Raw genomic sequence first — 72,089 nt, 5'->3', positions numbered from 1 at the left:
GCCAGCCCATTGAAAACTTTATGATTGTATATAGGGCCAGTGAGATTTGGTTTAGACATCTAGCATATCCATTGTGTGTGTCCCACTTGGATGAGAGGTCACACTAAATTTCAGGACATTTCAAAATTCAGGTGGGTCCCACCAAGTGTTTTTAGATGTTTTAGACCTGATTTCTCATGGTTTCAGATGGTGTTGCCCACCTGAGTTCTGGGTACGGTGGATTTTTTGCACCTACTATAATCTAAGGGGTACCTACCAAATGCATGGCGTGGATGTCCATCACACATCAAGGTGGGGCCCACAGAGCTCAACCTCACAGTACTTTTTCCAATACAGGTGGGGAAATTGGGTTGGGCCGAAGTCAATCTAAGCCCAACCCGTTTACTTAAACGGGCTCATTTTCTTTCAATCGGGTCGTTGGTTGGCCCGCAAGCGAGCCGGCCCAATCCATTTCTCTCAAACATCCAAGATTTTAAGATCCTACTCACCATTGTTTTTCCCTTTTTAGATGAATGTGGACCACGAAGAGAAACTTTATCACATAAATGGTGCGTGGCCCACTTTTTCAACGGATATGATAACTAGGGTTGGAAATGGGTCAGGCCCACATAGTCCGAGCCGGATGGGCCCATCCCACACTGGCTCAACATTTTGATAAAATACCTGATTCCCACTTGCATGGTCCTAATCCATCCGTTGAATAAGTGGGCCAGGGCCGATTCAGGCCTTTGGGCCAATCTGATTAGTCTATTTTTACCACTTGGCCCACGATTAATCGATCCATACCGATGGTAAGATTGGTTTGAACATGGATAGACCCGTGATAAGATCCTGTCCATCAAATATTTGCACTTTTTTTACCCGTTGAATGTGGAGCGTTGGACCGTTCTTGAAGGATTAGAAACTTGGTGTTCTTCTAATGAAGAGACTGGGCAGGGTTCATCCTCGGAGGGAACATTTTACCGACGGTCTGGATCACTGAGATATGGTCCTACTTGTAGATATTGAAATCCAAGTATACTTCTCATTTAATAGCAGTTGTATGATCATATGTGCTATACACTTGAGATTTTTTACAAGTGGGGCCAGGGCTGGGTGATCCAAACCTTTGATTTGATGACCCCACCATGACTAGGGAAATCCCAAAAACTCCCAGAAGAAACAACCATAATGGTTAAGAAGAAAATGAGCAACGGTTCTCATTCACCTGGAAAAAAGTTCCAAGTACTGGAAGGCTATGATCTTCCAATTAAGCAGATATTAGAAATGGCCTTATGAAGTTTTTAATGGTCAATAACCACTGTTTCCTGTGATGTAGTCCACCTGAGATGTGGATCTACTTCATTTTTGGAAATATTACCTAAAATGATCTGTCAAAACGGATGGACGGCGAGGATTTAACAAACAAACATCAAGGTGGGCCCCACAGTCAGGTATCCACCAAACTCCGTTTATCCTGGGATCCACCGAATCCACACCCCAGAAATGTCGTTTTCAAGTTGGGCCCACGAGATGGACGTCTTGAAGACTTCAATTGTGGATAAGGGACCTGGGTGGGCCCAAAATTGCTTACGTCACTCAATCTTATCTAATCAGCCTCAAAACAACAGAAAGAGACAACCATGCATCTGCTGGCTGAAGTGTTGTTTTATGATACATATGCTTTCCACAGATGAGATTTGCTCAGGTGGGCCCCACTTTGAGGCCCACCCCTTTCTCCCCCCGCCACATAATAATCCAGACCTTTCATCTGGGAGATCCAACGGTGGATGGCCTGCATGATCAAAACCTCGCTGATTATAGATCCTCGTTGTCCGTGCTTTTTTGTTGAGATCTGGACCATTGTTTCTAACTCAACTTTGCATGGACGGTAAGGATCTCTGCTCAAAGATGTTTGCATGGCCTTCTGTGGTGGGATCTACCACATGACTTGCTTATGAGTGTTAGAAGCAGGGGCTTGGCAGCATGCAAATGTGGCACACGTGTGCCAGATCTCAGACCGACCATCTCTATCTTGTATGTTGAATAAGGTCGATTTTGGTTGTATTTTTAATAACCGTCCACTTTTAAATATTCAAATGTGGCCCATCTACTCAGCTGGGTGATGTGGGGCCCACCGTGATGTATGTGTTTTATCCATGCCGTCTTTCCATTTTGCCAGCTCATTTTAGAGCATCAGCTAAAAAATAAAGCAGATCGAAAGTACAAGTGGACCACACCATACGAAATAGTGGTGATTAAATGCCTACCGTAAAAAAACTTACTAAGGGCCAAAAAAGTTTTGGATGAAGCTGATATTTGTGTTTTACCTTCATCCTGATCTGTGTGAGCTTGGTGGGCCACGTGAAAGATTACATGGTGGGTGTCACTATCCTTTTTTAACCTTATTATTATTATTATTATTATTATTATTATTTTATTTAAATGAATTGAAAAACAGAGGACCAGCTTGGATAGAAAACACATACATCGCTGTTGTCCCACAGTACCCAAACACCACCTAATCACGTGTACCACGTTGACGGAAACGGATTGGCTACTCCCCCTGCCACCAGCTCCGTGGCTGATGTTCGGTGATCTGTGGGCCCCACCATGATGTATATATTTCATCCAAGACGTTCATCCATTTTTAAAGATCATTTTAAGACTTCATTCAAAAAACTAGAAGGATAAAAATCTCAGGTGGACCACACCACAGGAAAACAATAGTGATTGGATATCCTCCATTTAAATCCTCCTAAGGCTCACTATACTGTTTATTCAACATCCAATCTGTTGATTAGGTCATACAGACCCAGATGAAGGGAAAAAATAAAGATCATATTGATCCAAAACTTTTATGACCCCCAAAACGTTTTTAATAGTCAGTGTTCATTCAACACTGTTTCTATAATGTGGTTCACTTGAGAGTAGGATATATCTCATTTTTGGTCTCATATAATAAAATGATCTATAAAAATAGATGGACGGCATGGATGAAACACATACATCATGTTGGAGCCCACAGAGCACAGGCGGAGGAGCCGATCCGATTCCCACGTTGACGGCCAGGCCGGCGAAGGACGCAGATTCGGTTGTGTTACCCACACCACCCTCACCACCCCGCCGTGGGCGGATGTGTTGAGTATGTGGGGCCCACCATGATGTATCGTGATTTATATCCATGCCGTCCATCCATTTTTCCAGCTCATTTTAAATCATAATATAAAAATTGAAACAAATCATAGGCTCAGGTGGACCACAACGAACGAAACCGTGGTGGATAATGACACCCACCATTGAAACCTTACTAGGTCCCACCGTAAAGATTATTTTCCATAAAATCAATCTGTGGATAAGGTCACGCAGACGTGGATAAAGCGAATACACAAATATCGGATTGACACAAAACTTTCGTAGTCCTCAGGAAGTTTCTAACGTTGGATGTTCAATCACCACTGTTTCCCGTGATGTGGTCCATTTGATCTTAAGATCTTCTTTAATTTTTTATTAATAATATAAAATGAGTTTTTAACACGGATGGATGGCTTGGATATAAAAAACAATACACCACAATGGCCCCACAGCGGCCAGCATATCATCACATGACCGCGTATGGGAAACACCATCTAATCCGCGTCCGCTACACGGGAATTCTTTGATACGCCCGGGGGAAGTATGATACATGTACAAATGGACACTGCCGTTGTACCTGCAGCACAGATGTTTCCAATCCAAACCATCCAAATGGGTGACCCCACTATAGATTTTCAGTATGAACAGTTTAGATTATATTGACGATTGTAATAATTCGTGGATTTTTTTGGACGGTCCATATGTTTGTTCAATTTTGACCATGAAATGTTTTCGATCTGAACTCTTAATTTTATGACGAGCGATATCTACTATTTAACGGTTGGACTGGGGCGCATGCATGCGATGTGTACGGTGCAGTGTGGTGGCGTATGGATGGTCATGCTCTGCCAGAGTATTAAAGTTTTCGTCCGTACTACTTGCCTGTCAAATCAACCTTTCTCCTTTCCGAAAACTACATTTATTAGCGATGGGCCAGGGTCGTTATCAGGCGTCCAATAAAGGTTAATTCTGAAATCGTCGGCAGCTGTCTCATCAATAGATAGCGCCTGAGGAGGCACGCGAGGTACTCTGCCGCAGTATCATTGTTTCACACGTGTGGCACATGGGCCAGATTGAGTCCATTCATTTCTTAGGCCCACCATAAAATGGGCCGTAGTTCAAATAAAGATAAACCTCTTAGGGCACACTATAATAATTATTCGCCATCTAACTCAGCTATTAAAGCTAAGCCGACATGGATGAAGGAAAAAGACATGAATATTAGCTTTAATAAAATGGGCCGTAGTTCAAATAAAAATAAACTTCTCAGGGCACACTATAATAATTATTGGCCATCTAACTCAGCTATTAAAGCTAAGCAGACATGGATGAAGGAAAAAGACATGAATATTAGCTTCATCCAAAATATCTATAGTTCTCAAGAAGTTTTTAATAGCCAATAGTGTCACTATTGTTTCCTTTAGTGTGGTCCACCTGAGAGTTAAATCTAATTTAATTTTGGGCCCACATCTTAAAATAAGCTAAAAATCAAACGGGCGGCATAGATATATAACACATACATCACCCCAATCTGCTGAACTTGATCAAATCCGCTCCCCTTGACTTGTATGGAAATAAAAATGTAAAATAATTAATAGGATTAAAAAAACTCCAAACTAAGAAATTTGTGGTGCTATCCTTTTCATACACTCAAGTTTCATTATATAGATGATTTTGGTCATTGAAAAATCAACTCATGTCCAAAATTACTTTGAAGTTATATGTGTTGGTTGAATGTGAATTGCTCGGCTCCTTTAATTGCCCAGTCTTTAGCCTGCTTGATGACTGGAATAGGACAACTAGCTAGCCAGCTCATTTATCATTAGCTAATCCTAGCTTTGCCCCAACACCGGGCCTGGAATTTAAGCTTACACAGGTTCTCGGACCAAATTTAGGAGCCCAAACAGTTGCCCTGCATGGTCGCCGAGCTCATTTGAACATATGTCAACAGCTTAAGTCAAAATATATTTTGAATGGAGGGGATCTAGTAAGGTTAGGCGTCGTTTAGCACCTTGGATTGGAGGGGATTTGAGGGGTTCCAAATCTCGTAGTTGTTTGGTGGCATAACTGAGGGGTATAGGGTTTGAATCCACGGTGAGAGCTTGGATTATACCTAAAATCATTTCAATAATTGCAAGTATAACATGTGTTTTACTATACTATTATTCTATTGGGCACATCGCACCGTCTAAACATTGTCCATGTTAATTAACGATTAAAAATCGTTGGTTAGTCACTCAATCATGATCTTGTGCTTGTGGCCCATCCGAGACTTGGAATTTCATCATTTTCAAATAGAGCATATATTTCAACGGGCTTATCACAACCATTGTGTCAAAAATTACATATCTCACTAATTAAAGATATCAAAATTGAATTATTAATTAAATTCAAACCCTTGTAAATATACTATGCCAGCTACTTTTGGATTAAAATTGATTCACAATCAAGGGTGCCAAACACACTAAGTAGGATTTCAAATCCTGAGAGTTTTGACTCCACTAGGTCCAAATCCACGCTCCCAAGCAGGCCCATGTGATAATACTGAGTTTTGTCGGCAATGACATGGAGTCATTTTAATCAGCTGAACGTGGACCAGTACGTGCTCATCCTGCCTATCACGGACAAGTGTCCTTGACCCAACAACTCTTTAAAAGTCGATGGTCCCTCATTGACTAATGAAACGACACAAGTCCCATTTTAAAGGAACTTGTATGGAGAGCGGATTAGGTGCAACTCTTACCTGGAGACCTACTTGATGCATGTATTATACATCTATGCAGTCCATCAATTTTTCCAATTATTTTAGGCACGAGTCAAAAAATGAAGTAGATCAAAATCACAAGTAAACCACACTACAAGAAACAATAGTAATTGAACGCTCCACCATTAAAACCTTCCTAGGACCCACCATAATGTCTTCATAATATTTATTTGTGGTCTACATAGCATCAATGAAAGAGAAAAAACATATATATACCAATTTGATCCAAAACTTTTGTGGTCCATTAATAGTTAATTACTGTTTCCTATGGTATGGTCCACATGAGAATTGGCTCAACTTTATTTTTAGGCTCATGCCCTTAAATGATCTAAAAGAACGTGGACAACATAAATATAGAATACATATATACATCAAGGTGGGCCCCACTGTGAGGGCTGCACTAACTTAGGTGAGGCCAGCGCCAATCCGTCCCGGCCTGACTGAATCCGCTCCCATTAGGAATGATGGATGCTGGCCAATCCGTCCCGGCCTGACTGAATCCGCTCCCATTAGGAATGATGGATCATCCACCTTCCTGACCTTAGAAGATACAAATGAACAAATATATACGGTTTTCTGCATTAGATTGAAGGAGCATCGCAGCAGGCATTATAATGCCACATGCATGCATTAGATGTAGACCATTCATCAGGTGGGGAGTAGTGGATTATGCTCTCGTTAAGAAATCAGTTTGGTCCACTCATAAGGTGTACTAAAGAAATAAACGGTTAGAAAAGATGAGCAACGGTCATATTCAACATCAGGGGGTCTTCCACATGGAGCTATCATAGTTTTTCTTTAAAAAGATGAGCAACTACCATATTCGTGCTTGCCTAGATTTTAGTACATGAGATGAATGGTTATCGTGTACGTCTACCATTTTAAAAAGTGTGGCCAAAGTCATCTCTAGTGATAGAGTATACTTTCCATATAGATTCAAAACCGAGAAGGACACTCGCTGCACATGTGAACTACAAACACACACGTGTTACATATTTGCCGATTCATACCAAGATTTACAAGCTAGGGTTACACCCAACTGGCAGATTGAGTGGAGGTACCTCGTTTCAACATTTGAGGTCTTAGTATCGATCCTTAGCTAACAAAAAAAAAAAAAGAATAATAAAATAAAATAAAAAGACAAGCTAGGGTTGCCGTAGCATGGAACTAATCTCTTAAGCCTAAGTTAGCCTTGGCAAGATTTGTATATATGGTTTTATATGAAAAAGGTTAAAATAATGGAAGGTTTAAAATAATTCAAATGCATTTTTTTAAAGAACATCCTTTCTATTAATGACAAGTCCCATCAAACAAATGGGTAATATTATATTTAAAAGTATTTTAAAACTGCACATGTATATTGAATGAGACAACTCACGGGTATTGTTAAATGGTTTATTCTTTTCGTAAAAATAGTTACCTACTTGATAATTGAACCAAGCTAATAGGCGGAGTGATTTATCATTTCCCCTGGCCCTCAAACCATGGTGACATTTTGAGTCAAGTGGCTATATTTTAAATTGAGCTTGACTAATGTAAAATGTGTCTCATATGTATTCTTTGCATGGCTAGAAGCTCAAGCAAAAGTGAAAGTAGTTTGTCAAATTTAAACCTAGTCTTATATGAGACATAATGTAATTGGGCTTCAAGAGCGTCCAGTTCAAAGAAGTTTATTTTATATAAAGATAAATTGTCATTTGAAGTGTGGATTGTAAATTAGCTGTAACTAGAGTTGGGCACATTTGACCTGATCTGGTGGATCCGACCCGATCAGACCTGATTCGATCTGTTCCGATTCGAACCGACGGCCTGTATCGGGTAGGTTCGAGTAGTATCAAACAGATCTGACCGTTAATCGGGTTGGGTTTGGGTCAATAGCAAATCAAACCACACCGATCCGAAAATCCGAACCATTTGGGACCGATCCGATTAGATTCGAACAGAACCGTAGCACTTCCGCCCTTTCCCTCTATCTATGGTACACGCTGTGCTGTCCTACACATTGTAGCCCTTCCGCCCTTCCCCTCTATTCCGTCCGTCCTACGTGCAGTAGCCGCACTTCCCCTCTATTCCGTCCTACGTGCAATAGCCTTTTACTGTAAGTGCAAGAGAGAGAGAGAGAGGGGCCGTACAAAAGAGTGGCTGTATCTTTTCGTGCCAGGAAAGAAAAGAAGAGGTTTTACAAAATTGACAGATGATGCATATGGGAAGCTTCTCGTCCACATGGCTACCTTTCAACTTGTTGGCAATCACATAACATATTTGGACCGTCCATTATGTCTAGTCTACTCATCATGTCAGTCTTTAAACATTTCTTGACCATTCGATAAATTAAACCATTTATTCATGGAATTTAAGAATAATGGACAAGATCATTAGGAAAATATAATTCTTGCCACAAATATTTAGAACCATCTACTTGTAGTGAAATTTACGTACGAGTAAAACAACAATGACCTGGACTTAATGAACGGTCCAGATACGTTATGTGATCTCTAACTGAGTCCAAATATATCTATGTACATCTAAGGGCTCTTGTACACATACACCACTAGTTGTTGAGGTTAGTAATAATTTGATTGAAATTTTGAGAATATCGATGCAAAGGAATAGCCGTTGAGAATGAGAATGGTAGAGAGCAGTCTAATCTACTTGTTTGTGAAGGAGCAATGTGCATTACTTCCTAAGGTGGCGAAGGAGACTCGTGACTTGTGAGCGTTGAAAGAGAGATATGGAGATAGTGCCTTTTGATCCTAAAAACCCAATTTGAATCGGTGCGAACCCGATCCGACTTGGTATTTGTGATCGGGTCGGACTTGGTTCGAATCAGCCCAACTTACACCGGACTCCGATCGAGTCAGGCATGCTGAACTCAGTACCGAGTCGGATCGAGTTCGGGTTAGACCTTTTCAAAACCGAATCGACTCGGGTTAGGCCTAACTCGGTCCGACTCGAGTCGATGCCCACCTATAGCTGTAACTTTTGATACATGCATCGTCACGAAATGCATAACTTATCGTCAAATTATTATTATTATTTTTAGTAATTTTTATTTTTTATCATATTTCCTTAATTTTAAAGTTTTAGGTTTATCCATCTTTTTACAAATTACTTTTAATCATACTAAAAATATTCCGATAAAATTTATCTGGACTTTTTATTTTTGACATATTAAAATTTATAAAAGTTATACTACTTTGGGTAACTTTCGAATTAAGATTAGAGTTTTGTTGTTTTGGATAACTTTTGAATTAGGGTTTTAAGTCACATATACATAGGTAATTTAATAAAAAAGTATTAGATTATTATTCAATAAAATACTTGAATTTTCTCACTTATTTTATTATGAACTGAATAACCTCCCTTATGGATTTAAGGTTTTAATCACTTGAGTGATGATCTTTCTCTTATCAATACACACTCTTCCCAACATCACCAACACAACTCACCTCAAACATTGGACCTGGATATCAAGCTCAAGCTCATCCCTTAGGCCAAGCTCACGGGCTCAAGCTCATCTAAACCTTATTCCACCTAATTCGCGTCACTATATAACCAGGTTTCCTCCATTCTACCATAATCATGTTATAATTAAACTACAGGTCATTAAGTCTTTTCTTATTACATATTAAGTTTCCTCCATTCTACCATTCAAGTTCTTTTGGCTTTTCCTTTGCCTTCGCACCTTTAATAAACCAATTCACTCCTTTTAACTAATGCAATTTCTTCAAGCACATGGCCACTAATGCAATTTCTCCGAAGCACATAGCCGACCCGAATCATCTAATGGTTCTTGGCTAATAAAACAAATAACTCACCATCTGGGCCACATGTTTGAGGAAAATAGATCAAGAAGACAATTATCGATGGTTTATATTAAACATGCATGGCCCCACCATCATGGTAGAATTTCTGGCCCACCTTGGTCAGGTCCCACATATTGCACATGGAAGTCACCTTTGGCACGTGTGGGCTTTTCAATCTCTTAGCATCTGAGAATTGGATCAGCTTCATTTTTTGGCTCGTGACCTTAAATGATCTAGAAAAACGGATGGACGGTGTGGGTATATAATACATATGTCAAGGTGATTCCGGTCCACTAAATCCGCTCTCATCCACCCTCCTGACTATAGGTGATACAAATGAACAAATATATACTATTTTCTACGTAGGCAGAATCGTGAGATTGAAGGAACATTGCAGCATGAGTTATAATATTGCCACATTGATGTATTAGATCTGGACCATTCATCAGGTGAGGAGTGGATCGTGCTCTTGTTAAGAAATCAGATTGGTCCACTCATCAGGTGTACTAGAAAAATGAACGGCCAGGAAGGATGAGCAATAGTCATATTCAATATCACGTGGCCCACTGATAGGGGAGTTGGTGTAGCTTTATCTTAAAAAATGAGCAACAGCCATATTCAACATCCACATCTGACCTTCATGAGGTGGTGGCTTAGATTTTCGTCCAGGGGGCTCCACGTATGCCTTATTTAATAAGGGAGGGATTATGTGAGACCCTGGACGTACCCAGTACGGTGCGTCTATTCTGTGGGCCCACCTTGATTTATGTATTCTGTATCCATGTCGTCCATTTGTTTTTTTCGATCATTTTAGGACATTATTCCAAAAATGAAGCAGATCCAATTATCAGGTGCGCCATACCATGGGAAATAGTGGTGATTGATCATTAATGTGCCACATAAGTTTTAGATCAAGCTCATATTTGTTTTTTTTTTTTTTTTCTCCTTCATCCAGGTAGCGTATATGACCTTATCAACAGATTGGATGACAAGTAAACCTTATGTAAACATCAAGGTGCTTCATAAGAAGTTTTTAATGGTACCGCATTCAATTGTTATTGTTTCCTATGGCATCGTTCACCTAATTATTTATTCTGCTTAATTTTTGAAATAATGCCATAAAATAATCTGAAAAGAAGAAGAAGAAGAATAAGAAGAAGAAGATGAACGACATGGATATAAGATACATACATCAAAGTAGGCCCACGGTGAGAGCTGCACTATCTTGGGTGAGGTTAGGTCTCACCTAATCCACTCTCAATTAATGAATGGTCATCATGCATGTGCCCCGTGTTCAAAAGTGTGCCCCAAATCCCATCCATTCATACTGAGCAAGTATACTTCTCGAACATGGATTGAAAACATATAAAGGAATCATGTGCCACCGTACTTATATCATATATTTGCCTATCCATGCCAAAAAGGAACCATAAACCAAATTGGAGTTGCCCTTAGCAAGAGTTAGACTTGTCTAGTCAAGCTAAGCCAGTGATGCGTGTGTTACAAGGTGTGATGGATAGGAAAAAAGAGTGAAATAATTAAAGGTTTAAAATAATTAAAATCTAATAAATTTTTGGAGTATCCATATCATTAATGACAAGTCCCAACTAATAAATGACTAATATAATATTTCAAAGTGTTTGTAAACTGCACATGTATGTTGCATGAGACAACTCACGGGTATCATTAAACCGTCCATTTCTTTTGTAAAAATAATTACCGACTTTGATAATTGTATTATCCTAATATAGTGGATGGTTCATCATTTGGCCTGACTCGCATGCCAGGCGGTCATCTCAAACCAAGTAGCTAGATTTTAAGTCAGGTCTGATTGAGCTCACCCCCGACAGTGGACCTAGATTTCAAGCCTAAGCTCAAACCTTAGGCCAAGTTTGAGCCCCTTGCATTTCAGGCCGGGTCACCCAACCCATTGCCACCCTATCAATTAGCGGGTATACTAAACAATCATTATCATCATCTAAGTCTTATTCCAGCTAAATAGTGTCGGCTACATAATCATGTTTACCCAAATCTATTAAGAATCATGTTTTAATTAAACTAGGGGATATAAAATCTTTTCTTTCTACCTTTATTCATTTTCTTTTGGGTTTTTTCTCTTCCTTTAATTGGCCTGTTTGGTATGCAATAAATGGTATGAAATTATGTCAGATAGAATTACCATTATTATTGCACAATGATTGCATGTCTAGAAATACCATTGTATTTTAATGGTCCCATCTATGGTTTGTAATCAACAGGCCAGATTTTACAATCGATGCCAGCTATCTTTACACATGCAACTGGAATGTCACATGTAAAAGGTGCATATGGAAATATGACATGGATAAAACACATGCACCATTGTAGGACCACATATGTAGTGGATTTAAAATTTCACAAAAAATCATAAGGGGCATTTGGCTCATGGTATTAGATGGGATTAGGTGGGACCAAATTTCATTTGGTCACGTGCAAATTTCATCTGGCAACTGGGGAGGAGAGAAGGATTGGTATGAGGTGAAACGGTACTGCATTTGGTCCCATTCGAAATTTTTATGATTTTGAAAGCCACTAGACATTTAGGCCCTACATTAATGCATGTGTTTTATCCATGTCATCTATCTATATACACCATTTACCCCTGTGTTCTAATTATATATGTATACAACCGACTGACATCCATTGTAAATTTGGTTAGTTGATCACAATTCCATGGACCACCAAATAGAATTTTGCTTAATCCAATGTTTTTCCATGGCAAGAATTTTTTCCCAAACATAGGGATTGGATGGCGCAAATGGCATAGTATTTCCAGACATGCAATCATTGTGCAACAATGGTTTTAATCACATCTAATACAATTCCATACCATTCATTCCCACTGATCAAATCAGGCTGGATTGCATATCCCATCTAAAACCATGCAGCAAACGAGTCCACTAATTCATTCCGTTTTTAATGTTTTTAACGGGTGCAACACATGACCAACCCCTGAAACCCGTAGAATCTGGCCCACATTCTCATTGAGCATAACTTACGAAATAAATCAAATTAATTATCATTTGAACAAAAATGGTGTATATAGATAGTATTTTTGAACAAAAATACTATGTGAAATCTTCGATTTTTATATTTTCATTTGTGCCACGTGTTCAAGGAAAACAGATCGAGAAAATAATCATCAATGGTTTATATTTGAACATGCATGGCCCACCTTATGAGTTCACCGTCATGGATTGCCAGGCGGGCCATGTTAAAGTTTCTGGCCCAAGATGGACAGGTACCACATATTACACACGAAGTCACCTTTTACCCGTGTGGGCTCTTCAGTCTCTCCTGGCGTGAATATTGGCAAGAGCAGTTCTCCCCTATAAAATAAGACTTTCACTTCTTACACCTGCACACGGATTACGTGCCGACACTGCCAACAGGGACGTCACCATTGGACGGTGTTATGTGGGCCCTACCATGATCTAGGTCTCTTACCCACACCGTCCATCTAGTTTTTCAGCTCATTCTATATTAAGTCATATTCAATTCTCAATTAGACCCCACCATGGGAAAACAGCGTCGATTGAATGCCTCCCATTAAAAACTCTCTAGGATCCTTACTCTTGCTTGGGTGGTAGACTCCAGGAGTTTCAACACCAAGTCAAGGGTTTGAGTATCCATAGGTGGTGAAATTCCACTACCGCGTAAGTGTGTAAGGGTGCGTAATCCAAAACTTTTGTGGGCCCCGGAAGTTTTTAATGGCGGGGTTCAATCACCACCTTTTCCTTTGGTGTGGTCCACTTAAGATTTAGATTAACTTTGTTTCTTGGGATCATGTCCTAAAATAAGGTAAAAATTTGATGGACAGCATGGATAAAACATACATATCATGGTAGGACCCACCCATATAGCACTGTCCAGTGGCCAGTCTCTATAGGCAGTGCACCGATATATCTTAGACAGAATCCACAACTACCATACGCCGTAAACAGAAAATTCTTATATGTTGCAATCTGGGCAGTGCACCGGTATATCTTAGACCGAATCCACAACTACGATATGCTATAAAAAGAAAACTCTTATTTGTTGCAATTTGATTGAGCCACGTCATTTCATGCTATATTTAATGCAATAGAAATGTCTGATTGATGCCATGGATTAATCACAATACAATAAATAAAAAATAAAAAATTTCTATTTAGGAAAAGCAGAAGATCCAAATTGAAGCAATTCTCTAATCACTCTTTAGGTAGGCCCACTGCAATGTTTGAGGGAAATTTACCACGTCCATCAGTTTTGCAAAATCATGCCTGGAAATGGGGTAGAAAATGATCCAAATCCAAAACTAAGTGGGCCATACTCCAGGAAAAGTATGTAGGTAAATTTCCATCGTTGAAACCTCCTCGGGTCCACCGTGATGTTTATATGATATCATTATCATGGGGATGAATTGAAAACATAAAAATTAACCTAACTCAATAACTTCTTTAGCCCTAGTCATGTTTCAACGGTGGACGTTTAATCCTCTGTTGTACGGTTTTTTACTTGTGTCAGTTTTGGGCTTATGTCGTAACATGTTCCGAAAAAACTGATGAAAGGAGTGGATTTCTCAAAAATATCAGGTAGGCTCCACCTTATTTTCCATAGCGGCAAATCCGAGTTCCATTTGGCCCCTTTCTCGCCTTCACGGGTAAAGGAGACGTGCTACGCCTGAACATTTGTAGTACGGTGGGTGGAGTCGCTCGCTTGAGATGAAGAGTTTTCACGCGGACGAAGCGTAAACGTCCATACTTTTGTGGCTGGGACATTCATCGGTGGGACTCATTAGAACAGCCGCATGCGTGTGGCGCACGTGTTATAGTATGACACACGTCCGAGATTTGACCGCACTTTTTAGATCTGATGATGAAATTCATTCGATTTCAGTCTCCCACAGGTCCAAAAAAATTAAAAGAAAATTCTTAAGCTGCACGATGTGGCCAACTGTCAGATTGAAATATTCTAATTTTTTAGGAAGAAGATCTGAGCACTGTTTCCCAACTCATGAGAGTTCAGATCTCGCACGCTTTTGCCGTTTTAGCCTCTGTCTGTTCTTGTGTACGGCTCTACACGCGTGTAGAATTAAAAAAAACACTCTCTTAAAGGCTTGAACGTTCCTCGTCCAAAGGAGTAAGGCTCGTCAAGTCATCAGATGGGTCTTGCTTCTACGTTGAATATATTTAATTGGTCTAATATTTCAAAACATTTAATTTTCTCATCTGTCACACCTAATGAGTGAGGAGACAGCCTGATTTACTGTTAGGACCACCTAATGAATGTCCTGTGTCAAACACATGCACAACAAAACTTGACACAGGGACGAAGGAGGGATGAATGTGATGAGGTTGGTCATCCTCTTCGTCGAGGATAACTACTCCGAAACTACGGAAGAATAATTACTTTGGTACACAGTTTTTATGAACTCCTCATAGAAACTTTTCAAATCTATGAGGAAAAGAAATAAAATAGAAATAAATTTTAAAAATTCATAATTTGATTGATGAATGAAATAAGCAACTACACAACCATTTAAATAGGGATACAAGTAATGGGAGAGATCATAATCAAACTACAACTAAAACTCCTCAAATTTCCACAGGGGCTGGTTCGTCCTATTCAGATATTCACGACCAAGAGGTACTAGATTCTCTTTCTGATAGGCCCTGAAAGGAGAAGGCTGAAATGCCAACAAACGTCTATTATCTAATTCGCCCGACCCGATAGTATCCCTTTTGGGAACGTCGAGTGCCAAAGTCACTAAATGGGGAAGTCGCCAATCCTTAAAACGGTCACAACTTATTAGCCCAATGATGAAGAGTTATAATCAAACTAAAACTTTCTATTTATCATAAAAACATAATTATTGCACAACCCGGCATAGCAGGTTGGGTGGCTAAAGTAGCCCGTTATATCCATAATCATATATTTTACGTTCAATAACTCATTTTGGATTCTGAGATATGTCGATTTAAAGTCTGACGGTCCGAATCATTTTTGTCATCAACCGGGCCTTTTCTGATCCATCTTGGCCATGAAACTGTCCGCAAACCACTCTACATCAAAACCGAAAAGTTAGGTAATAGCACCCAAAACTCATCCTAATGCCGTGAGACCAAAAACACCCAGTTTAGTGAGGCCAGACATGGTGAGATTTGATTGGTTGATGGGCCGCCGACAAAGGTAAGGCGGCTCAGTCGAGAAAATGCCAACATCACAAGTAAGCTGAAATTAAACTAGATGCTTCACCATGCGTTGGGACCCACTTCTATATCCGTGAAAAATGCATACTTCTTAATTTTGTTTGTTTAATAGCCATTGACTCACCTTGCTTCTCCAAACTGGGAAAGACCCTGACGTGGCAATATTTGATTATCAAATCATAGAACCTAAGTGAGTATCGAATCACTTTCAAACAGCTTTACATGGCTCGTATTTGATGATAACACGTGGACCAATCAAATTCTCATGTGTTAACTTAGCATTTCTGCAGCCTCACCTGATCTAATTCCCTTAAATAGACGTAACATATTTCGTCCAAGTAAACCCTACTTAGATTAGAGATAAATATTGTGGTCGTTAATGTATAATTATTTATCCATTTGTTGTAGTAGTTTTGTAACTACACATCTATTTATCTTATTTAAATAACTTCTTTATATAAGGAAGAAAATCAATTGATCAAAAGATCATAAATTAAAAAACAAGTAGAAAAAAGAAAGGTTTGGATTCTATGTTTTCAATGCAGATGTTGATAGTTTATCTTTTGAGCACTAAAATTGAGGACGGCTGCAAAATGAACGTCAGCCCTCTATGATGTATGTGGCTTATCTACACCATTTATCAGTTGTGTCGGTTAAACTTAAGGCATAAACCAAATGATGAGGCAGATCCAAATCTCAAGTGTCATAGGAAGTTATGTTGAACAGAACGCCTGCTATTAAATACTTCTTCGGGCCTCTAGAGGTTTAGATGACAAATAAACATTAATGTGGGCTTGATATAAGAAATAGCTTTCAATGGTGGATGTTTTACAGATACTATTTCCTTTGGTGTGAGCCACTTAAGCATTAGATCGCCTCTTTTTTCAGATCATGCCCTAAAGTGTTATGCAAAAACAAATGAATGGCATAGATTTGTCACATACATTATGGTGCAGCCAAAAATTTAATTTAAATTTTTTTGAATTGATTTTCAAAGTAAAAATACGGCTGGATTATAAAACAGGCTAAAAAAGTAATAATTATCTATTTACAAAGTAATTACAATTGAGATGAAAAATCAAGCATGCCCTCATACATCTTCCTTCAATTGGACAGGTGCTTCCAACCAAAATGAATATCTCACACATCACCGCGATTTGGGTGATGTTTCTCCAAAATGTGGGTCCCACCGTGCTTAGTGGTCCAATCCAGGCTGTCAATATACGTCAAATCACAAGGTCATCCATTCAATGATGATCCTTCATTAACAGTCGGATCATCTTATCCATTCTTTCAAGAAACCCACTATTGGAGCATAAAATTAAAAAAGAAAATTGATAGAACTGAGAATCAATAGTCGTCGGTTGCCCAGGGCGCAACAGAGTAGCATGGAAGTCTCATTGCGCAATGCGCAATAGAAGTGCGCAATGGAGCAATATGAGATTTGTATCTCCCACACTATGAAAATGTATAGCGTGGATATGAAGGTTTGCACATGTGGAAGGATATAAATACCTCCCGCCTTCTTCATTTGGATCACTCGAAGACTTCGAAAGCAGGAGGATAGCAAAGAATTCTGAAGATTTCATCCAGGTGCATATCGTACCTGTTGTGCGGCACGCAAAGGGGTGAGCGTGCAATCAAAGATAGGCATGATTCTTTGAGTCTACAAATGATGAAATATTGTTTCAAGACATCACGAAGAACTTAATTCATACCAAACAAGCCAGATTCTTCAAGTCTACAAGATTGATTAATATAATATCATTTTCGCACAATGACTTCTTCGATCAGAAAATTACATTGCAATTCAAAATGTTATCGAAATTGATATTCAAACTTACTTGATTCTTGTACCTTTGTTACATATACTTTATTTTAGGATCATGGGACAAATGAGAATGTAAATAAATTCATAATTAATAAAATATATATTGTGATAATTGTTTCTCTCTATTTTATTTTATTTTATTTTTTTATTATTAAATAAGACAATTCTCCAAAACAAATACATTCGTTGCTTGTCGAAACACCCACCAACTAGAGATGGAGCCCATTTTACTGATTTGAGTTGTTCAAATAATGTCCTAGGCTACCAGAGAGCGGTTCATAAATTTGATTATAATCATGCAAATAAATGAACCGTAATCAGAAGGTTTTAACGATAAAAAATCTTAGCTAGCAGTGAGGATTACCGCCCGCCTGTATTAGAAAGAACTGTAGATATATATCTCCAACATTTTTTTACTGTTGATGGATTGAGGGACTGAGAATAGACCACAATCTAACAAGAAAGTAAGGCAATCTACTCAAGAGGTGGGCATGGGATAATCTGAACCGCTCCCTGAATTTATTTTCAATCATTAATAAGGGTCCAGATCATCTGAATGGTGTGCTTTTTTTTCCCATGGCCTGCTAATGTTGGACGTGCCTTTTCACAAGCGAGGCCCGCCATCTGTAATGTAGGCCTATTTATCTCATGATCAACGTCCAATCATGACTGCGTGTATAATTTTGGTTACTCCTTAGGTGCATATAGTTGATACTCCTACACGAACATACGTGCAAGATCTAGACCGTTCATCCATTTGATCCCACGGTGAATGGGTCATAATTCTAAAATCACATGTATATTCTCATTCTGATGGCATATTTGCTACTTCCCCTCTGAAACTATATTAAACAATCACTTTCTCTAAAAGCTTCAGCTGTCAGATGATGGTGTTTCAGTGTATATAAAGGGACTTTAACACCAACAATCCCCACCTTTCAATTCGTGGGCCACAGATAGACCGTTGAGAAGAGAAATACGGCCAAGATTGTTGGTTAGAATCTTCCTCTCATGAGGATTTTGGCCATAGTCCATCCACGGGGATTCCAATAGATCAGCGGTCTGGATTATCGATCCATGGGCCCGACTTGTAAAGACTGAAATCCCGAGCATTTTGTGCAATGTCCACTTCCTTGGGTCAAGCTGATATTTGGTTTTACACTTCATCCACGTCTGTATTTTTTTTATTTTATTTTTATTTACACACGCACGCGCGCTACCACACACTCACGCTGTAGTGGGATTTCACCACGTCTACATGACCTTATGAATAGGTTGGATGGTAAAAAAACAAAACATCACGGTGGCGCATGGAAAGGTTTCAACGGTGGCTTGTATTATCACTGCATATTCCTTTGGTGTGGTCCACTGGAGCTGTGGACCTGCTTCATCTTTTGTACCATACTTTAAAATGATCTGAGAAAAGCGATGAACGGATTGGATAAAACACTTACATTACGGTGGGCCCCACAGAGCCCTGCCCAGACGGATTACTGTCCGGGCGGGGGTAGGACGCAATCCGCGTCCATTGCGTATGAATGGATCATTAGCTAGTTTTAAATTTACACCATTGATTTGCAGGCAAACATGCTGACGGCTAGGATTGTCCTGCGGCGGCGGTTTCTGCAGGATTGTCCACCACGGTGCAGTACACCGAATGAACGGTTTGGATTCAAGAAAGGCGGATCACACCTTTGTGGAATGCACGTCGTTTTAGGCCTGACTGGTGCACAAGGGCCCCTCCCTTTCTCATCGAAACAAGTCATCTGGTGTATGGCATTGTAAACCATCCGTCAATCTAGTTTTAGCCATTTGTTTGTGGCCAAAAGTGGGGCCCACTGGTCATCCAATCGGTGGGATTTTGTACCGATGATGATATCCATTGGGCGTCTACAAGATGAATGGTGCCGATCATGGAACTTGGGGCAATGTACGGTGGATGGCAAGTACATCGGTATCTTTCCAATGTCCATCATTTCTCTTCTTCTGGAAATCCATAGATTTGGTAAATTCATGTTTTCATGTTTGCCAAATCCATGAAAGCAAATCCTCTATCCCAAAGCGGAAAAACCATGCAATATGGCAGGCTCAAACAGCAATCTAGTGCTATATTAGTTGCCACAGGTCACATGTGACGCACGTGAAGAGAGGAGACAAAATGAAAAAGGGTGAATTATTTGATACTCCGGTGGCTTATGACACTTGATACACGGGCATTAGAAATTGTACATATGACATATATTAACTCAAATTAAAATGAATAAATTATGGAGCTTCTTGTCTCTAAGACATGGTCCTCAAATCAGGATGTTTGAACGTACGATCCTAGCTAACTTCTAATTCTTGGTCATTTATCTTTTGGAAATGGATGTTTGGATATTTCTTTTTCAGTTTTGTGGCCTGCTCTAGTTTTAGATCTGACCGGTAAGGAATCTACTTCCGCTCTAGTTTTGTAGATGGTCCATCTCATTTTTTATTTTTTTTCAGTTTTGTGACTTGCTCTAGTTTTAGATCTGGTTCATTTTTGTGCTGATGTCCGAAATGACCCATCTCGAAGGCTGCCGGAGTAGATGTGACAAAGTCGTCCCAATGGGCTCATAAAAGCCTTTGTTGCACCCACAAGGATGCCAACGGAGACACTCCGGTAGCTATGGATAGTGCTGTGTGGGCCACATCATGATCTATGCGTTTTATCCATGCTGTCCATCCATTTTGCCAGCTCATTTTAGGGCATGAGCCAAAAAAGAGGGAGATCAAAATTTCAGATGGACCACACTACACAAACAGTGATGATTGAATGCCCACCATTAAAAACTTCTTTGGGCCACAAAAAGTTACTGATCAAATTGACATTTGTGTCTTTCCTTCATCCACATTTTATGACCTAATCAATAAGTTAGATGGCAAATAAATATTATAGTGGACCTTTGGAAGTTTTTAACCTTGGGCATTCAATCCCCACTGTTTTCTTGTGGTGTGGTTCACCCGCGATTGGGATCTAGCTAATTTTTTATTTTATTTTTTCACATGCCCTAAAATAAAGATCCAAAATGGATGGATAGCATGAATAATAAAACACATAATTGTGAAGTCATGCTAGCTAGTTTTGTAATTTGGGAAATTGATTAATAAAATAAGTCTGTATTCAAATAAGAAATTCTGCACCAATGTATAATCACAAAGAGTGTACTTTTAAACCTAAATGATTCAAGGGGTAGATTAAGTCGATTTCTTTTAGATCATTCACACCCTTGTGAGATAGTCAGGTAAAACAAGCTCTTGATACATTAATCTTCTATTACAATTGCATAGTGTACCCACGACCTACAACATATGTAAATTGAGGGTTCTCAACCCCAATTCTCCACCGTCACATTTTTTTCATACACCGAACACCAAAATAAAAGGTAGGAGATGGTGTGTTTTCACATTGAGAGCTTTGATTCCAACCCATCGCTTAGAGGTAAACAGAGTATGTTTTAACGTTGTGATCATAGTTTCAAGTGGCCATGTGGTGTGTGTAAAGAAAAGGTAGGACAAGAAGATAGAGTTCGATGCACACACGATGGTGGACCCAAACCTAACTAGTTACACCATTTCTCAATAACTAGTTGCATAAGATGTTCTCACATATAGGTATGGCTCACCCATGGCTAGCAAAACACCACATGCCTTTTAAAGTGGGCACGTGGCACACACACACGTGCACGTGCACACACATAGACACACACACACAAATATATATATATATATATAAACACCATATAAAAATATAAGTAAAAATGTGCCTAGTTTTACTATTGTATTGGAAATTGCAATAGGTCTATTCGTGATTGTGAAGTTAGAAAGAAAAATATCCACATCTATACAACACATTATTGGGCTGGAATATGCTGGTCCTTAAGTAATTCCTTAAAAAGATTATGCAAAACCAGACATCAAAAAAAAATATAGTGAGAGATTTTGAAATCTTTTTTATAAGGCCATGTTTGGTTTGATGTAATTACATGTATTTTCATGTAGATTACTGTTGATGCACTTTTGAGGCAAACCCTCCATGGTTGACGCTCTTGTACCTGCATGGATGCAAAAAAGAAACAAAGGAGACCCTGGCGCAGGGGACTCTCCAATGCCTAAGTCAGGAACGAAATCTTTTCATAAGGTAGGATCTCTAGAAAAGAAACATCAGTCGAATGCTAGGGTAAGAATTAACGTACCTTTTAAGGTTGGGGATACCTCTATTTATATGGGAGAGAGAGAGAGAGAGAGAGAGAGAGAGAGAGAGAGAGAGAGAGAGAGAGACTGATTGAGCGTGGATTCTTTTCGATATCCTGGAGATTTGCCCAGATTTGGGATCCTTATAAATTACCGGCCTCCGAGATTACCGGGATCTGATCTTATGCCCTAAATATTTGGAGAGAGATGTTTGGGATGTTAAGGATTTTATCGAATTTGTAGCTCGGCTTTAGGTCGGCTCCCATAGGCGAGTGGTAGCTCGAGGATAAACAATACTGAGTCTCTCAACATATCAACATTCACCATCTTCGACCAATATTTAAGTCGGAGGGTTCGTGTTCCCTTTAGCTGGGCGCTAACGGTCCTTGACCTCATCCTGTGGTGTCGCCTGGTTCTTCGACCGGTTAGCGATTGATCGCCCTGGAAATTGAAGGTCGTGTATATACTCGACTTTCAAGTTCTCGGGTATCACTTATAACCAATTTTTTATTATTTTGCATTTAATCAGGTTTAGATGCACAGTATGAAATTACTTGAAACATGAAGCACAACCACAACTAGTCTTCGGAAATAAAAAGAGGCTAAATATATACAAGTCCAAAATAATATAAATGGGTTGCACAAGGCGTTGCCCAACAAAATCACAAAATATATGTGTTCAAAAAGAATGATGAGCTGAGTCCAACACTCAACGATCTAAAATCCGTCTACTAGGTCGATGGAGAACCGCCCATCAGCTGGAAGTAGGATAGTTTGTCCTCCTCATCAAGACTCGCGCCGCCATGCTCCTCATACTTTGCGTCATCTGTAACTATGAGAGAGTGTAGTTGGTATTTTAAAACACCGTCCCAAAGTGGAAGCGAGTGATCAACTCAGTGGGTGTTATTAGTCTTAAGTTGTAACATGAATCAGTTATATTATGAATTTAATGAAAAGTAATTATTTATAAACACTTAACTAATCTTATTAATGCGTATGCATGATAGATGATGATGCATGCCCTCGCCACAATACTCCCTTAAGCGACTCCGTCTAACGATCGTATATGAACAACACTCCCTCATTGTGACCTTGACTGCTGAGTCGTCACCCTAGTTAGTACGATGCGATGATAGTGTTAGGTGAGTTCTTAGTTAATTTCATTCATCCAGCAGGTTGGGAAAACTGATACACCCCACGTATCAATGTCTTAATTAGTTGCGAGGCCAAGGCCCCCTAACGCCTGAGGCCGAGACCCCGCGATCCTTGATCCCGTCGGGTTTCTCCATCCCCGACCTCAAACACATGGGGGTGCTGAAATGTGGGATCGCTCGCGGTCACTACAAGGAGGCTCGTCACCCCAGCGTAGACCGACAGCTCGAACACAGTGTCTCATTCCACCATACTCGGCTCTTGAGGCATTGGATCAATTTCAAATGGTTGTCAATGTGCTCCAATGGTTGAAGGGTGTTCCAGATTCCATACAAACGTGGGCAAACATGGTTAGCAAGCATGATTGGTCAGTACTTGGACTAAACCGTGCGAGTCTAGGAGAATACGTGACGGATGACATCGAGTACAAGCAACCCATGTAGTCCAACTACTGTCGCCCATTCTCACCCGTCCAAATCCATGGGTTTAGTCTCAGGATAGTCCTACCAACGGGACCATCCTCACTCTCCTCAATTTCTGACCAACCTAGGGATTTAGCGACATTCAGTAATACTTCCATAATCCATGGTTTACTATCTAAACTCAAATATAGTCATGCATTCATACATCAACATAGAAATCCAGATTTTCTATAGTTGCAGGTATTAAAAATATTATGAAATAAAGGTACATGCGTGTTGTGTGGGTTAATGAGGAAGCCAACATCTATAAATCCTTCATAGCATGAACATACAATAAGGACTAATACTAGCATAACATACATTGGGGACTTAAGCAAGCACATACATACAACAAGGTTTAAAGTAACATACAAGCTATAAGGGACCACCAACAAGAATCAAGCAACAATGAACATGCATTCATCAAACACATACATAATCATGTGAGAAACAATTTGTAAGGATCGACTTCTCTTGTGCCCCACCTTCAACTACGACCCACTTTCTCTCCCTTCTTCACTCTCCCTTCCCCTCTTCTTCCTTTCTTCTTTCTCCCATTTCTCTCTTCTTTATTTCCTTTTTCTAGGGCAAAATCGTATGGGAGAGGCGGTGCCCAAATGGGGCTCTTTTATAATGCCAGATTTGGTGTAAAGGGCCCCAAGGGCTAGGTTTTTACTATACTAGACCTATGGGATGGTCTTTCTAAGCTCTAGGGCCCACTATGAGGTGTACATATTATATACACCGTAGGATAGTTAGCTCTAATGATGATCTACGTATGTATATGATCGGCTCACCATTTGGATGCGTCGATCGACAGATATGATTGGAAGTCTATTCAACGGTCACCGATAGTCGATCGTGGCCGTGGCTATACGGATATAAGCATGGAAATATCCTTACTCCACGGGTAAAGTTTGGTCGTAAATCGACGGTCCGAAATCCTCAACTTTACATCAGAGTGGACGACCGAATTCACTTAAGTTTCAGTTCATTCTTTTAGGGTATTTGCACTTCTCATACACTCGTCCTTTAGCTCAAGTTGAGCGGTTTTGGACTGTACCCAGGTCTGACTCCCGCAATGGACGTCAAGCCCAGTAAGACGGATATTACTCTATAGTTTTGGAACTAGTGGCCCACTAACGAATGGTCTATAGCTTGTTCGAAAAATTGAGGCATTTCTAGAATGAATTTGGTAGTGAGATTTCTCGTGGGCAATGATTAAGTTTTAGATTAGTTATATTGATAATGTGGCCTATTTATAACTAGTAAAAGTGGAGATTTGGTCATGATTACTTTAAACTGTCGGTTTTAGGCTAAAAGAGTAACGGGGTTGATGTAGTCTATTATTCAATATCCAGGCCTTATCTGACTAGGCCCCAATTAGATCTCTAATTTAGTCATGATTGTCTTGATTAGTTAGCGATGGGTCGGTTAAATTTAGGTCCTATGTGAGTAAATCATGGGGCTATACCCGATGTTCAACTAATCGGGCGGATTCGTTGCCTTCCTACGGTTGATTAATTGAACTTGTGTAGTTCTTTACTGGTTCTACCCGTGTATAAACTATTATTAAGTACCAATGGTCAGTAAGTGGTAATATAAGTTAATTATATAAAAAAATTAAAGAATTTTTGAAAATCCAAAATAATAAAAATCCGGGATGTTACATCGTCCGATGACCGAGCTATAACTGAGCTATAGCTAGAGGTTAACCGATCTGGGGTCGATCTATAGTTGACCTATATCTGACCTACGACCAACTTATAGCCGATCTATGACCGATTTGTGGTTGACCTAATAGGTCAGAACACGATTTGTTCAAATGGGCTCATACTCGTGTTTTTTGAATGTCCTTATAGTTGTATCGACATGTCATATCCTAGAAGGTCGGCCTATTTCTAGACGTAGAGGCCTTATAAGGCTCTGATAAACTATTTCACTGGGCCCGTGTTGGTTTAATAGAGTTAGTCCATTCCATAAGCCAACTTATCGACTTGTTTATTTACCCCACTGTAATTACTAAAATCAACATTAAATGCACACATCAAACAACATCACATGTTTTTTAAAGTGAAGATGAGTTGCCCTTTTCATTTCATGATAATTCGAAGCCAAAGCTTAGTGGGCCCTACCATGATGTGTTATATCCATGTCATCCACTCATTAGTACTGATTATCTTAGGGCATAGGCCTAAAAATGAGATAGATTCATAAATCAAGTGAACCACACTACATAAAATACTGGAGATTGAAGGCTAACCATTTAAATATTCTTCTCATAGTGTTGTCCACTTGAATCTTAGATGTCTCATATTTTGAGGCCTACCCTGGAATAATCTGGCCAAATGAATGGACGGTGTGGATAAAACATATACACCATGGTCAGACTCATAAAGTCTATCTCATTTTCCGTAACTAAAAGTTGGTGGTGCAAATGTCATACAACATCCATTCCACCACAAAATCCATTAGTACGTGATTAATGCTTAAAAAGTGTAAAATACATTGCAATTCTTCTTTTTTTAAAAACCGTACAACTAAACAGTTGTACTATAATTTATTATCCTACACGCGGAGATAATAAATTTAGTCCTGGTGGTCCCATTTGTTCAACTTTCATCTCCCAATATCAATGTCGGCACATAAGAGTGTTTTTATCATTAGTGTTCTTCTTTTTAAATAGAAATTAAATCTACGTGTATGATGCATGATACCCAACTAATAAGTGGAACAATATATATGTAGAATAGAATGCATAAATGAAAAGTCCGGGCGAGATGATCAAAAGGTCAGGCTAAAATGACCTAAGCTGATATCAGTTCGAAAAAACAATTGGGCCATGCATGCTAGACGGCTAGACCAAAGGCCAACCCACTGACCAAGCTAATCGATGTAAGCCCAACCTAAAGCTGAGCTAGGCTGGCCGGTGGACCTGGCACATGAAACACACGTGGACAGAGTAAAGTAAAGAAAAGCAACGCAAAAGGTAAGGTAATAACTGCCCACAACCACTTTTAGAGAGAGAGAGAGTCCTAATGATTTCAATGGTAAGTGATTAATCTCTACTTTTTTTAAAGTGTTTTGACACACACACACACATATATATATATAGAGAGAGAGAGAGAGTCATGCTCACCTACGCACGTGCGCACCTTTGCACACGTGTCATGGGTGTCTAATCTGAACGGTCCATGTGATGCGGAATCCCATGAAACCCCATATAACAAATTTTCACCTGATCTAAAATTCTGGTGGGGCATAGCAAAGAGAAATGCAAATCAACGGAGGAAACTGTTTTCACTTTTCATGGCCCATCAAAGTCTTAGATCAAAGTAAAACTTGGGCTCGGGGGGTTTCATGAGGTGCTGCTTCACATGAACAGTTCAGATTTTAGATCCACATCACGCATGATGGGTTCTCAAAAAAGTTTGACACTAGTTCTGTGTGAACTAGTGCGCCGGTGAGCATTTCCCATATATATATATATATGGGAAAAGGTACTATGCGCTCGACCTCATGAGTCCGTCCCACGAAGTTGATCTGTGTGGGCCCCACCGTGATGCCTTTCGAACATCTACCCCATTAGTCAGATGCACCATTCCATCGTGGGCCTAGGTCTCAAAAATCAAGTCAATCCGTGACTTGTGTGGGCCACACAACATACAGAAGTGGAGAGGGGCCGTGCACTATTAAAACGTTCATAACCATTTTTTGGGCCCACCGAGATGTGGTTTGCAAATCTAGCCCATCCATTATGTGTGTCCCACTTGGATGAGGGTTCAGCCAAGTTTCAGACGCATGCAAATTTCAGGTGGGCCCCACCAAATGCTTTTATATGTTTTAACGGTGTCTTCACATAATTTCAGATGGTATGGCCCACCTGAGTTCCGTATACAGTAGATTTTTGAGATATCCCATAATTTAAAGGGGACCCATCAAATGCACAGTATTGATGGTCGACACGCATCATGGTGGGGCCCACACAGCTCGACCTCACGGGAGCTTATCGTGAGGTCTAGCGTATAGTACCTTTTCCATATATATATATATATATATATATATATATATATATATATATATATATATATAGAGAGAGAGAGAGAGAGAGAGAGAGAGAGAGAGTCATGCTCCCCTGCGCACCTACACATGTTCGCACCTTTGCACACGTGTCATGGGTGTCTAATTTGAACGGTCCATGTGATGTGGAATCCCATGAAACCCCATGTGAGAAAATTTCACCCTGATCTAAAATTCTGGTGGGCCATAGCAAAGAGAAATGCAAATCAAGGGAGGAAACTGTTTTTATTTTTCATGGCACATCAAAGTTTTAGATCAAAGTAAAACTTGGTCCTAATGGGTTTCACGAGGTGCTGGTTCACATAAACGGTTCAAATTTTGGATCCACATCATGTATGATGGGTTCTCAAAAAAGTTTGTATGTAGTACGTACGAACTTGTTCGCAGGTGAGCATTTCCATATATATATATATATATATATATATATATATGGGAACTTTCCATGAGGTTGAGCTATGTAAGCCCTACTATGATGTGTGTCAAACATCAAAACCGTGCATTTGATGGGTCCCTTTAAATTATGGAATATTCCAAAAATCAGCCGCTGTACGGAACTTAGGTGGGCCATACCATCTAAAATCATTTGAAGACATGCCTAAAACATATAAAAGCACTTGGTGGGGCTCACTTGAAATTTGGATGCATCTGAAACTTGGTCTGACCCCTCATCCAAGTGGGACACACATAATGGATGGGCTGGATTTGTGAACAACATCTTGGTGGGCCCGAAAAACGATCATAAATGTTTTAATGAGAGAATAACCCCTCTCAACTTTTGTACGTGGTGTGGCCCACAAAAGTCATGAAATAACTTGATTTTAAGCCCGAGGCCCACCATGGAATGATGCATCTGTCTGATGGGGGTAGATGTTCAACACCCATAACACTGGGCCCACACCACTCGACCTCATGGGAAGCTCCCATGAGCTAGACCGCATATAACTATATACAAGCACACACGAATGCTCAGTTGTACATCATTTGGCATGGAACTCGTGCGAACTTTTTTGAGAACTCATCATAATGTGAATCCAAAATTTGAACGGTCCACCTAAAGCAGAATCTCATTAAACCTTCCAGGCCCAATTTTTACTTTGATCCAAAATTTGGTGGTTCATGAAAAATGAAAATAATTTCCTCCTTTGATTTGCATTTCTCTTTGATATAGCTCACCAGAATTCTATAATGGGATGAAAATTTGTATTTTAAGGTTTCATGGGATTCTGCATCACATAAACCATTCGGATTAAACGCCCCATGGCACGTGTGAAAAAGTATGCACATGCATATGTGTGCATGTGAACATGCATATATTATTTATATTTATTAGGAATTCCGGCATAATTCCAGCCTGTATAATACATATGCCGGAATTCCTAATGAAATTAGGCCGGTACGGTTCAGGCTTTACACCATAGAGTAAGTCATGAATGATGACTTGCATCAAATGATAAAATGACAACTATACACTTGTTGCACTTTTTTTCATCTTTACGCACTTTTTTTTCATCTTTACATGTCGCACGAATGCATATGATTTGTACTCATAACACAGACGACTGACTTGTACTCGTACCATAGACGACAATAAGGAGTTCACATCAAGGTCTTCTCCTTCTTTACAATGTGGGCATCTTTTCTTTTTCTTTTCTATCTTTTTTTTTTTTTTTTAAAAAAAATTGTCGTTAGAACAGCACAATTTTACACTGTTATATTAAGAAAATATGTAGAATGTGGGTGTATCTATCAAAAACATGGGAATGGATTAAGTGCAGCCTTGACCTTACCCAACATATTGCAACCATAACCGTGAGGCCCATATTGATGCATGTATTGTATACATCTAAGCCGTTCATCGGTTTTGCCATATTCTATGAATTGAGCTAAAAAATGAGACAGATCCGAGTCTTATATGAATTACATCATAGGAAACATGGGTGATGGAACGCCTGCCACTAAAAACTTCTTAGGGCACACCTTAATGCTCATATTAATGTTTACTTTTCATCCAACCTGTTAATAAGGTCACTTAGATTTGGATGAAGGGAAAAAACAAATATCAGCTTGATCTAAAAATTTTGTGGCTCACATGAAGTTTTTAATCGTATTTCATCACTTTTTCATGTCATGTGGTTCACTTGAGATTTGGATTGGCTTCATTTTTGGGAATGTGTGCTAAAATGAACTGAAAAAACAGATGGATGGTGTGGATATAAACTACAGACATCAACAAGGTGGATCCATGGTCAGGAACGCATCATCTTGGCTGAGGCTGGGACGGACCTAATCTGTCGACAAAACCATTAAGTGCCCGTCATTTCCTACGAAAAAGTGGGGAAAGGTGAACAACCTTTGAAAGCAGTCGCTTCGATTAGATTCAAGACAAAATCATTGATACTCTGGATGTGCAATGAATGATACACAGGTACATGTTGAATATATGGCAGACAGGTAATTCAAATTAAAGTGTCAAATTTATGTGTATTAGTTTAGATGTATCATGGATTAAAAGTCTGTGCTTATTTGATTATTTGAATATAAGATTAGTAGGCATTTATTGGACCGTTAAAAATTAAAAGTATCCAATGATCTGATTTCAATAAATAAGTGCCCATAAATCAGTGGTTCGGATTATTCAATCAATTTAAATTTTGGACCGTCACTTGGCATCATTAGATTCCACAATTTTGTTGGTTTAATTTGAGATGATGCATGCTACGTCTACCATTTTTAAGTGCACTTGTATCAAGTATCATGTGCAGCCAGAGAATTAAATAACTACCCATCAAGTCAACAGACAGTGTCGATCGCGAGTGGGGGAGGGGTGTCTGCCACCACGTGGGTGTAAAGCGGATCTCAAAATGAACTTTCGAAAATTTAAATTTTAAATGCCTATGGATTCCCGCCACCTGTCTTGGATCCAGCCCATTTCTGGCCGCATATCCAAAAATGAGCTCTCAAGACAGATGGATGGTGTGGATTTCTCACAAACATCACGGTGGACCCCACCTAGCTTTCCAGCGCAGGAACTTTTGGGAAAGGCTTTCGATTGAAATCTGCGTCCGTACGTTTTGTGTGGGCCTCGAGAAGTTTGCCACCATATATTTTATATGGGACTACAGCCGTTGGATCGGATCTTGTTGCAAGCGACCATCGGGTCGGGTCTAAAATTTTAGGCCCGATTTCCATGTAGCACACGTGCCAATCTGGCAAGTGCACTGATCAGACGGGCCAAGTGCGTGCGCTGACACGGATTTGTAGGAATTTCTTTAGACCGTCTATTCCTTTCCTGTAGAGGTGGCCCACTTGATGAGCGGCTCAGCCTCGTGATTTTCGATGCATGGCCATCTTTGCTGCTGAAAATGACAATACACCTCAGATCTCCCACACGCTATTGCTGGCTAAGGAACTGATGTTTACACCCTCCCTTGCGGCAACGAACTGACTTTTCAACCGTACACATAAAGGCGCACGTTAATCTTGACCGTCTAAATCGGATCATAACCCCTAAAAAATTACACCCATCTTATCTCTCCCTTGGAATTTGGAACAGTCACTGTTTTACTTCCAACCATCCATTTGATGGCCATCATTTGGATAGTGATGATTTCTCAACCATTGCGATTTTATAGATATGCTCAATCCACAATTTGGATGGTCTGGATTGCCGTGGCGGATATGATCAGTCAATAGTATTTTCAAGGTGGTGAAATATCGTAGAAGTATTGTTCCTCTGGTGATACACAAAACGTTTGTAACCACTCAAGGCAAATTACAAAATAAAAAAGGAAATGACTTGCAGATGGTGATGGCCATCAGATCAACGGTTTAGATCACTGAAATATGGGCCCCATTTTTTTTTTCACCAAACAAATTATAAATGTGCTGGTGAGCAGCATCCTGTAATTCCTGTTGATGACTGGTGAGAGAGAGAGAGAGAGAGACTGTGAAGGCATTGAATTCTCATACCCACTTAGGGTCAGCTTTTTGTACGGTCTGAACAAGACATCTCATGGCCCCACCTTAGAGTATTAAAATCTTGATATCCTTGTGAAATATGAAGGGGTAGAATATTATGACTTGAATATGGCAGTGTCCTTTTATTTTTAAAATTTATGTGATTTAATTACAAAGCTTCATTATATTAAAATAATTGTATTTAAAATTTTAATGTCTTGATCCAACAGTGTTTGGTAAGTGAGGTCAATCACCGTCTTCTCCAAGGATAACTACTTCGAATCCATGAAATTTCACTCCTCACAAAGGTTTCTCAAATTTATGAAGAAAAATTAAAAAAATATATAGAAATAATATTCATAAAAATTTGTAAATTAATTGTTCGATGAAATAAATGAGTCTTGCCCCCTTTAAATAGGTACCAAGCTTGTAAGAAGTTTCAAAATTAAACTATAACTAAAACTTTCTAAAATTTATAATTTACTATAAATAGTAAATTTACTATTTATAGTTAGTGTCCTATTTGACCTGACTTATTCTAAGCACCTTTCATGACGTACACAACTTCTAAATCCCAACAAATGAAGAGTTACAATCAAATTAAAACTCACTAAAAAAAGTACAAACAAAAATAAATAAGAAATTTGAGTGTAGATTTGATGGAATCTAGCAAGTTTAGCATGGGCAACCCAGATATGCTGGGTTGTTGGCTAAAGTAGTTCGTCCTATCTCAAAATCATATATGGTAAGTCGAGTAACTCATTTCGGTTGGCGAGATATATTTATTTTAAAGTTTTGACAGTTTCAATGACTTCTGCTTCCGATCGGGCCTTCTCTGATCCATCCTGAACAAAAAAAGTGTCTGCGACCCGCTCTACATCAGTAAGTTACCATAGAGTTAATTTGTGGACCACTGGATCCAATCTATAGCTCAAATAATGTGTGTTTCAACATGTCATGAGTTCAAGTAGACGCGGTGTCTGTGAGTTTATGCATTAAAAAACTCCTTGGACTGCTACGAAGCGTACATGATAACTATTATAATTTTAGAGTTTACTTTTTTTTTTTTAGAAATATTATCTTCTAAAAGTCTATTTGAATGGTGAAAAAAAAAAAAAAGGAGAAAAAAGAAATGAAGATGAGATGCTTCATATTTAATGGAGTGTTTCAGTGTATTTTTCATATTTCATTTTATATTTTGAAAGTAAAGAAAATATTTATATTTTATAATTATTATCTTTATATACAATTAGATTATTATGCATAGTGGTTGCTATGAAAGAAATATGAGATTTTTGCTTACTAATTAAGATGCAATATGTTGAAATTCATATAAATTAATTCTCTTGTAACATATAAAAAGTCATCATTGAATAATTATTATAAATTCATATTGAATCTAAAAAGCATTACAATGAAATTTTGACTTTTTTTTTTTCATGTGCATCCAATTATATAATGATGAAGTCTTTCTTTTCTTTTCATTTTTCATCGTGGGCTATTGGGTTTTCCAATTTTATATGAAATACAAAGTAAATAAACTATCATTAACATTTACAAGTGTTTGTTTTAATGCAAATTATTGCTCATAAATCGAATGTCAAATACATGTTATATTTTATCATTATAAAACTATCATTTTTATAGTGATTTCGGTTTGAAATAAACAATGTAGTAAATTTGTTATTATAATCAAATGTAAGTAATATCAGCACATAATTATAAAAGTAAATAATTACTATCCATTTACTGCCATCTATTGCTGTGATTGGAAAACCAAGCAAGCTATCTGGATTTCTAAGTGATTAAGTAACTTAAATTTTTTTTAAAAAAAACCTATAATTAATCATAAACCAAACTTATATCAAATAAGTTATTTATCTAATGTTGTAAGTAAATTCTATTATTATTATTATTTAAAGGTAACTTATTTGGTGATATCCAAACGGGCCCTAATGCGAGTGGCTGATGACTTAACATTTTTTTTCATGTCCATAGGTGTCCGATGGGTCTAATTATTGAATCATCTTACCGGGATGTGGTTATTGTGCTTAGAAGCTAGGTCGGGCCCGCTATGATGCTTGTGAAAAATTCATATTTTTAAGAGATTCAAAACTCAAGTAGGCTATGGTATAGAAAAAATGAGGATTCAATGTCTACCATGAAGGTATAAGCGGGTCATAAAAGTCATGAATTGGGCTAATATTTGTGTTTTCAATTCATCCCAGCAGGAATGACATTATAAATGGCATACAAACATCATGGTTGAACTTTAGGGTGGCTTCAATGGTAGTTATAATCTATGTCATTAACTACATGTGCGCGTGTGTGCGCTAAGCAGAGTAGAGTCGTGCTATGCCGCATTATGCCGCACCATGCCATGTTGAGTCAAGCCAAGTCCCAGTCCGTGTCCATATGTGCGTGTACGATGAGCCGGGCCACGAGTGCGGATGTACTCGGGCAGGTGTGTGTATGGGTACTCACGAGATTTTATTTTGTACGAAACTGTAATCGCAATTATACTTTTTTGTTTTGAAACAAAGGTATGTGGACAATCGGTTGGTTGCACCTATTGGATTTAAATCTAATAGACCAAATCATTTTGAAACGGTTCCTAGTACACTACTTTGGAGTCTATGCAAGTACTTTCATTTCGTTTTCGAAATACGAAAAATTATTTCTATTCTTCTATGAAAAATGACTCTTTACTTCTTTTCTTTTTTACAAGTTTTAATTGTTGAGTTAGTGGTTGAGTTAACTCAGAACTTTCAGGTTAAACCACAACTAGTTTGAACCTATACACAGTAAGTATACTGCTGGGACTTAATTTTTATGAATCTATTTAACTCAACCAAATATCCTAACATTTCATGCCAAGCCGTTCATAGACATAGTGATGGACCCACTAAATGCACTCAGCTCAAAGGCAGATCTGCTTACCAAGTGGGATATAATTGTATATTGGATGTGGGCTCGAGATTAAGATGTGTAGTCGTCCATCATTTTCATACATGCGGCCTAAAGTGTGACCCATCAAATCAACAGTTCGGATCACCACCGACGGATCTTAAATATCCTCGGTCGAGGATCGTATAGACTTATGCAGAAAAAGACGTTAGCTTTGGAGTTTTGTCTACCGAACACAATATAACCGTGGCTTTTCTCACATGTAATGATGGCACTCTAGTAAATTCCACGTATCCTATGCTGCTTAGTTATCTAATCTAAACGAGTACGTTTTAGCCTCTGTCGCGACTTAAAATCCAACCCGTGTCGTCACCCGCCGGGACCCACGTGATGAGATGGAAGGACGATTTTAGCCGTCCATATCTTCCTTGATAACATAAATAATCTACTAGCCTGTAATCGGGCTTCAGTAATGATCCTAACCTTTTGTTTTTATATTTGAATGTGAACCATTGAATTTTCCTTTTCTTTGTTCTTACGTCTTTTACAGAAGCTGATGGTAGTATCATCCGTTCATCTGCTATCCTGTGTAGTATAGAGTCCATATCATGGACGATCCTGATCGTATGATCACTGAGCATGTGGGCCAAATGATGGCAATAAACTTTGGATTCTGAGTCGCGACAGACCCAAAACCAATTCCCAAATTGGTATACAATACGAGCGTGGAGGTATCTGCTAGCGTACAACACACTTTCTCAGACACTTTTACCCGTACGCACGTGCTAACGTAGCAAGTGTAAAATCCCAGCGGTGAATAAGGTGGTATCCACCGTCAATATACATGCAGCAAAAGATCAGGCCACTGGACCATTTCTTTTGAAAAAGAAACTGACGGTTAATATAAGCCTACCACCAACGGTCTAAAAAATCGACGTACTAGGTACAGATAAACATGATCACTGAATAAGAATTACTTTTGTGACCGTTCATGTTCAAAGTCCCAACTCATTCACGGTTCAGATCTCTCGAAAAGTGGCACATGTAAAGTGTGCCGCGTGTAAAACGTGCGTTAGAGAATAGCGGTCTGAACTTTTACAACGTCTCTACCTCTCTTTTTTCTATTTCTTCTTCCAAATGGATCGACAAAACACATATAAGACTATTCTCTCTCTCCAAAAAAATTAAAAAAAAAAAGCGCAAAATCAGAAATTCCCCATCTCTTCTTTCATCATTTCCTTCAAAACCCATCTCTCAGAGAAAGTGTTCAAAAAAAAAAAAAAAAAAGATAGAGAGAGAGAGAGAGGAAAAAGAGAGAGAAGAGGAAGAAGAGCTGACCCTGGCCAGCGCCACAGGCTGTAATTTGTATAGAAAATTCTTCTCATTTTTATTGAATTTTGGGGATCATTTGGTAAAATGCGTCGATTTGGGGAGAGTTTTGGAGCATTCATCAACAACAGATGGCTGGTTTTCGTGGCAGCGATGTGGATGCAATCCTGCGCAGGTATTGGGTACCTGTTTGGAAGCATTTCGCCTGCAATAAAGAGCTCCCTCAATTACAATCAGCGGCAGATTGCCCGTTTGGGTGTTGCAAAGGACCTGGGCGACAGCATTGGATTCCTGGCGGCGACTCTCTGCGAGTCGCTGCCGATGTGGGCAGCTCTGCTCGTCGGTGTTCTGCAGAATTTCGTGGGATATGGTTGGGTTTGGCTGATCGTGACGGGTAGAGTGCCGGCTCTTCCGTTGTGGGCGGTGAGTCTATTCGATTCCTCTGTTTTTGATGGTTTGGTGGAATTTGGTGAATTGGGTATTGTCTCGATTCTGTTGAGGTGTTTGGAATTTTTTTAGGCGTGTGTGTTCTTCATTTGATGGGTTTTGTGGGTTTTTGGTGGATTGGGTTTCTCTTTGATTTTATTGAGATTTCTGAAATTGGCTTTTTCTTTTGGGTTTGTTTGATGGGTTTTGATGAATTGTACTTTGTATTATTTGTTTGTTCTTCTTCTTCTTCTTCTTTTTCTAATTATGGTGTGTTTGGTTGCACCAAATATCATGAAATTTCATATTATTTTATGATTAATCAGTCTAGTTTGGTGCAAAATTCGATCCTATTTTATGAGATTTGGTGCAACACTCCCTTATTGAGATTATTGGTTCTGTTTTTATCGATCTTATTTTGTTGTGTTTGATATTATTGTGATTTCGATGAACTGGGTTTTGAGGGAATGGATTTTTATTGTGGTTTCTGAAATTGGTATTCTTTTTCCTGATCTGTTTTGGATGGGTGGATTCTGCTCTCTCTCTCTCTCTCTCTCTCTCTCTCTCTCCCTTTTCGTTTTGCCCGGTCGTTTCAACTGTCCCTGTTCTTGGCAATACCATAAATAAGCTTTAATCCAATAATCCTTCTCCAATGATGATCCTGACGTTTGATTTTGGAATTGAATATGAGCCGTGAGAATTTTCCTTTCACCCTTATGCTCATCTAGTACAGTGATTTTCAAACTCATCCGTTCAGCTTAATTTTCTTGTTGTAGCTTCTTTAGCATAGCTTTCACAAAGCAGACGGTCCTGATCATAGGACCATCTCAGGGCCCTGAGGTGGTGAAAATATAATAGCGATCTGTAATTGGAAAAAGAAAAAAGGTGAAATTATTTTAGGAATTCTGTTTTTCCAAAAATTCCCTCCCCCCCGAAAAAAGGGGGCATTTACCAAGGATTCCCTTCATCTCTTTTGGTTTTTTCTTCTGAAAATAGTGGAGTCGAGCATTGTGGACTCACATCGTGCATAGATGCACATTCAAACAGTCCGACAAGTGCACCCCGCCACAATGATCAGACACCCAAAAAATCTGGTCAATCTGGCCATCATGTGGGTCACACCACCCAAAAACCTCCGAATTCACACTGATGATTAGGTTGGCCTGATTTTTGGGGTTGTCTGATCATCCAGTACTGTGAACGTAATTTACATTTGGAGTCCAATCCCTCATTGTGAATGGCGAGGAAGGGAACTGCAATTTGATTATTTCCACTTCATTAGATCTATTATTGTGATTCAATTCGATAGTGTATACTAATGCACCTGTAGAGAACCGTTCAATTTCTCTCATGAATTGAGATCTCACAAGGGGTTCAGGACAATTAACCACTTGCTCTAAAAGCACGAACTAATAGAGCATGGCGAATTAATTCCTTTATCTCATAGCCCAAAACCCACATCTTATGGGGTAGGACCTCTGCCGAACCGTGGGCGGTGGGCCCTACTTCATATGGGTTCCACTTCACATGGGCTGCCCACCCCGAGTGTGCCCCTACATCCCACAAGCCACCCCACTTGAGCCCGGTGTGAAAATGCCCCTGCATTATTCGGGACTCGTTTTTCTACACATCTGTTTGAAGGATAGCCCAAAAATACACTGATTGGATGTCCTTAACCATCTGATTTTGTTTTTTTAGGCATTTCAGTATTGGTTTGGTTTTCAGTTTGTATGAGTGGTGGAAAGTGGGGCTTATGCTTTAGTGATCCTAGCAGTTAAATTTGAAGGGCCCCACTGTGATGGCACATTCACCTTTGAGGTATTATACAACGCTCGGGCTTATATGTTTACAACGTTGGTTGGGTTTCCAGTTTGCATGAGTTGGGGAAAGTAGGCCTCATGCTTCAATGATGCTAGTGGGTCAAATTTGATGGGCCCCACTGTGAATGGGGCATTCACCAGAAGAATCCCAATCCTTCTATAGGTGTTTAAAAAGTAGGCAGTTAAGAGAGAATAACAGAACGGTACACATTCATACAAGAAAAGATCAAGAGTTATACAGCTAGAATCTTCCAATCTGGGGGATTTTTTATGCATGGGCCATCAATAGTGAGGCCTGTAATTTCAACAGTTTGGATAATTTAACCATGGGCCCCACTTGTACAAGCTTGAAAGCTGAACAGTACAGTAAAACAATCCACTCCGCACTTTCCATGATATGCATATTTTTTTAGCTGTTCATTTTATGGCCACATGTAACGTATGATCGTTTTCGGGGCACTGTTCAGGTTGAATCGCTAGTCTTCCAACCTGCCTGGTTATTTTGGGATGATTGGTTCGGACCCTGAAGATGTCTGTTGTGTGCCTGTTGTGAATTCTTGTGCAATAACTCCTATTGAATTAGCAATCCTCATGTTTTGAACAGTAAGAAACTATTTAGCTTGCATTCTTTAGTGTTTTTCATGAAAATAGCACATTGGGGGCCATTTCTCTCCCTAACCTTTCCTCAACTATTCAGCTTGCTAATCTTTTCACCCAGATTGAGTAAAGGGTGACAACTTTTCTTGGTCGACAAGCTCTCCCTTTGGGGTTGTTTGGGGCGAGGGATTTGTGAAACCCATGGATTTCAAATTACCCTTGTTTGTTTGTTTTTTTTTTTTTTTGGTTGGCGATTTGCCAAATTTGTGGACTGCACCCCCATAATTCCATGGATATGGGACAAATCCAAATCATCCCAAAAAACTAAAGACTTTGCAAATTTGTAAAATGAGAGACCTGGCCCTGTTTGGGGCCAGTGAAATGAGACTAAGGATTTGATGAATCCATGAACTTGTCAAATTCATGGATTTGCAATGGATTTGGATTTGGCAATTCCCGAAATCCACTCTTTGGAAATCAAGCTACAAAGCCTTGGATTTGGGAGCATTTATGGCAATCTCAGAGCAGTTATTGCATCGGAATAACTTTTGTTGCTTTTAAGCAAGTCTCTCATTTTGTGGATGTGCAAAATCTTTTGTTTTTGGGGGGATTTGGATTTGCCCCAAATCCCCTGATTTACAGGGGTGTGGATTTGGGAAATCCACTAATTTGTCAAATCCTCGACCAAAAACAGACAAGGGAGATTTGAAATATGTGTATTTCACAAATTCCTATCCCAAACCCCTTACACCAAACAGCTAAGGCTATTCTATTGCAATTGCTCTCAAATCCATGAATTTGTAACTTGAATCCCAGACAATTGACTTTTAGATTTGTTAAATTAACATCCAATGCAAATCCATGAATTTGACAAGTTCATGGATTTACAAATTCATATTCTCATTTCCCTTATCCCAAACAGGGTCTTTTTGAATATAGCATGGTAGAATTGCTCGATAGCTACAGTATGTAATTATTTATTGTAAGCCTTCACATCCTTGAAGGAATTTCTGTTGTTTTTCTTTTTATTTTTGTTCGCATATTCTTTATGGATTTTATTTTATTTTTTTAATTTATTCATTATTTTGTAGTCTGATTCTTAATGCTAACATTGATATCTTGTTTTTATTCAAAATTGAGTTCATATTGGTTGAGTCATGAGATGCTCCCCACATGGTACTAGATGGTGCTTGCCAGGTTACATGTTCCAATTATCTAACCCATCCATCTGGTAGGATGCACCTCGGATGGATCATAGTTTGAAAACCATGTTCATTATTTATACTTTGGTTGCATTTGAATGGTGGTTAAGACAAAAGAAGATCAAGTCCAGAATCAACTGGAAAATGTTGTGGGTTGAAATGCCGAATTAGCACGAACTTTGTTTGGATCAACATCATCTACTGCGGGTTCCACCAGATGGATAGGTGGGATCATCTAACTATGCGACCATGTGGGCCCCACCTAGAAAAATATGTTGTCGAGAGGGAGTCATAACTCGCACGGAATGAACTCTATCCAATTATTGCTACAAGCATGGTTTCTAGACTAGGAGACCCCAGATTGAGTTGTTTGGTTTCGAGTCGAATCGGGAGCCACGCCTGAGTCAAGGGTTACTTGGAACAAAATGGATTGGGTAGTGATATATCCGAGTTGCACCCAACTCATATGAGTCTTAAAACCAAGGCTACAAGACAAGGAGAACTTATGCTTAACTGAGTGCTAACTGAGTGTTGGTGTGCAGATGTGCATTCTCATATTCGTCGGAACAAATGGAGAGACCTACTTCAATACAGCTTCACTAGTTTCATGCGTCCAGAACTTCCCCAAGAACAGGGGTCCAGTAGTGGGGATATTGAAGGGGTTTGCTGGTTTGGGAGGTGCAATTTTAACTCAAGTGTATGCAATAATCCACTCACCGGATCACGCATCCCTCATCTTCATGGTTGCCGTCGGGCCATCAATGGTAGTGATTGCTCTAATGTTCATTGTCCGACCTGTTGGAGGCCACAAACAAGTGCGGCCTTCTGACACTTCAAGCTTCACATTCATTTACAGTGTATGCCTGATTCTGGCAGCTTATTTGATGGGGGTCATGCTTGTTGAAGATTTAGTTGATTTAAGTTATACCGTGATTATATTATTCACAGTCATATTGTTCCTTCTTCTATTGGTTCCAATCACAATTCCTGTGGTACTTAGTTTTTATTTGGCGTCCCCACAATCTCCGGCAGAAGAGAGACTTTTGCCGGAGGACGAGAAGCAACGGCCGGGTAAATTGGTTCATTCGACGGACATGAATGAGGTTATTTTAAGTGAGCTCGAAGATGAGAAGCCAAGGGAAGTAGATCTGCTTCCTGCATCGGAGAGGCAAAAGAGAATCGCCCAATTGCAGGTGAAATTGTTTCAAGCAGCAGCTGAGGGGGCAGTGAGGGTGAAGAGGAGGAAAGGTCCACGTAGAGGGGAGGACTTTACTTTGAGGCAGGCATTGATCAAGGCGGATTTCTGGCTTATTTTCTTTTCACTTCTATTGGGTTCAGGGTCTGGTTTGACAGTCATTGATAACTTGGGTCAGATGAGCCAGTCGTTGGGGTATGATAATACTCATATATTTGTATCATTGATCAGCATTTGGAATTTTCTGGGCCGTGTCGGTGGGGGTTATCTTTCAGAGATCATCGTGAGGTACGATCATCATTTCAGATTTCATGCCTTAAGGACCTATCCTCCTTTTTGTTATCCATGCCTTTCTTGCCTTTTTGGATGCACCCTCAAAAGGGCATTTGATGCCTAAATGCCGTTTTGAGCCAAACCCCTTTTCATTTGGTGCATTTGGATGCACTCCAATAAAACCCATGTGATGCCCTACTCGTTGAAACAGTGCTAAAAAGCCCACTAGCCAAAGACTAATCTGATTGGCTTTTGGAAAATTGATTGACAAAGTAGATGTAGAACCGCTTTTGCAGAAAACTCTCCTCTTTTTTTTCTTTTTCCTTTTTTTTTTTGCTGAAATTGCGTCCAAACAGGCCATAAATCTGGTTAGCCCATCATGGATACTTAGGGGCCTAAAGGAACAGTTTCACCAGTGGTCCTTTTCAACGTATGAAATTGTTTGCATGATCCAATCATGATGGGGCTAACCAGATGAACAGTAGTAACGCTTGGAAATGGACCCACCCTCCATTTTCCTCGGCCGAACATTGTATATCTTCTAAAACCGATGGCCACGATTGTCATTGTAGCAACACAAAATGGCTATCAAATCCAAATCTCCTTTTCTGGTTTCTGATCTCACGTGGTTTGTTTCTAACAGAGATTATGCATACCCAAGGCCAGCGGCAATGGCTGTGGCTCAGATCATAATGGCTTTTGGGCACTTCTTCTTTGCCATGGCATGGCCCGGAACAATGTACGTCGGAACACTACTGATTGGACTCGGATATGGGGCTCACTGGGCAATAGTGCCAGCTGCTGCGTCGGAGCTGTTTGGCTTGAAGAACTTTGGAGCCTTGTACAATTTCCTCACTCTAGCCAACCCCGCTGGCTCCTTAATATTCTCTGGTTTAATCGCTAGCAGTATATATGATTATGAGGCTGAGAAACAAGCTGGGATACAGCATCATCCAATAAACTTAGTACCCGCTGTCAGAACGATGCTTAGTGGGGCCTTAGGAGCAGAAGAGTCACTGACATGTGACGGTGCCATATGCTTTTTCCTCACATTTTTGATCATGTCAGGGTTATGTGTTATCGCCGTTGTATTGAGCATGATCGTCGTGTATAGGACCAAGATCGTCTATGCCAACCTTTATGGAAAAACCCGCACTTGAGCTGCTTCTTGTAGTAGAAGCACAACAGTTTAGGCTGCGTTTGGATGCACAAGTGAATTGAATTGTGAATTGAACTGCCAATTCAGTTGATTTTCCTTGGTATCGGTAGTGAGAAAGGTATCCCTTGAATTTCAGCCACGCAGCTTCCGTGTCCAACTTGAAAGTAATGCATTGGCTATGTGTGTGAATGCTAAGGGAACTACAACTTGATCATTTCCACTTTATTGGACTAGCGATTGCAATTTAATTCAATAATGCATCCAAACACACCCTTGGTGAGGAAATACATATCCAATATTTTCTCTAAAACTTCGATGGTGGTTCCTCTATTCTAAGAAGATTCGATGTGCACGGCATTCGGAGGTATTTGTCAAGAAAGAGAAGGTTGGAAGTTGACATCTTCTTAAAGGCAGGCGTATCGATGCCCAGATAGATGCTAGTTATTCATTGTTTGCTTGCAGATACCACTCAGCGCTCTCTCGAATCATGTAAGTTCTTCTCAATGTTGTAAGATCATGCTAGCCTCTGTTGTTTTGGAATCCATTTTAGTTTAGTTTACCTTAAAGTTTGAAGTTTGTATTTCTACCTCTTGTGTGTGGGATATGCTTGTTATTTGTGCGGGCCCTGCCATTGAATTGTTAAGCTGAAACATTATGGCAGGCCCCATTTGATCTGTTTTTCAAGCCTCACCGTGAATGCAATCTATTTACCTTAGATTCGAAGTTTATTTGAAGGTTAGCTGTTGCATGGAAACAATGTTTTCATGGTTTCACTTGCTAAATTAGCGAGTTTATCCCTTTTGAGGAAATGTGTGATCTGAGGACATGATGGTATGCTTGAGTTTCCCATTACTACAAGTGGGGCCCATTGTTCATTGGTCCATGTTGTTGATGTGGTGGGCCCTGGCACAGATGGAGCATGCCCTAGAGATCCTTTTGATAGGAGAATCTTAACCTATTGTTCGCTGTTTTTAAGCCACTCTTCGACTTCGTTATTTCCAATCTATCTATTTGTAGCATGGATTGCCGACTTGCCCAAGTTGACTCGGACTCGGTCAGGACTGGAACAGGTAGTTACCACAATGCACCTCCCCCAATCCAACCCAACTCAGGTGAGTCATGACTCAACTTGAACCCAAACTGAGTTGGGATGGGTCGGTGAGTCAAGAAACCATAATTCGCTGGCCACCAAGTGATGAGCTAGGATTGTATCATCAAGACTTTTTAATGCAGGGGCATTTTCACACCGGGCTCGTGTGGGGTGGCCCGTGGGATGCATGAGCACATTCGGGGTGGGCAGCCCATGTGAGGCAGATGGCTCATGTGAAGTGTAACCCATGTGAAGTGGGGCCCACAAGGGGGTTCAACCGAGGTCCTAACCCACGGGATGTGGGACATGGGCTATGAGATGAAGGGATTGATTCGTCATGCTATATAGTTCGAGCTTTAAGAGTAAGTGATTAATTATCCTGAATCAAAGTGGCATCAAAGCGGGAGGTCTCGTGTTCGAGACTTCTCGCGAGGGGTGATTAATGCGGGGGCATTGGGAGCCTGGGCTAAGTCACACGTGCATTGAGGTGGGTCCTAGGTTACAGTAAATTCACTTCCCTGTACATGGTGCCTAGTGTTTGGATGACCAAGTCATTTTTCTGATTTAGCTAGCTGTGGATTAGGTAGGGTTTCCTGCTAAGTCTGCAAGCTTGAAGATTTTAACTTGTAAAAATGTGGCTTTGTATCCATTCAATGTGCACAGTTGTTATACTACACCTCTTGATGGATGGATGTAGATCATTTCCGTGCGTCCAAATTGTGGACCGTAGACATGGCACGTGTATGATGATTTTTGAACCATGTGTCATGTATACCATTCATTAATGGATTAACAAATTTGTATTTGATTATACTCCACCATCTAAAAAATGGGCCTTTACCCATTCAATAGAAGCCATTGCTTGTATTTGTGTTTTAGTGTTCATTTGTAAGCCACCAAAAGCTAGAACTGTCTAACCACCATGATTTTTGGACCATAGCTCAATCTGCTATCATTTTTTTCACTCTTTTTTCTTTCGGAGGATATTAATTTCTTCAAGAAGAATAAAACAAGCATTAGATTAAGACAAGTTGGGTATTTGGATTGCATGGTTGTTCTTCTTCTTCTTCTTCTTCTTTTCCAAATAAATGATTTGGATTGCATGGTTTTATTCAAAATAAACATTATGTTGTCCAAGGAAGAGGCATGAATGGAACTGTCCAATGGATTCTGGATGGACCATGTTCACTCACCGAACTTCAAGAATCAGCCCAAGACCCAACTCAACCATAAACCCAACCCAAGCTATCCAACCTGACCCAGACCCAAAGGTGGAACAATACATAAAGTGATATTGAACCCACTGACCTGACTGATTATACTTTTAAAATAAATAAATAAAATTGGCCATTAGATTTTAAAAGAGAGTCAAATATTTAAAATTTAATATACATGTGTGGATCGCTTAGATGATTGTGCTGCTGGAATTTTGGTATATGGCATGTTACAATGAATGGTCTAGACTACTCACATGTGTGGCATCTAACCATAGGAATGAGGCCCATTCATAGTGCTGTGATGAGTGGACTTGACCTTTTATGATTGATGGCTGTTAGGAGCAGACATTCTATAGAACCTGTAAAGAGAAGGATCACACTATGGCCTTTAATGATTGATGGTTGTTACAAGTAGAGCTATTATAGACCTTCTATAGAGAAGGATCATGCTAAGATGGGTCTCAATTTCATTAACTGGCTCTGCCTCCTCGGTGGACTCTTCATGAGATTTACTCCGTACATCAGGTTGGCTAACTCAACGTTTAGTTGGGACCCAAAAATCTGTTGGATCTTTTGGCTTCATATGTATTTGAATTGTGTATGATACAAAATAATTAAGAATCCAATCCTAGGAATAGAGTTGTACACGAGTCGATCCGAGTCAAGCTTGCCACAACTCGGCTTGGCTCCGCCTGTAGCTAACCCCAGCTCAAGCTCAGCTCGACTCAGTCCTCAAGTTTCTCTAGCCAGCTCGGCTCAGTCCGGTCAGTAGCTCGGGCCAGTTGGAGCCTGTGCGGCATTTTATCAAACACCTGGAATGCATTTTAAATTTCTCATAGAATGCAAAACAGTAACAACACTTTACAGGTATTTCATCAAACAACTTGCGTGCAACATCAAAATCAAACACCTGGCATATCCATTCTTTCCTCGCCAACACTTCGTGAAGTCATTTCATCAAACACTTGGCGAGCAACATCCATATCAAAATAACCGAGTCACCGATCTGATTCGATCTGAGTTGAGTCGAGTTCGGACAAGCTTGAACTCGGCTCGAATTTTTTTCGAGCTCCAAAAACCAACTTGACTTGGCCTGAATCCAACTTTGAGCTGAGGCGAGGTGAGCTTTTTCAACTCAAATCGCTCGAGCTGACCGAGCTAACTCAACTCGTGTACAGCTCTACCTAGGAATAGTTGTAATCAATAATATCAGATTTTTTAAAGCATGTAAGGATACATGGATGACATTGAACATGGATGCAATCAGTCCTTACTCTTGCTTGGGTAGTAGACTCTCAAGAGTTTCAACACCTGGTCAAGGGTTTGAGTACCCATAGGTGATGAAATTCCACTACGGTGTGAGTGTGAGGGTGTGTGTGCGTGTGTAAAAAAAATAATCTAAATATTCTTGTTTATGTCAATTTACCAACACTAAAAAAATAAATTTGATTTTCCTCGGCTTACACCCATTTTGAAAACCTTTCAATAAAACTAGATTTTATATATGTGTAGGTGAGGGGACTAATATATATATTTATAGAAAAAGATGGTAGAAAAAAATTACATATATTATCCAAATGCACTGCCCCTAAACTTATTTGTATTGATCATAAGCAAAGTGGGGTCCACTGATATATTTAATTTAAATATATAATGGCCAAATCATCCAAGTTATTGATTGTGTGGGGCTCACTAAATAGAAGTTTTACAAAATTATAATAATCCAAACCTCAAGTAGGCCAAACTTTTGTAAATAGTTGGCGGTTATGCCCCACCTTATGGTCTCTTTCGTTTTCGAAAAGATTATTAAAAAAAAAAAAAAATCTATATTTGTCCCATACACATTATGAACTTTAACCGTGGTTACGGGTCCTTTTTTTATATATATATAGTTACGGTGATTGCTATGTGCATGGTGATAATTTTATGTTGAGATTGTATCTATTGGATAGGATACCTTATAAATAAATAAATAAATAAATAAATAAAGTGCCATTTGGCAATGACCCCGTAACCAACCATGTGGGTGAGACCCTGTCCATATGGCCCACCTCAATGTATTCATTATACATCCATGATATCCACCTGTTTTGCCAGCTTATTTTAGGAAATGATCCCGAAACAAAAGAAGATACAAATTTCAGCCACACCACAGGAAACTGTGTTCATTGAACGCCCACCATTAAAAACTTCCTACCATTCATTGTAATGTTTACCGGCCATCCAACCAGTTGATAAGGTCAGCTGGACCACACCACAGGAAACGGTGCGGCCCACCATTAAAAACTTCCTAGCGTCCATGGTAATGTTTATTGGTCATCCAACCTGTTAATAAGGTCACACAAACCTGCATTAAAAAAATAAAAAAATCAGCTTGATCCAAAATTTTTATGGCCCACAAGAAGTTTTTAATGGTGAATAACCACTATTTCTTGTAGTGTGGTCCACTTAAAAATTTTATTTGTTTCATTTTTAAGACCATGTAGAAAAAATCTGAGAAACAGATGAAAAGTATGGATATACGATTCATCCATTGAAGTGGGACCCTACTGTCAGGGTCTCTAAAAAAAATTCTAGATTGGGGTTATTTCAACCCTTTGATCATTTGATACATTTTCTTCTAACATGGACCATCTTGTTTTTAACGGTTGTTTTTTGGGTTTGATGGATGTAATGATTTGGGACAGATTTTTTTAAGGCGTGCTATTACATTCTTGTAGAACTTACTAATATATCCGAATTATTCTAACGTATGTTCCTTGCCTAATCTGTGGATTGTTAGCAAGCCGCAAAGGACCCTTCCACGCCAAGGAGATGATCCGGCTTGCTAGAGGAATGAAAGCAACGGTCTACATTCAAGATGAATGGGTTGCCTAACTAAGCTTTGTAAGGGCATTACCATGACTTGCTGGGTTGGGCTTCAGGGACTTGAACCCAAGCCCAACCCAAACATTGATTGGCCATGTATGTGATGCCCAAGGCCAGCTCATAGGCTAAGATAGCTGGTTCAAGCCAGGCCCAAATGCAGATCATGTGGACTACCTGGCCCTTTGCCACCCTTACAAATGGCCTAATGGGCTAGCCCAGTACGGAGTGTTAGCTTGCTTTTGGATGGTTGGCTTTTTGAGGCCTGACTGTTGGGTCTAGGCCTGAGTTTCTGGAAGAGAGGGTTTGATCTGGGTCTGGATCTGCCTAAGGGCTTAGTCCATCGTAAGTGAGTTAGGGCCCATTCTAATTGAAATGGGTCTGGAGTGGGTGGGGGCCTTAGGAGCAGAAGAGGTACTGAAATGCGTTTGAATTGTAGTTAAAAGTAATGCATTTGAGGTGCTTGTAAAATGGCCAGGGAATTGCAATTTCATTGAGCTTTTACTCCTCTCAAATTGCATTGCCTGGGCTCTAAATTCTCATTGCAAGCATTTGGATTCGTGGCCCACAACTGCCTTGAAGTGCTATAAAACCATTTATACATAGAAACTTAGATGAGTAAAAGAAAATTAGTAAGAAGTTTTTAATCCATGCTGTCCATCCGTTTTTCCAGCCCATTTTAGGACGTGGGGCCAAAAATTAAGCAAATCCAAATTTCAGATGGACCACACCACAGGAAACGGTGGTGATCAAACGCCCATCATTAAAAACTTCGTAGGGAATACAGTAATGTTTATTTGTCATCCAACCTGTTGATAAGGTTAAGAAGACATGGATGAAGGGAAAATAAAATTTTCAGATTGATCCAAAACTTTTGTGGCCCACAAAAAGTTTTTAATGGTCATTAACCACTTTTTCTAGTGGTGTGGTCCACCTGATATTTAGATCTACTTAATTTTTGGGATTAGTCCTAAAATAAGATGTAAGAACTGATGGACAGTGTGGATATAAAACGCATTCATCAAAGTAGGCCCCACATGGTCAGGTAACACCTAATGGTGGTTTTTGTGCATGCTAGACATTACTTAAAAATTGTGTATACACAGCAATTCAAATTTAAAATTTTAAAATATGCTTGCCAATTTAGATATACGATGACACAAGATTTAGGCTAATTTAATTATTTGGCCATGAGATTGGTTAACATTTATTGGACAGTTAAAATGAAATTTTAGATATTTAAAGTACATACTATCAGGTAAATAAAATCAAATAGGGATTTTTACTGTAAAATTCTTCATAAGAAATTTGCATTTTATCAAAGAATACCCGGAATGGAATGGAATGATGATATGCTACTTTTACAAGACTTTTGATATGGAATGGAATGATGATATGCTAAAACAAACACATACATATCCACCCACATAGGCGTGTTACAATTAGAAACATGTGTGATAATTCTGAGCTCTCCATTTTATTGAAAGCTTTGATATTTCCAAGTAGGCCGTTTCCTCCTCAGATGGGCCACACTATATAAAGTATAATAATATGGAAAAATCATTTTTATGGTTGTCCATTTGAGGTTACCCACTTGAGGTTTACCTATTTTTCCAAGATAAATCACAAGGTCCATGCCCAAAGATACAAGTTTGAACTGAACTAGACTTGATTTATGGGATCTAACCATGACAGTGTGGTGTGCCGTAAAGGCCGTTGTGTAAAGGTTGCCACCATTACACGTTACGGGGTTGTGACATTGATAACACTTGTTATGAAAAAAAAAATTATCTGTAACTGCCGTCAATGGCCCGTTACGCCCCTTATAAAGGCCATAACAGCTCCATAATGATTTGTTACAGCAGAAATACATGACAGAAACATGTTTTTTGGATTTTTTTTTTCTCTCTTTCAATTAAAATTAAATTTTTTTTTTTTAAAAAAAAGGCCATAACAACGGTTATGGTGGCCATAACAGCCGCTGCAACCAGGTAACAATGGTGAACGTTATGGCCACCATTACCATTAGGAAATACCTTGCATGACAAGCCCCAAAATCACATAGATTTTCAAGTTGCTAGCCTCAGAGCCTGAGCGTTTCTTCAGTGGAATTTGAATAATTGTAGTTTCTCTTCTTAAGGGAAAATTTTCATGACACTAATTAGAACTTATTGAGATTTTTTTTATAGCTCTCTTTCCAAAATGGAACCCAACAGACATTTTGGAAAGATCATGGAAGCTTGGGCCCCACTTGCCAAGCTGAAAACTCAGCACATTGAGCATTTCATCAGGTCAAGTATACAATGCAGTCCCAAGGTTTTCCGGTTCCAGCACAAATTGCACTGACCAGCGCCAAAATTCTCATCGTGCCCGCAACCAGACGGTTAAGGAGATAAAACAACAATTTCACATACAACCAAAAGCAAAAGACCAAAGGCTGAAGAGCTATAAAACCATTCAAGCTGGGTTATTTTGGGGATGAATTGCATATGCATTTGGGTCCAGCAGATCAACAGTCTAGATCGATGAACAACGGCCCGCTTGTACCAACAAATCCGAGGATACCAAGTGTAGCCTCAATCATGGAAGCATATGATCAGAACCCTCTAAAACATGAGATCCACCTTGAATATCATCCACCATAAAAATAAGGAAAATCAATTCATCATCTGGCCAATTTATGAAGTAAACTAATGGTTTAAAATTTTATTTCAAGCCATTCGTTTCATTGCAATGGCCTGATTTTTTAAGCAAAAAGATATAAAAAAAATCCCATAAACTTGCAGGAGCATTTTAATCATTTTTTCTACAGAAGCTGTTGCATTCCATTAAAGTTAAAAACGAATTCTTAAATAAAAATAAAAGGTTACCTGTCAGGTTTTTCCTAATTCCGAAAAAAACCAAATGAAGAGAGGCTCTTGAATGAGTATCAGCCATCAGTATATGTGTATCCTACTGCTCCATCCATGGCAAGCTTTAGCTCCATTCTGACTAGAAAAAGAAAAGATTAATAAATCAATCATGTAACTTCCATTTTATATAGCAACAGTAACATTAGGTAAGTACTTAATCACTTCAGTTAATTTTTTAGCTTTTCTACTTTTCATAAGATGCTGAAGAGAGGCATAAGGAGAGACAAAAGAGAGAGAAACAGATAAGTATGTTATTTGCCAAACATACTTATCTTCTTAATAAGTAGAAACTTGATAAGCTACTTATGCCTTAAGTAGCTTATCTTGGTTTCTACTTGTTAAGTTGAAATGATTAACTTTAAGTAAAATAGTTACTTATAATTGATCATAAACTAAACTTATCTGAAATAAGTCACTTATCTACCGCTGTAAGTAGAAAAAGTTACTTACTTGATGGCATCCAAATGGGCCCTGCATGTCATTTGAATCAATAGGTAGGAATCCAAACACAACATTAAAGCCGTCAATGGGCCGAACTGGCAAGTCGGGCTTTTGGGCCTGGTCTACCTCGGGCTGGATTTGGGCTGGAGTATCAGGCTTGAGGACTGGTCTCAGGCTTAGGGGTGTACATAGAGTCAAATCAAGTCGAGCTGGCCTCAGCTCGACTCGGCTCGGCCACTAGCTGACCTCAGCTCGAACTCAGCTTGGCTCGGTCATCGAGCCTGAATTGCCAGCTCGACTCAGTTTGGTCAGCAGCTCAGGCCAGTTCGAGCCAAGATAGAGCCGAGTTCCCCTGTGCGGCATTTCCACAAACACCTGGACTGCACCTTCAAAATCCCACTTTATGTAAAACAGAAGCAATGGTTTTACAGGTATTTTATCAAACACCTTCTAAGTGACATAAAAACCAAGAAAAAAAGGGTATTTGTTTCATGTACATGCCTTCCTTGCCACCAGCCACACTTCGTTGAGTTATTTCATCAAACCCTTGGTGAGCAACATCAATAGCAAAGTAACCGAGTCACCGAGCTGGTTCGATCCAAATTTGATTTGAGTTGGATTCGATCTAAGTCGAGTCGAGCTGGAGCCAGCTCGAACTCGGCTTGAACTCATTTTCGAGCTCAAAAAATCAGCTCGACTCGGCTCGAACTCAGCTTCGAACCGAGTCGAATCGAGCTTTTTCGAGTCGATTTGAGCGAGCTAACCGAGCTAGCTCGGTTCATGTACACCTCTACTCAGGCTTACAATTCACGCCCGTTATTCAATCGGTCTTGGTATGGACTAGGTACAAATGCTAGGCCCATTAGGGTTTGGGAGGGCAATTTGGTAAATACAAAAAAAAAATTTTAAAATAAAAAATAAAAATAAAAATCTCTATCCACAATGGTGAAAGGCATTGATTATGTTAAAGGAGGTTTAGTGTTTGATTCCGTCCCACATCCCAAGTAGATCAAGTTATCGACTCAACTCAACAAGTCTCTCCAAAAGTTGACCTAGTCAAGTTCAAAACCGAGTAATTCTCACTGACTTAGCCCCAAATCTGAAGAGTTGACTTGACTTGAGCAGCTTTGGGTTGAGTCAGTGAGTTTTAGAAGTATGGTTGCACAGTTGATAATAGGCAAGGCTCATAACAAGGCCTTTTCCATTCAGGATTGGTGTTCTGTATTTTTTTTTTGGTTGCCAAATGATCTGTTGTTGTTTGGGCTGCTGTTTTCTTGCGTTTTTGTTTGAACTGCAGTGCTAGTTGGGATACTTCTTTTGTTCCAGTAGTATTCTTTCATTCATTACAAAAAACAAAACAACAAAACAAAAAACAAAAAACAAAAGAACTAGTACTAAAAAACAGAACAAATTGTAGCAGAGAAATATGATGGCTAAAGTCACCTTTGAAATCCTACACTCCCCACATTTGGGGATGAGGAACATTTGCAAGAGCCTAGATGTTCATCTGTAGGGCCCCCAATGTTTATGAGCTGCTGCCAAAATTTCAGATGGTGGGACCATATGGCCTATGGCACTTGTATGAAAGAAACTGGTGACCATAAAAGAAATTTCTCTGATTGGAAACAAGTTCCATTAAAAGAAAAAGGTCGAGGCCTCATACGTTTAGGAAACAAACGATATGTTATAACCCACCGGAGACTACATTGTGGAAATTGACTACATTGTAGAAACTACAATCTTATTTATTTCTTTGAGAATAAGATGAATAAGTGTAAAGATCTTGGGAGATCTCAAACTGATATATGTCAACAAATAAGGAAATATCCTAAACTAGAATATTAACTTAATATACTCTAACATTTTCCCTCAAACTCAAGGTGCTTTGAAAGGAACAAAAAAATAAATGCATGATTTTCAAAAATAAAAAAGAATAAAAAAGGTGCTCTGAAAGGACTAACTTGTGTTTGACAAGTACAGTGAACATTTATTTAGATGCAAAATAAAAAATGCTAAGATAAAATGAGGTAATGAAATAACAAGTAGCAACAAAACGATAAATAGCATGTGAAATAATTAGCGGTGACAAAACAATGAGTAGCATGAAACAAGCAAGCACTTTTGACAATATCTAGAATGTGATCCAATTGTCAAATCACCACTTGATCTAAAAGCTCGAGCCTTCAGAGGATGGCGTATCAATGTATATCAAGAGACCTCAACACTCTAACACTCCCCTGCACGTGCCGGGTGGAACTACGCACAGGAGCATATTGTGCAAGGGTGGAGGAATACTTAACTCACACCATAAACGGTCCCCCATGGAAAAATATATTCCGATGGCATATTTACTACTTATGGGATTCGAATACTTGACCTTTCACTCTAATACCATGTGAAATAAATGCGAAATAACAAGTATCAGAATGAATCAGATTTCATTTTTTTCTTATTATTCTTTTTGATAGATGATTACATATATAGGCTTAGAGAGTAAGGTAGTTGTATCTAACGCAACTATTACATAAGATAGACTAGAGAAAGAGTCCTCGTAAAAAGTGAAAGTATAATCGTATTCACATTCTTCAACACCAATATCACTTCTAGTGACTGAAAAATGATCTATTAATACTTCCAGTGGCTAGAATTTCATCCATTGCTCTTACAGCGGGTACACACTTTCAATGGCTAAGAGTTCAACCGTTGCACCCCGGTAGCTCTAAATATTTTGAGAGCAAAAACAGGTTTGGTCTAAACACCACGAAAAACTCATGTATGAGGAAGATACTTCATTGAAGGTATGCGGAGGAGATAATTGATCGGAGTATGATAGATGGGTGTGGCCCACATGATTTATAATAATAATAATAAGAATAATAATAATTAAAATTTAAAAAAATTTAAAAATTAAATTTAAAAAAATTATTAAATTTTTTTTTTTTTTTTTTTAAAGATAGAGGGACTAACGACATAGATAGTATTTTAAAAAAAAAAAAAAAAAAAAAAAGGGCAAAGAATCAATGGCTCATTTGGAGCAGATATCTCCAAACACTCAAAATAAATAAAATAAAATAAAAACAAAAAAGAAAGCATAATAGAAATGTGAATTGGTGGGGCAGCATGCAATGAATGGTGACAATGAAAAAGAAGGGTAGGAGGGGATGAACGCCAGATCCGAGTGATTTCATGGATAAGCCCCGGATCTTGAGAAGAGTCTGTTGCACTGTGTTTACCTCACAAGCTTGAGAAATAGGTGAAGTGATGGTGAGAAACTCTGCAAGCCGTGGAGAATCGCAACCAATGGAAATCACACCTGCAACAGCGACTGCAAAACTGAAAATGCTTCTCCAAACAGACTTGATCCTGCTTCCATCCCATCTGTTCGTCGTAAATCCAACGGTTCTGAAATTGGTGGAAATTGGTTATGGGATTGGGATATCCAACATTAATGAAAATTTCAAACAAGGGTCGCTCGCTGCATAGATGGTTGGAATTGATGAACAGGTGGGCCGAAGTGTCCGTACGGACAGGAGTAGAGATGGGCAAATGTTTGTTTTTTGAATACGGATGCAGAGTACAGAGCTTGCCCCAAACATAAATTTTGTGTTTTCTTGCCTTGATTGGTCCACATCATCACTGACATCGCCCGCACTGCTGCATTAAATGCCATCTGTGATGATGTGGCCCACCAAGAAACTAATGTGTGAAGAGGATATGCTGGGGATTTGATGTTTGTGTTTTATGCACACCGTACGTACATTTTCCCACCTCATTTTGGCACATCATCTAAAAAAAAAAAAAAGGGAATCCAGAGCCCAAGGACACGTAATACGAAATAGCATGGATTGAAAACTTCTTGTAAACTATAAAAGTTTTGTGGTAAAATGGGATCTTTGCCGAAAAATTCTACTTCTGCAATCTGATTGAAGACTTTATCACACACTATATTTATGGGATGCATGTTTCCTCTTAAACGCTTTTTAAGAAGTTCCTGCACAAGGATGTTGTGTGGTGCTGTGAGAGAGATGTTTGTGAGGCCTTGCATAAAACCTTAGAAACTAGTCTCCCAAAACAAACTAGAATTATAGGATAATAAAGCAATAAAATAAATCAAAGCACAAACCACACAGCACAAAAGATTTTTATGTGGAAAACCCTTAAAGAGGTAAAAACCATGGGACCTCGTCCTGATCAACAATCACTATAAAGTAGAACACTACAACCTTCTTCACTCACGCGGGAGTGGATAAACAATAAAAGAATAAAAGGAAAAACGGAGAGATCTCACCAATTACGAGGACGTAGAAGCGTTGAGATATCGAGAGCATAGTAGATCACTTCTACGAGCATAACCTCCCTTCCACAAGCTTCCTCTCTCTCTCTCTCTCACATCTTTGATGGTCGTAAACCATTTAACAAACCCTTGTAAAGCTTTAGGAAACTCTCTTGCATTACCTAGAAAACCCTAGGGACCTCCTATTTATAGTTTAGAAAACTCTCTTTCGCACCCTTACGAAACCGCCTCCAATTTCCGCAGTCCACACAAGATCCGGACTCAAATCTGTGTAAGCTCGACTACTCGAGCAGAGTCCTCGACTGTTCGAGCACTGTTTACTTGACTGGTCGAGCCAGCCCTCGACTGGTCGAGCACTGTTCACTCGACTAGTCGAGCCGACCCTCGACTGGTCGAGCACTATTCACTGAGTTCACTGGAATTTGAGTCGAGTGACCCTCGACTGGTCGAGCACTGTTCACTCGACTGGTCGAGCAGTGCGGTGATTCCACTGTTTGTGGCATCTAAATCGCACCACATCTCCTCTAACCTGAGGAGGAAAACTCCATCAAATCTCCCCGTTTCTGACTTAGGAGGAATTCACCTCCTTCAAGTTATCCTGGTTTCTACAAACCTCAAACTTGCCCTTGAGCAAAGCTTTGGTCATCATATCTGACCCATTATCGTCCGTGTGGACCTTCTCAAGCTGTAACACCTTCTATTCCAAAGTATCCCTGATCCAATAATATCAAATCTCTCTGTGCTTTGACTTGGAGTGCTGACTTAGATTATTGCTCAAGTGTATAGCACTTTGACTATCGCAATAGACCACGTGCTGCTCCTGCTTCAAGCTAAATTCCTGTAGGAACCTCTTCATCCAAAACATCTCTTTAAATACCTCTGTAACTGCAATGTACTCAGCCTCTATCGTCGACAATGCTACGACCTTCTGTAACTTGCACTTTCAAGAGACCGCTCCCCCTACAAACGTGAACACGAACCCCGATGTAGACTTCCTGGAGTCTATGTCGTCTGCCATATCCGCATCTGTGTAGCCCTCTAACACAGGTTTTCCATCACCATAGTATAGGCTTAACCTGAATGAGCCTCTTAGATATCCATTTCACCGTTGCTCAATGTCTTTGCCAGGATTGGCAAGATACCGGCTGACAATACCAACCGCATATGCTATGTCTGGGCGTGTACACACCATAACATACATTAAACTTCCTACAGCTGATGCGTAGGGTATCTTCTGCATCTCTTCCACATCTGTCTTTGTCTTGGGACACTGCCTGACACTCAATCTGAAGTGACCATTCAGTGGAGTACTGACCGGCTTCGTTACATTCATATTGAACTGCTTTAGGACTTTCTCAATACACCGCTCTGGTGACAGCTAAAGCTTCTTGCTGCTTCTGTCACGAGTTATCTCTATTCCTAAGATCCGTTTATCCGGGCCCAAGTCTTTCATCGCAACGACTTGCCCAACTCCTGTTTCAGCTTGTCGATCTCGATGTCTTTTCCCATGATGAGCGTGTCATCAACGTATAACAGCAAAACTAAGAAATCACTATCTGAGAACTTGCGCGTGAACACACAGTGGTCCGACTCCGTTCTGTCATACCCATGCTTCAATATAAACGAGTCGAATTCTTGTACCATTACCGTGGAACTTGTTTCAGCCCATATAAGTTGTTCCTTAACCTACACACCATATGTTCTTTGCCCTTGACTTCGAACCTGTAACAACCCAAAATTTTGGGTGCGAGTTTACTTATACATAAAGGTGTATGATTACACTTGTTGAACTCTACACTTGTAGATCTATTAATATTTATGTAGTTTAACTTGAATCTAACCATAGTGAGCATTTTTCAACATTTGATTAATAGGACAAACCCCTGAATACCTTAGAATTCTCACCCGTTCATCAAACCGACCGTTAAATCAATTATTTATCACTAGATGAGGATATCTAACCGACCGCTTTGAATTTGGACCACTTGATCAAAGTAAAGTAACTACTAGATCTTCATATCTACTCGTACACATGTCAAATTAACATTTTGATCCGTTCATCTTATTTGTCAATTATGGATATGCTTAATTTATTGTAAAAATCATGATTTACACATTTTACACCTGTGAACAAATAACCTGAATCTAACATTACACATTTTTAACATAAATCGCATTCAAAAACTACTTTATACATATCCATTTACAAAAAATGACTATACAATAACCCATAAATATGATTAACCTTTTAACCATCTACTTATTTAAAATTTAGACCATCAATTGATCATCCATCACAGTCCGATCTGCCAACTGGGCCATCCAAATACCAAGATGAACCATTCATTAGGGAGATCATAAGATATACATCAAAACTATCGATTAATTTTTACATAGGATGTCGGTAAACGTTGTTTTGAGTTATGAATATGCTTAAGCCATTAAATAAGTATCTTGGTCATCCTTAAGAGATCAATGTCTAAATTTAGTCTGTTAATAGGCCGTATAAACTGGCGGGTCTTGGTAAAGCTTCACCTCAAACAGACGGCACAAATTGATTATACGTAAATTTGAAGTTTTAGTTATAGAATAGGAGGTGAGAGGAGGTGACGTATCTTTATGTATATATTACGGATGGATTCTACCATGGTTTAAGGGTGGGTATTAATACTCATGATGTGGCCCACTTAAAAAAATTGAATCTGCCTCATTTTTTAGCCACTACCTTAATATAGGTAGACAAAACTAATAGAAGGAGTTGATCTCTCCATAGCCAGCTCAAGAGGGGCCCGTTGACCACTTAAAATAAATAAAGAAAAAAAAAGATTGAACATGGAAAGAATACAACGTAGAAAAGTAGGTAGTTTTTTTAACAGCAGCTATCAACCCTTCCACTCGTCATCGTGCGGCCCACTTCAAGTAAGTAGATCTACTTCAAAATTGAACCCAGGGCCCAATATGACCTGGACAAGCCAAGGGCGGAGTGGATTTCTCACAAACATCATGTGGACCCATGCATGACACATGTGCGTGCATGTGCGACATCCACAATTCGGCTAATCAACATCCCCAGGCGTGTTTTGAAACGGGAACTTCCGTCTTGGGCTTAAACTCCTGTAAGTTCGTCTTTATTCCTACAATTTTGAGATTTACATAACTCCTCTTGTGATCGCAACGTTAGTTAGAAAGATAAGATCTTAATTATCCGGATCCACTATCCTTGTCAGTATTGCTAGAACAAACAACAATGCTTTTATATTTTCTTCACCATACATCTTTTGAAACCATGGGTTTAAAATCAATCCAAGCCACCCAAATAAATCTGAGGTTCTACCTCTCCATATTTAGTAGAAGAAACCTAACTGTAGAAGGAAACTAAGTTTTCGTTTCTCGTGGCTGCGTGCGGAAACAACCCACGATTATTTCATGCAAATCTACCTTATAAACAATTCCTGACTTTGATTATGTGGGGTATACAAGCTTCATTGGACCCATCTAGACCGTCCAACAAGCCCCATTTGAAAAGATATATCCTGGCCTGAAATTTGCAATTCAAGTGTCTATTAGCTTCTCCACCTTACAATAGCCATGCATGTGATTTAGTTATAACATGATCTTGAAATCAAGAATGGATACGAGGTGAAACAGTAACAGACTTCTAGAATCGTGGCCACATCCGACATGGGAAAAGCCACCAAATTAGAAAAAAGATTTACCTCTCCGGAAGCGTGTGTAACTCATTCATGTTATATAACCTAGTGTCCGTGCGATGCTACCTTTCACGCACCAGTTCTTTAAACTCTATATAATATCTCTACCCTGAGCCAAACATTCCAGTAACAAAACTAGATCGAATGAGAAAGTTAAAAGAGAAACTGATAGAGAGAGAGAGACGAAGAATGAAAGGATTGGGATACGGAGAAATTGTTGTGCCTTGAAAGTGACCCACTGAGTTGTAGTTCAAGTCCATAATCAAGCTGAGTCCAACATTCTCATAGATTGCGTAACTATTGAGTCAAATATGCGAGTCTAGATCCGAGTTAAATTTCACGATCTTCAGAGATAAGTTGGCTCATTAGATATCATTTGGTGATCTTTTATAAAAGTTAAGTTTTCACTTAATCATCTACTTTCAAACCTTTATTTAACTTTAGTTTCTGAAAAGTATATAGATTGTAGCCAAGTCAAACTGAGTCGACTTAGCAAGGAGTATTGCTGAAATTCATATTTTACCGAGCTAAGAATAGTCATTGAACATAGAAACTCCAATTCGAAATTTTCTCCACCAAATACAGGTGAGTGATCCCGATGTGTTTCTCATCCATCAAGTTAAAATAGATGGATTGTTTGATGTGTTATATTATTATCCTGATTTAATTATCTGATTTAATTGTCATATACTTTCAGTTGATTTAAAGGACTGTGATTTTTGTGTTAATAATGATATGATTTGATTAATGTATTAGACTATTTTGATTCAAATGTGATAATCGAAATAATCTATGCAGTACATAATTCATGATTACATGATGCATCTATCAATTGCATGCACAACACGTGCTGGATTCCTGGGAGACCTCCCTGAATGTATATCCTAGTAGAATCGTTACCAGAAGCCCACTATACTAGTGGAAGCCTACTCAATGAGTAGATGCGGACATTGCCTATGCCTACCAGATGGTAGAAGCCTGCCAAGGGGCAGATGCGGGTTGACGGGTTTCCAACTCAAGCAAGTTGACGGATTCGCTCCTGATGCATTGATGCATTGCATTTGCACGTTTTTTTAAAAAAAATTTATATTGTGTATAATTATTGACATTCTATTATAATTTGATGTAAAGAACCATGTCGGGAATTCTCACTAGGCCTGACCATCTTATCTTTTTTATTGATGGAAAAACCATACATATGTGAATAAGGGTGAGCAGGTGGATTAAGAACAGGAATACGTGGTTGAGCCGAAAATGACTTAAGGGACACGTGGCCCTACTTGACAGAGGAAGAAGTTATTGCCTTAGACTAATCATGATATTTTTACTTTAATTATATTTGATTTTCTTAGATTGTTAATCGATTCTTTTAAGTTGTTGGACATACTTATTTCACTCATAAGACCCCGAATGGGAGGGTCCTTAGCTATGTTTATGATTGATTATTGGAATAAATGATCATTTTTTTTTGAGATGCTGTTGAGTATGAATGGAATGTAGATCTACAGTAGAGCTACTAGGTAGATGCATAATTATATAATTGAATGAAATTAGTACACTCCGTGTACGTGTCATGGGCCGAAACTCAGGTCTGAGGGTGTACACTCTATACTCGAATTTCGGGGCACGACAGAATGGTATCAGAGCGAGACTCGTTTTAAACTTATTGTGACCTGTAGGTTAAACCTGTGACCAGTGGGTTATGGGCCCACATACATACATAATTGGTAGATCCCCTTTAATTAGAAATTGTACACTTAGGATTTCCTATTTGAATATTATTTATTAGAGAGAATGTAGGAAAAAATAAAAAACTTAATTGTAGATTGTGAAGTTTGGATTAATTTTTATTAATAAATAATTAAAAGAAAGTCTAGGTTCCATGCCCTCAAATTGAATGTGTTTTAGATTGAAATGAGTTATTCTAAATCAAATATAAATTTTAAAGATATTTAGCTAACAAGTAGCGTTGGACAGTAAGAATCATCCAACTTGTAAAATTCATAACTATAAAAGTATAACTCTAATCGAGGCGATTCAAAATTCTGATCAATGATAGACAAGCCTAAATTAAAATAAAAATAATTGAAAAATCGAAAATCAGACGGTCATTATACTAATTTAGGGACTTAATGTAGACTTGTCAAAATTCGTCAAATTTTGGATAGGTCATACTGCAGGAATTTTAAAAATTCATGTGAATTGCTGACTAAGCTAAAATTTTATAAAAGGCCTGTATACTTGTCATAGAATTCAAAAATAAATAATTAATTAATTAATTTTTAAAAAAAATTGAATATAATTTGATGTTCCTAAGTATTTAAATAGTGATTATACCACATCCATTAAAAAGAAATTAAATCTGTTAAAAACTAGCTTCCTATTAGTTCGATTGAAAGAGTTTTTCATTTTAATAATTACCTTTGGAAAAAAAATCCCTTAATAAATTTCAAAATTTCTTTCGTATAGGAATATGGGCTTCATAATTCATGGAAAAAAAAAAGATTCCCTATTCATTGATGTATTTACTTTATATATATATATATATATATATATATATATATATATATATATATGGGTCTATGTTAATAAAAAGAAAATATTTAGAAAAAAGTCTGAATTTGATATTAACTGTACTGATTTAGGGAGTTGGTATATTTTAGCCTAAATTTGTTTGTTTTAGTCAGATCTGACGGCAAAAACTTTTTTAAAATATTTATAATTAGCGAAATAAGGTAAAATTTCACAGAGACAGTAAACTTATAATAGGATATTTAAATATAAAAAAAAACAATTGAACCTAATCTGAAATCTTAAGGTACAAGAAAATGTGATAGAAACAGAGTCGATAATCAATATGCCCAAACCAGTGTCATGTCGATTTAACTAACATAGTTCTTCATTATGATAATTTATTTTCATTAAATTAACATTTTTTTTGAAATACTTTATTTTAAAAAAAAACCATAATCTCTACTAAATTTTAAAATCTATTGTTAGATAAAAGTTGGTCCCATACTTGAAAAAATAAAATTAAAATAAAATAAAAATCTTATAAAATAAGTCCCTGTTTAAAACTATTGATAATATCAATGTAACTAGAAATTATTATTATTTTTATACTATATTTCAAATCTTAAGGACGAGATTTTATTTTAAGTGGGGTAGAATGTAACAACCCGAAATTTTGGGTGTGAATTTACTTATACATAAGGGTGTATGATTACACTTTTGTTCAACTCTACACTTGTAATTCTATTAACATTTATATAGTTTAACTTGAATCTAACCATATGGAGCATTTTTTAACAGTTGATTAATAGGACAAACCCCTGAATACCTTAGAATTCTCACCCGTTCATCAAACCGACCATTAAATCAATTATTTATCACTAGATGAGGATATCTAACTGACCGCTTTGAATTTGGATCACTTGATCAAAGTAAAGTAACTACTAGATCTTCATATCTACTCGTACACATGTCAAATTAACATTTTGATCCGTTCATCTTATTTGTCAATTATGGATATGTTTAATTTACTGTAAAAATCATGATTTACACATTTTACACCTGTGAACAAATAACCTGAATCTAACATTACACATTTTTAACATAAATCGCATTCAAAAACTACTTTATACGTATCCATTTACAAAAAATAACCATACAATAACCCATAAATATGATTAACATTTTAACCATCTACTCATTTAAAATTTAGACCATCAATTGATCATTCATCACAGTCCGATCTGCCAACTAGGCCATCCAAATACCAAGATGAACCATTCATTAGGGAGATCATAAGATATACATCAAAACTATCGGTTAATTTTTACATAGGATGTCGGTAAACGTTGTTTTGAGTTATGAATATGCTTAAGCCATTAAATAACCAGCTTGGTCATCCTTAAGAGATCAATGCCTAAATTTAGTCTGTTAATAGGCCGTATAAAATGATGGGTCTTGGTAAAGTTTCACTTCAAACAGACGGTACAAATTGATTATATGTAAATTTGAAGTTTTGGTTATAGAATAGGAGGTGAGAGGTGACATATCTTTATGTATATATTACAAATGGATTCTACCATGGTTTAAGGGTGGGTATTAATACTCATGAGTGGCCCACTTTAAAAAAAATTGAATCTGCCTCATTTTTTAACCACTACCTTAATATAGGTAGACAAAACTTATAGGAGTTGATCTCTTCACAGCTAGCTCAAGTGGGGCCCGTTGTCCACGTAAAATAAATAAAGAAAAAAAATAAGAAGATTGAACGTGGAAAGAATACAACGTAGAAAAGTAGGTAGTTTTTTTTAACAGCGGCTATTAACCCTTCCACTCGTCATCGTGCGACCCACTTTAAGTAAGTAGATCTACTTCAAAATTGAACCTAGGGCCCAATATGACCTGGAGAAGCCAAAGGGCGGAGTGAATTTCTCACAAGCATCATGTGTGGACCCATGCATGGCACATGTGCGTGCATGTGCAACATCCACAATCCGACTAATCAACATCCCCAGGCATGTTTTGAAACGGGAACTTCCGTCTTGGGCTTAAACTCCTGTAAGTTCATCTTTACTCCTATAATTTTGAGATTTACATAACTCCTCCTGTGATCGCAGCGTTAGTTAGAAAGATAAGATCTTAATTATCCGAATCCACTATCCTTACCAGTATTGCTGGAACAAACAACAATGCTTTTATATTTTCTTCACCATACATCTTTTGAAAATTAATCCATGCCACTCAAATAAATATGAGGTTCTACCTCTCCGTATTTAGTGGAAGAAACCTAACTGTAGAAGGAAACTAAGTTTCCGTTTCTCGTGGCTGCGTACGGAAACAACCCACGATTATTTCATGCGAACCCACCTTATAAACAATTCCTGACTTTGATTATGTGGGGTATACAAGCTTCATTGGACCCATCTGGACCGTCCAACAAGCCCCATTTAAAAAGATATGTCCTGGCCTAAAATTTGTAATTCAAGTGTCTATTAGCTTCTCCACCTTATAATAGTCATGTGATTTAGTTATAACATGATCTTGAAATCAAGAATGGATACGAGGTGAAACAGTAACAGACTTCTAGAATTGTGGCCACATCCGACGTGGGAAAAGCCACCAAATCAGAAAAAAAAGATTTACCTCCACGGAAGCGTGTGTAACTCATTCATGTTGTATAACCTAGCATTTGTGTGATGCTGCCTTTCATGCACCAGTTCTTTAAACTCTAATAATATCTCTACCCTAAGCCAAACATTCTAGTAACAAAACTAGATCGAAGGAGAAAGTTAAAAGAGAAACTGATAGAGAGAGAGAGAGAGAGAGAGAGAGAGAGAGACGAAGAATGAAAGGATTGGGATACGGAGAAATTGTTATGCCTTGAAAGTGACCCACTGAGTTGCAGTTCAAGTCCATAATCGAGTTGAGTCCAACATTCTCATAGATTGCGTAGCTATTGAGTCAAATATGCGAGTATAGATCCGAGTTAAATTCCACGATCTTCAGAGGTAAGTTGGCTCATTAGATATCATTTGGTGATCTTTTATAAAAGTTAAGTTTTCACTTAATCATCTACTTTCAAACCTTTATTTAACTTTAGTTTCTGAAAAATATGTAAATTGTAGTCAAGTCAAACTGAGTCGACTTAGAAAGGAGTATTGCTGAAATTCATATTTTACCGAGCTAAGAATAGTCATTAAACATAGAAACTCCAAGTCAGAATTATCTCCACAAAATACAGGTGAGTGATCCCGATGTGTTTTTCATCCATCAAGTTAAAATAGATGGATTGTTTGATGTGTTATATTATTATCCTGATTTAATTGTCTGATTTAATTGCCATGTACTCTCAGTTGATTTAAAGGACTGTGATTTTTGTATTAATAATGATATGATTTGATTAATGTATTAGACTATTTTGATTCAAATGTGATAATCGAAATAACCTATGCATTACATAATTCATGATTACATGGTGCATCTATCAATTGCATGCACAACACGTGCTGGATTCTTGGGGGACCTCCCTGAATGTATACCCGGGTAGAATCGTTCCCAGAAGCCCACTATACTAGTGGAAGCCTACTCAAGGAGTAGATGCAGGCCTTGCCTATGCTTACCAGATGGTAGAAATCTGCCAAGGGGCAGATGTAGGTTGACGGGTTTCCAACTAAAGCAAGTTGACGGATTCCCACCTGATGCATTGATGCATTGCATTTGCACTTTTTTTAAAAAATTATATTGTGTATGATTATTGACATTCTATTATAATTTGATGTAAAGAACCATGTCGGGAATTCTCACATGGCCTGACCAGCTTATCCTTTTTATTGATGAAAAAACCGTACAGATGTGAATGAGGGTGAGCTGGTGAATTAAGAATAAGAATATGTGGTCGAGCCAGAAAGGACTTAAGGGACACGTAGCCCTACTTGAAAGAGGAAGAAGTTGTTGCCTTAGACTAATCATGATATTTTTACTTTAATTATATTTAGTTTTCTTAGATAGTTAATCAATTCTTTTAAGTTGTTGGACATACTTATTTCACTCATAAGACCCCAAATGGGAGGGTCATTAGTTATGTTTATGATTGATTATTTGAATAAATGATCATTTCTTTTTTTTTTTGAGATGCTTTGAGTATGAATGGAATGTAGATCTACAGTAGAGCTACTAGGTAGATGAATAATTATATAATTGAATGAAATTAGTACACTCAGTGTACGTGTCATGGGCCGAAACTCGGGTATGAGGGTGCACACTCTGTACTCGAATTTCGAGGTGTGACAGAACCCCTCTGGTTGGTGTATATAGATCTTTTCTTCCAGGTCACCATGGAGGAAAGCTGTTTTAATATCTAACTACTATCTCCAGATCCATGCTAGCCTTCAACCCAAGCAACACCCGTATGGATGTCATCTTCACCACTGGTGAGAATATCTCGTCGAAGTCTACGCCTTTCCTCTTACTAAACCCTTTCACCACAAGTTTAGCCTTGAACTTCGTCTGTGAATTTTTCTGATCAACCTTCTTTCTGAACACCCACTTGTTGCAAAGCTTTCTTGCCCTTGGGCAATTTCATCATATTATAGGTGTGGTTCTTATGCAAGGATTTCATCTCCTCTTGCATAGCTTTCAACCACTCTCCCTTATGCTCGTCGGCTAGGGCCTCAGAATAATTTTCTAGTTCTCCCCCATCAGTCAGCATAATGTACTCATGCGGCGAGTACCTCTTGGATGGCTGTCTGTCCCTAGATGACCTCCTCACCTGTGGCTCAATAGGTGGATCAAGTGGGGGCTGCTCTCCTGGTCCATCTTTGAAAGGAACTCCCTCGTCCTCTGCACCTTAATGTACTCCCCCATCATCAGGCACCACGGGAGGAATAATCGAATCCATGTCCTCTAGCTCACCTGAACTAGGCTGGTTCTTCTCCAGCTTACCAATGTCTTCTTTACACTGATCTTTAAAAAAAACCACATCTCTGCTCCTAACGAGCTTTTTCTCGGTCGAATCTCACATTCTGTAACCGAACTTTTTATCACCGTACCCCAAAAACACACACTGTCTGATCTTCATATCGATCTTGGACCTCTCGTCCTTTGGTACGTGAACGAATGCCCTACATCCAAACACCTTGAGATAACTGTACGATGGATCCTGTCCAGTCCACACCTTCTCAGACACTTCTCCATTCAACGGGGCTGAAGGAGACTTGTTTATCAAATACACCGCCGTGTGCATTGCTTCTCCCCAGAACGTCTTGGGCAATTTTGCATGGGATAACATGCATCTGATTCTCTCAACAATGGTGCGATTCATTCGCTCAGCCACACCATTATGTTGTGGTGGTCTTGGGAACCGTCTGTTCATGTCGTATACCCAGGGACTTACAATACTCATGAAAGTCGCCAATGTATTCACCACCATTGTCAGTGCGAATGCACTTCAATGATCTGCACGTCTCTCTCTCAACCATAGCATGAAACAATTTAAACACACCAAAGACCTCGTCCTTGGATTTCAAAGCATAAACCCAAACCCTCCTGTATGCATCATCTATAAAAGTGACAAAATACAATGCCCCACCTAAGGTTTTTGTCCTCATAGGACCACAAACATCAGAATAAACCAAATCTAATGCATGCACTTTATTAACATGAGAAGCAGTTTTAAAGAATGAAATCCTATGTTGTTTCCCTGATAAACAATCAATACAGGTTTTGAGAGGTATACCTGTCATGTCTGGAAAGATCCGCTTCCTCGCTAGTACCTGAAGCCATTTTTCACTCATGTGGCCTAGACGCCTGTGCCACATGTCAATAGCTGAATCTTCCGCTGCTTTTAACCCACCCTTACACACACTGACACTTACCTTGTAAAGGGTGCAACACTTCTTTCCTCTGGTTGCGATAAACGAACCCTTAATAAGCTTCTACTGCCCAACAGCAAACCGGCTTTCATAGTCATCATCATCCAACCTTCTCGTTGACATCAAATTGAGGTGAAGGTCTAGGATATACCTCACATCTCTGAGAACCAATGTGCAGCCCACATCGATCTTCACACAAATATCACCGACCCCTATGATCTTCGATACGACAGAATTTCTCATCTTTACGGTCCCATAGTCACCAGACTTGTAGCTTATGAAGAAGTCCCTGCGTGGAGTCGTATGAAAAGAAGCTCCCGAGTTAATCACCCGGTTGGTGTCCTGACTCGTAGCCGTGAGACAAACATCATGATCTGCTGAAAGAATAATTACAACGTCGCCATCTAAAGCGACCACGGTGGAATCTGATTCATCTTCCTTCTCCTTTCCTTTTCCTTTCTTGTCGTTCTTATTCCTACGACATTCATGCTTATAGTAGCCCTTCTTGCCACAATTTCAGCATTCAACATCTTTCCTGATAATCGACTTACCTCTTGATTTATCTCGGGCCTTCCCGCCCTTCCTATTCTTTCCTCTCCCCTGTTCCTGTGTCACAAGGGTCTCTTGCTGAGTAGACTCCTGAGACTTTCTCCTTGTCTCCTCATTGAAGAGACAACTAGTTACCTGTTCCATGGATATCTTTCTATCTGGCGTGGAGTTACTTAGAGACACCACTAATGTCTCCCAATTGTCAGGTAATGAACTAAGAAATAGAAAAGTCTGCAATTCATTATCCAGAACCATCTTTATAGCCGAGAGTTGGTTCACTATATTGCTGACTTCATTCATGTGCTCAGCCACAGAACCACCATCTTTAACTTGAGATTCATAAGTCGCCTTATCAGAAAAATCTTATTATTGGCTGGCTTCCTCTCATACAGCCCTTGCAGTTTCAACCATAAACTAGCGGCTAAGGTCTCTGTAGACACATAGTGGAATACGGAATCGGTCAACCATTGTCTAATAAACGCCACCGCCTTCCGATCCATCTTCTTTCAATCATCATCAGACATATCCTTGAATTTTACTGATATGCTTAAAATTGGAGAGTATAGGTCCTTGCAATAAAGCAAGTCCTCCATCTTAGCCTTCCATATAGTTCAGTTAGAACCATTGAGGCTGATCATCCTTGATGAGTCACCTTCCATAATTCAAAACTGATCCTACCCATTCAATGAACTTAGCTCTAATACCACTTTGTTAGGGTCTTGCACAAAACCTTAGGATCTAGCCTCCTGAAACAAACCAGAATTATGGGATAATAAAATAATGAAATAAATCAAAGCACAAACCACGCAACACAAGAGATTTTTTCGTGGAAAACCCTCAAAGAGGTACAAACCACGGGACCTTGTCCAAATCAACAATCCACTATGAAATAGAACATTACAACCTTCTTCACTCATACAAGAGTGGATAAACAATAAGAGAATAAAAGGAAAAATGGAGAGATCTCATCGATTACGAGGATGTAGAAGCGCTGAGATGTCAAGTGCACAGTGGATCACCTCTACGAGCATAAACTCCCTTCCACAAGCTTCCTCTCTCTCTTTCTCTCTTTCTCTCTTTCTCACCTTTGATAGCCCTAAACCCTTTAACAAACTCTTATAAAGCTTTAGGAAACCCTCTTGCATTACCTAGAAAACCCTAGGGACCTTTTATTTATAGTTTAGAAAACTCTCTTTCGCACCATTACGAAACCACCTCCAATTTCCGCAATCCGCACAAGATCCGGACTCAAATCTGCGTAAGCTCGACTAGTCGAGTACTGTTCACTCGACTGGTCCCTCGACTGGTCGAGCACTGTTCACTGACCTCGTTGGACTTTGAGTCGAGTGACTCTCGACTGGTCAAACACTGTTCACTCGACTGGTTGAGCAGTACGGTGATTCCACTGTTTGTGGCATCCAAACCGCACCACATCTTCTCTGACCTGAGGAGGAAAATCCCATCAAAATCCACCCTGTCGATCATTTTTCGAGCTAATTTTAGGACGTGCAACCAAAAATATGGTGTATCCAACACTCAAGTGAGCCACGTGAGAGGAAACAGTGGGAATTCAATGAGAATTGTTGAAGCATTTTTATGGCCATAAAAGATTTGTATCATGCTATCTTTTTAAATAAGGTATATCCAACACTCAAGTGGGCTATCTTTTTAACTAAGGTGTATCTAAGACTCAAGTGGGCCACACAAAAGGAAACAGTGAGAATTCAGTGAGAACCGTTGAAGCATTCTTGTGGTCATAAAAGTTTTGTATCATGTTATCTTTTTTGTGTTTTCACTTAATCCCATGGGGAATAACCTTATAAACAATTTGCATAGCATATAAACATCAATGTAGAGCTCAAGAAGGCTTCAATTGTAGGAATTTCTTTACCCCAATTTTTCTTCTGGTGTGACCCACTTGGGTTTTTTCTCCACCTCAGTTTTAGTCTGATGGACAAAATAGATTTCTCATATACATTTTAGTGGGCCCCATTTACTATAAGCAATGTTAATAATGTCAATTATGACATGGACCAATTATAATATAAGAAAATATAATTTTCTTCTTTGTGGCAAGCAGAGGATCCAAATTCTTTAAAGTGAACTGGTTTTTAATATTTATTTTCATTAAGGTTTACATGACTTTATGAGCAAGCAAGATGGCAAATAAACATTGCAATTAGCTCTAGAAAGGTTTCCATTTTAAGTGTCCAGTTAAGCTCCGGATCTACCTCATTTTTTTTTTAATCTCAACACTAGAGTGGCCACTATCGAATCTGAGTCCTTCATTTTTAGGCTCCTGTCTGTAGTTCCAAAATTGATGGACGAGATGTACTTCTCGTGTACATCAAGATGGGCCACATATATAGCTCCCATTGGCCGGGTGCACGAACAGCCTTACAAAAAAATGCCTTTCAAAACAAGTGCCTTTTGAAAGAAGAAGAAAAAATAAAATAAAATTATCGTTGGGTGTGCACGGGTGCAATTCGTCCCTAAAACACCCATGCTGTGAGGGACCCACATGTTGTATATCCGGTTCTATCATTGATTCCAGGCCCTTGTTTAAAAAATACTCCAGACTCATAACTCAAGTAGGTCACAGCACAAATAAAAATGAAGACGTGTTGCTTAGTGGACACACACCCCCCACACACTCGCGCCGCAGTGGGATTTCACCACCTGTGGTAGTTTAAGTGGGAAGCGGATTGCGTACCGAGTAAACTTTGTGGGGCCCACCTATGACGTATGTATCTCATCCACTCTATCCCTTAGTTATATATTATAATTTTATAGCTTTAAATTAAAATTGAACTGTATCCAAATCTCAAGTGGAACACACCAAAGGAAACCATGGGGACAATAACATCGACCGTTGAAATATTTATAGTACTAACAGTGATTTTTATTTGTCATCCAACCTGTTCATAAGGTCATACAGACATGGATGAAGGGAAAACAAAAATAGCATCTTGATTTAAAATTTCTTTGGCTGCCAAGAAGTTTTCAACAGTAACCGTTCAATTGAAACTCTTTCCTATGGTGTGGTCCACTTGATACTTTTATATACTTCAGTTTTTCTATTATGATATAAAACGAGCTAATAAAACGGATGGACGGTGTGGATAAGACATATACATAACTTCTGGTCCCACATAGTTTAAAGGTACAGACTTCTGGGTACGTAATCCGCTTCCCCCTAGGTGTGTAGGTATGTGTGCGCAGGAACGTGTGTGGGGTCCACGAAATACAAGAATCACTTCGTGGAGAGTGGATTTACATATATAATATGGTGGGCCCACAGAACTTGAGTGTTTTGCATGTTGCCCACCATTCTCTTCGGAAGATGCCATCCAAGTGGGGTGGCCCACTTAGGCAAAACGAGTGGACAGGACGCAAGTAAAGCCATTAGAAAGTGAAGCCCTCCAAATACACCTACGGCTAGTTATCTTGCAACGATAGGCTGTAAGACCAACGGTGGTGTGTATGACATCCAACCTATCCCGCCGGGCTGGCCCACAATAAAATTTGAACGCACCAAAATTCAGGACAATCCAACCGTTGTGTGGGCTACCACTTGAATTTAGAGGTTTCTAAATGGTTGTAAATGTTTCCTATGGTTTGAGCAAGGGACTTAATTTCTGCGCCATCAAATTATCATATAGTGGGATTCACGTGATGCACGGGTTGGATGATGTTGTACGGGACATGGTGGGCCTCACCCTAAAAGCCCATATGATGGCTGGATATCCCTATTTCATCACAGATTTCATCTTTGCGGTGATCCTGCGGATCAGGTCCAACGCCCACCACTTTCACCAAGAATCAGAGAGCCGAGGGTAAGAAACTTTGATACCCTCACCTACGGCAGTCATAGAGTTGTACACGACCCAAGCTAGCTCGAAACGCACGCTCGGCTTGACTTGTTCTAACTTGGTTTGACCCCACTTGAATGGCAACCCAAGATGAGTCGAGTTTTGTGTAACCCATTTCGTTTGAAAATAAGCTAAGGTTGAGTAGAGTGGATCTTTGACTCAATTCATTTCGAAGCTCGAATTCAACCTTGGTTAGCTCTGGCTCGGCTCGGTTCATATATATATATATATATATATATA

The 72,089-nt window shown here is 39.0% G+C and overlaps 1 protein-coding gene and 1 long non-coding RNA gene across 2 annotated transcripts; one reads left to right on the top strand and one right to left on the bottom strand.

The window, feature by feature from the left end:
* The first annotated feature begins 35,715 nt into the window (after nt 1-35,715).
* LOC131239458 (protein NUCLEAR FUSION DEFECTIVE 4-like) lies at nt 35,716-43,233 on the top strand. Its single transcript, XM_058237164.1, has 3 exons — nt 35,716-36,269; nt 40,434-41,374; nt 42,003-43,233. The coding sequence occupies exons 1-3, from the start codon at nt 35,934-35,936 to the stop codon at nt 42,517-42,519; spliced, it is 1,794 nt and encodes a 597-aa protein (XP_058093147.1). The 5' UTR covers nt 35,716-35,933; the 3' UTR covers nt 42,520-43,233.
* A 3,742-nt stretch (nt 43,234-46,975) lies between these two features.
* On the bottom strand, nt 46,976-54,611 carry LOC131241419 (uncharacterized). Its single transcript, XR_009169021.1, has 3 exons — nt 54,277-54,611; nt 50,561-50,681; nt 46,976-47,172 (listed from the first exon to the last, which is right to left on the bottom strand). It is a non-coding gene; the product is annotated as an uncharacterized LOC131241419 (long non-coding RNA).
* Nucleotides 54,612-72,089: the final 17,478 nt, after the last annotated feature.

This window comes from Magnolia sinica, chromosome 3 (assembly GCF_029962835.1).
Source record: "Magnolia sinica isolate HGM2019 chromosome 3, MsV1, whole genome shotgun sequence".
Lineage (NCBI taxonomy): Eukaryota > Viridiplantae > Streptophyta > Magnoliopsida > Magnoliales > Magnoliaceae > Magnolia > Magnolia sinica.
Note: the sequence above shows the minus strand (reverse complement) of the source record. Positions and strands in the feature narration are given on the sequence as shown.

Excerpts from the sequence above, each read along its gene's own strand:
- LOC131239458 (XM_058237164.1), top strand. The coding sequence starts at position 35,934 with ATGCGTCGATTTGGGGAGAGTTTTGGAGCATTCATCAACAACAGATGG. Across the intron at positions 36,270-40,433 it reads CGGCTCTTCCGTTGTGGGCG|ATGTGCATTCTCATATTCGT; the intron begins GTGAGTCTATTC and ends GTTGGTGTGCAG. Across the intron at positions 41,375-42,002 it reads CTTTCAGAGATCATCGTGAG|AGATTATGCATACCCAAGGC; the intron begins GTACGATCATCA and ends TGTTTCTAACAG.